General features: G+C 36.6%; 3 protein-coding genes across 4 annotated transcripts in view; all 3 read right to left on the bottom strand.

Moving 5' to 3' along the window:
• Positions 1 to 1,040, bottom strand: part of LOC115963643 (protein DENND6A) — a 9,614-nt gene extending 8,574 nt beyond the window's left edge. Inside the window, exons 1-2 of the mRNA XM_031082734.1 lie at positions 684 to 1,040; positions 1 to 245 (exon numbers count right to left, since the gene is read on the bottom strand). The exon at positions 1 to 245 is cut by the window's left edge and continues 1,554 nt beyond it. Coding sequence (XP_030938594.1) covers positions 1 to 59 — 59 coding nt within the window. The 5' untranslated portion in view covers positions 60 to 245; positions 684 to 1,040. The remainder of the gene's footprint in view (positions 246 to 683) is intronic.
• A 3,170-nt stretch (positions 1,041 to 4,210) lies between these two features.
• LOC115963688 (pentatricopeptide repeat-containing protein At4g32450, mitochondrial-like) lies at positions 4,211 to 8,736 on the bottom strand. Of its 2 annotated transcripts, XM_031082786.1 has the most exons (4): positions 8,565 to 8,736; positions 8,198 to 8,270; positions 5,341 to 7,635; positions 4,211 to 4,674 (listed from the first exon to the last, which is right to left on the bottom strand). In XM_031082786.1, the coding sequence occupies exons 2-3, from the start codon at positions 8,203 to 8,205 to the stop codon at positions 5,358 to 5,360; spliced, it is 2,286 nt and encodes a 761-aa protein (XP_030938646.1). In that variant the 5' UTR covers positions 8,206 to 8,270; positions 8,565 to 8,736; the 3' UTR covers positions 4,211 to 4,674; positions 5,341 to 5,357. The 2 variants fall into 2 exon arrangements, with proteins under 2 accessions (XP_030938646.1, XP_030938647.1); XM_031082787.1 differs by lacking the exon at positions 8,198 to 8,270.
• A 3,061-nt stretch (positions 8,737 to 11,797) lies between these two features.
• Positions 11,798 to 19,096, bottom strand: LOC115964148 (proline--tRNA ligase, cytoplasmic-like). Its single transcript, XM_031083487.1, has 12 exons — positions 18,824 to 19,096; positions 18,536 to 18,621; positions 18,333 to 18,425; positions 17,543 to 17,659; positions 16,879 to 17,066; positions 16,210 to 16,276; positions 15,141 to 15,263; positions 14,898 to 15,050; positions 14,386 to 14,670; positions 14,020 to 14,238; positions 12,919 to 13,012; positions 11,798 to 12,206 (listed from the first exon to the last, which is right to left on the bottom strand). Exons 1-12 carry the CDS (start codon positions 18,924 to 18,926, stop codon positions 12,142 to 12,144), a joined length of 1,593 nt encoding a protein of 530 aa, XP_030939347.1. The 5' UTR covers positions 18,927 to 19,096; the 3' UTR covers positions 11,798 to 12,141.
• Positions 19,097 to 72,089: the final 52,993 nt, after the last annotated feature.

Below are 72,089 nucleotides of genomic sequence, written 5' to 3' on the forward strand. Positions count from 1 at the left end.
GCAGGGTCAAGCTTTGGACTAAGTTCTGTCTTCACTGAAAAGGAAGGAGACCTACTCATTTCCTAGAAGTTCAACGCTGGCTTTTATTAATCAAGAGTCAAAACCCATCCCCCATCGTCTCCAGCAACCAATCATAAAATTACTAAGATTGTCTTCAAAGTTCAAAAAGAACAATGTCAAACTTTCCCACTCAATATTTTTCTGGGTTTTCTCCACTTCAACACTTGCAATCAAGAAATCAAAGCCTAACAAAGAAAAAGCAAAAAATACATTCATATGCACATTGAATGTGACAAGAGAGAGAGAGAGTGACAAACAACTCAAATAAGTAAAGTCATGTAGAGTAACAATATGATGCTTCATTGAAAAGCTTAAACATATATGTGCAAAAGGGAACACATTAAAATCTTTCAGATTGAATTTTCATCAATTGAGCAACACAACCACTTGCATTACTTCAAGTTGATAAATTTCTTTCCATTTGTTTTTTTCCCAGATAAGTACTTCAGGTTCACAAACTTTCGGTAATTAGAAAACTATAAAGTACAAGAATCAAATCCATTTTCTTTCCTTTCCTCCCAGTTTCCCATCAACCAAACAAAGTATAAAGCCAGAAAGAAACACTGTACAGCAATTACAGTTCAAATTCAGAGAGATCTATAACTGGGTTATCAGCATTTTACCTGAAATTCAAGAACCCAGATACAGTTTTTGCAAGACCCAATCTGGATCGGCAAGAATTGGGCTTCCAATTGCTCAAAAAACAAATGGGTAGCTGTGAAAAAAATAAAATATAGTTCAACCACAGTGGAGTTTGTGTAGGAAGGGAAAGTTCGGGCTTTTCCTCTAACCGTACGAATTGGAAGGTGAACTGCCGAACTGGATTTTGATTTTATGAAATTTCACAGAGAAATATAAATGTATGAAGGTCACTTTCAATTTTTTTTTTTTTTATAGGATCTTTCAATCTTTTTTGGACCCAAAACGAAAGTCACTTTCAATCTGACTCATCCAAAATGGGAAATAAAAAAAATGTTCTTTTCTCTCTTTTTTATCTCATAAATACTGGTTGTTTTTTTTAGGGGATACTAGTTATTCTTACACAAGGCAAAATTGGATCAGATTCAATAATCTACCCAAACCCAATGGAAAAAAAAATATATGGGAATGGGTATAGTTTTTGAACTTGTAAAAGAGGGGTCAACTCGAATCCGATCCATTAAAATAATAGATTGAATTGGGTTAATTTATGAGTGATGAATCACATTAATTAATCTGATTTTTATCATATAAAAAATTATTATTGACTGGATTACTTTAATTTGTCAATTTGTATCTAACTTGCTAAAATATGAGTTCAGTCGAGTTGCCCCTATTTTTTCAAATGTTTTACGTGTTTTACTCTTTCACTTATTACTTCATTTTTTTTTTCTTTTCACAAATAGGTAGAGATTCTTTTTCAATGGGGTCGAAACATGAAGGCTTTAATTTAGTAAATCTTGAACTGAGTATACGTAACAATAAATTACTTAACCAACCTAAGCAACAAAGTTTTGCAAGGCTTTGTGAACAAGCGTGATTAAAATTGAAAGGGTGTAAGGAAAAGTTACTAACCAAAGTGGGGTAAGAAATTTTGATCGAGACAACAGTTTAAGCTATCCCTACTTACTTGATGAGTTATTTCTTACTCCCAAAAAACAGCGTTACACATAAGCATGGCTCTCTTATGAGTTGATTTTGGTGAAGTCAACGGAATCAAGAACGTAGAATTTAATGGATTGCCTAGGATAAGCTGTTCACATCAAAGCATCATTAAAGGAATGGGGTTTTGTGTTCTACAAAATTTAATCTCTCTCTCCTAACAAAACAAATGTAGTGTCTGATTCTTAAAATTGACTCCCTACTTGACCGAGTAATGTAGTCCAAGTAATTTCCGATATGTTCTTTTTTGCAGGCTGTTGTGAATCAGAATTCTTCTTTTGCATTGAGAAGGCAGGCCGGTCTCTACTTGACAAGGAAATGCAGTGTGAACATTTGGGTTGATTATTGGCTATCCAAGTCTTCAACTTTTAAAGCAACTAGTTCGTGGAATGATCATTAGGCTACAATGGATTTAATGATCGACTTAGCAAGTAATGGAGGGGTGATAATTGATATGATATACCAAGTTTTTCTTCCACTCAAGACAACTAGTATTATTATGTCTTTACCATTGATCACTAGGCTGCCAAGTAACAAACTTATATGGCCTAGGTGCAAATCTGGCTAGTACTAAGTTTGCACTGGGTATCGTTTCTCATATCTGCACATTGATGCTCGGGTTGGTTCCACATCAAATGTGTCAAGTGAAAGGGTGGTATTTGTTACACACCCATTATTTGAAATGAAATCATGAGTAGAAGACACAAGTTGAAAACACGATTTTGAAATTTGTCTTCAACTCACGATTTCATTTCAAAAAAATTTGTAAAAGTTTTTATCCCAAATTAAATAAGCTTTTGGAATGAAGTTTGGCATATTCCAATAGCAAACAAAATCAAGAATCATGATCTAGCAAGTATGTAAAGGAATTCTTCCAACCAAGGTTAGTCCATTATGTTGTGTTTTGTAAACTCTAAATCAGTTCCTCATGCTTTAGGGTCAGTTTGGATGAAGAGAGAAGGAGAGAGAGTAAAGTAGAGTTGGCTGGAAGTAGAATATGTCCACATGCCCAACTAGTTTGGTCTAAGAGTACTCTTGTCAAATGGTTCTTTGGTTTGCAGTTACTCGAACTATTTGATACAGTACAATGTCAACTTAACGAGACCAAAATGGGGTTATTTTGTTCTATTGCCTCAATGATTTGGACCACCAAGATTCAATGTTGTCTTGATGGTGTCTGGCATGACCACCCTTTTATATACCAGCAAGATTTTACCGCGACTATGTATTAAAAGTAACAACAATCCCACAATCTCATTTCTGCTTGAACTTGGCGTCCTCCCCACATGGGTTTTTACAAGGTAATTTTGTATGCTTGTAAACATCCCATTTTGCAATCTATAATTAACTTGGAGGATAAAATGATAGTTTTTCACCTGAAGATGGCAGCTTTATTTTGTTTCTTGGATCCTCAATCATTCATTTTTAAAATGATTTTTGACATCGTGACGATCAAAATGACTAATCATGGACCTCAATCAAATAACTAGATCAAAAGTTATTAATAAAAACAAGTTTTAATGGCTATGCATCCACACTAATGACCCTCATGGTTTTGTCCCACATCAGGAAACTACACCTCCCACCTTTGACTTATAAGCGCTAGGCTTGAGTGAAGGTGTACCATCATTTGTTGTGGAGGGACGAACCTCTCCTTTAGAAGGTATTATCCACTTTGGGTGAAGACCCTCACGGATTTGCTCAATTCCGCACGTCGGGGAGAGACGCCTCCTACCTTCAGCTTATAAGTGTTGGGTTTAAGTGAAGGTGTACCACTCATGTGTGGACAATACCTTCTAAGGGAGAGGTTCGTCCCTCCACACACATTTAATATTTTTTTCTCCTAGAGCACAGTGAATGATGTTCTTTTCTTTTACATTCATGGTAAAATTCATTCATTAAATTCATAATGAGATCCATCATAAATGTGAGAGGAGAAAACATCACCTCACCATACTCCGAGAGTACCTAAAATTTTCCATATATCATAGATGATAAGTGATAACATTAATTCAAGAATTTAGAAAAGAAATTAATACAATCAATTTATTGTTGAATGTGAGCTCTAGCACATAATTTATAATTTGCCCCAAAATCAATGAATTCTATCCATTCTCGTAATTTACTAAAATTTTCTTTTCTTTTAAGGAAGCCCTTACAATTTGTGAGCAACTCTAACCATTTTTATAGTTTTAAACTTTTTTAAAAAATAAATTACTGATTTATTTGAGTTGCAACTGTTTTCAAAAGGGTCTTTTTAACACATATTTGGAATGCAGAAACATTATAAAACTCAGTTTTTGTACACAACTCAATCGCATACATCATCATGTTGTGAAATTGTGTGTATAATTATGTGTCTCTGAATTATTCATCAAATTTAGATGTAGAATCGAGATTAACATTAGAAAAGATTACACTGGGAATACACAAGGTAGAAATCTAACTGATCTACTAATGTTGCTCACACATGGATTTGGATCACTTTTGTGCCTCAAAGGGGAATGGATTTATAGCATTTCAAATGTTTATCCGAATAATTCATTAAATACAATAACTGGCAACCAGATAGCATTTTGAATACTCTTTATAACAACATTGGGAATATCTTGAACTAGGAATGTTCTTAGCCTAAAAAATAAAATCTTGTACCAAGAATAAATGTTCCAGCTTCCTGGTCAACATGATAGAAAAAATGGGATCAAAATTGCATTAATGCCTCTGTGATGCAGAACGATGATAGCTCTGAACCGAGTTGATGCAGCACAAAGTTTTCCAGAAAAACAAAAGAAAAATCAAATAAACCTAGGAATCAGAACCTAAGGTTGCATCACTCTAGCAATGGGTATAGATATCTTTGCCTTGATCTGGATCTGTTGAACAGATCTTGTGATTAAATATTCATGATGGTCCAACAAATTATATTTTGGTGTCATGGAGCAACCAGCTAAAAACAGTCCGAGTCAGACATACCTGCAGCAAAAGAAATTGAATCATATACACTAAGTCAAGAAAACACTACTTTTATTATGATCAGTTTATAAGAATTATCTGATATTGCAGATTTAACATTTTTACCACTATGTAGCGCAATCATATTGCCAATCTAGCCCACATGGCAGATAGCAGTTATACTAATCAATACAAAATCTATCCGTTTAACCACCAAGCACATTTAGGAAGAAGAAGAAGAAAAAAACCAAGAGCCATTTTAAAGTGTGTCTAGCCATTGTTGTCTGTTGTCTAAGAGGCTTACACACTGTTGACTGGGAAAGTGAAAATCATTCAAGAAAGAATATAAAGAAGGGAGTAACCACTAGGAAGTAAGAATTTTCTCAAACAAACTAAATTAATAGAAGAAGATAACATAATTATTTGTATATCATAATTCATTGCACTCAGCAGCAAAGCTTGACCAGAATGTGTCAGGTCATCCATTGAATCCAACATATTGCTTCATAAAATTCTTTAGGAACAAATGGCTAACAGTAATATTGTCATTAAGTACTGTTAGATATTAAACAGACTATATGCAGATATATCAAAAAAGTTAAAATAATGACAGAATGGACAACTAATTGAAGCTATGATATATTTATTCTCAAAAAGCCTTAAAAATTCATGTATTATCAGTACTACCTCAAGTTTCATTCTTTTCACCAATAATCCCGGCAAGAGCATAATCCATCCTTGAAATGGTGGAACCTCTTAGCATCTCGTATGATCAGTTCTCTGCCTACAAGCTTTGAGATGATCTTCAGTGCATTATGGCAATCACCACAAAAACGGAGATTCTTGATTACCCTAATAGGAGCACGAGGAGGGCTGTTAAGGAGACCATAAGCAACAGCAAGTCTCTCACTATGAGAAAGAAGAGCTTCCTCCTTGGCTTCCTGGTCAACATCATGCAACACAAATCTAGTCTCTGGTACATAACCAGACTCTTTCATTTGTTCCTTCAAACTCCTAAGTTCCGCATAGATCTTATCATTCTCAGGATGAGATCTATCTCCTGCACGGTATTCATGAACCCGGCTCCTTACCTCTAGAAGATTTTGACTTGCTAATTTCTTCTTCTCCTTCTCTTTTGCAATGTCTGAAGCTTTCACAGGTACAAGGCCAGCCTTTGATTGCTCAGTCAAGCGGGAGGGGTCCAGCTGCTCAACAATCTCAGCACAACGATCACCAAGCTCTATGTGTCCATGAACTCTACAAAGATTCATCAAGGTTTCCCATACATCAACGCTAGGTTCCAATGGCATCTTTTCAATGAACTCAAAAGCTTCATCCAGGTACCCAGTACTTCCAAGCATGTCTACTACACTCACATAATGATCCATGGATGGGACAATACTATAATCCTTCCTCATTGATTCAAAGTGTAACATTCCCTCATCAATGTCTCCCAAAACATTACAAGCAGAAAAAATACTGATGAAAAGTTGACCATCAGGTTTCAATCCTTGTTGTTTAAACTGAGTGAACAGATCAATTGCATCCTCTCCAAGACCATTATTAGCAAGCCATGTTATCATGGTATCCCAAGATGTCAAATTTTGCTTTGGCATCGTGTTAAACACCTCAAAGGCATCGTCTATAGAACCACATTCCCAATACATCTTAATAATTCTGTTATAGGTGCTGACCTTAAGTGGAGACAGTGATCTTACGACGTGTTGATGAACATATTTTGCTTCTTGCAGAGATTTAGCCTCACTGCATGCCTGCATTAACTGTAGATATTGGTGCAACTCCACTGGAACACAACGTTTCTCTAATAATGACAAAACTTCTACAGCTTCCTTTACTTTCCCCTCCTTGCTAAAACCATCTAGCTCCTCAATAGTACCACTATATGGGCAACAATCAGATCCCTCACCCAATTCCACCTCAGGTTTTGTATCACTTGATAATTTAGTGTGGGCATTTGAGTTTGGCAAATATTGTCCAGCACTTTGGCTCTGCTGATACACACTTTCTCTTTGCTGATAGGCTCCAACAATGCCCATGTTATGTTCACTTAGGTTTTGCTGAATTTGCCCATGTGTATAGCTTCTAATTTGGCTTCCCTGAGATTCTGAAAGGCCATGGGAAGCAAATTCATTTGTGTTCTGCCTCACTTCTCTGAGACCCTCCTGGTAAGATCCATTTGAATTCTGTAGATATTGATTTTCCCCATAAGATCTGTTCGTATTATGCTGTAAGCCCACTGAATTCTGTGGATTGACTCCAATAGGGTTCTGTGACAACACTCCATTATTCTGCCCATTAAAATTCCTATCTTGCTGAATTGGGATATTCTGTATGCTTTCCCTATAAACCCCAAAATTATTCTGATATGACCCATTTGAACTCTGCTCAAAACTCCTTGAAGTATTTGCATAACTCTCACTTAGGTTCTGAACCTTGTCGTTATGTTGACCACGATAGTACCCACTAAAATTTCCATTTTGCCCAACTGAATTGTTTTGACATGTACTTTTAGGGCTTTCCCCAGATAGTCCACAAGAATTCTGGTAAAACCCATGTGAATTTTGCTGCAAATCACCATAATTTTGCCCATAAAAGCCACTAACATTTCCATTTTGCCCATCTGGTTTGTTCGCAAAATCATTTCTATGGAGGTTTAAGCTCTGCTGAACCTCCACAGAGTTTCCACCATCAAACCCATTTGAATTCTTCTGCCAATCACTAGGGATTTGGCTCACTTTTTCATATCCACTAGGGTTTTGGTGACACTCTGATGAATTATCTATGTGATATCCATTAGAATTCAGAAAATCTGACCTTTCTGCAGCAGTGCTGAGATTTTTCAGCAAGGTAAGGGTTTTGATTGAATCTAATGAGTGGCGTGAAGAACATACCTCAGATAGTGCTGTGAGAAAGTTGACTGTGAGAATTGTAGCTCTCTTTGAGGACATATATGGCCTAAACCTGTATTGATTTAAACCCTTTAGGATGAGTGAAGGAGTTTTAGAAACAGATTGAATTTACAAAGAGAAAAAGGGAGAGACAAAGCTTACTGCTTATCTAAAAGTTAAAAAATTTATCTGCTAGCCAAAACAAGAATTATAATTTTAACCAAACAAAAAAATCTCTAGAAAAATCTTAAACCTAAAATTTTTCTTCTCTTTTTTTCCCACTTACTCCATTTGTTACAAGTGACAAAGGCAAGAATTGTCTAAACTTGATACCACAAATGTCAAGATCCAAATCTGAACCAGGATTCAAGATCAGACCAGCATTCTAATACCAAGCCTATGCCCGATATTAACACGAACCCTCTAACTTGTATATAAAATTTTTATTGTTCATTTAAACCTTAAAACAGTTCTATCTAACAATATGGAAGAATCTAAGTTAAAAATAAAGATGGAAGTTAACAATAGCTAGTAACAATGTGAATGAAGTTGTGGCTTTAGAAAGCCTCAAGTGGACTCTTCCAAGCATATATGTAAAACAAACAGTGTTTAGATGCATAGGAGATCACTCTAACCTTTTCATTTTGTCCAAAAGAACAAACTTTCAACACCCACCAAGAATCCATCACCAGCCCATTTCAAGAAATACTGATTCACGCATAAAAAAAATAACTCAACCTTTAAAGTTTTGCTCATAAGCACAAATATTTTGTATTCAATCCCACTATTATTTAGCAGAGAGATATTGGTATTTGACAAATGTTTTTGCCACACATAGTTGTAAGTTCTAATGGGTCCTGGTTTAACACAACAGATTCTCACTACAAACGTAACTCAAACTAAGAAATTCATTCAATTTTAAGTTTTAAACCCCCACAAAATATCTAAGACACCCAATAGTTTTATGAGGAAAGAAAAAACGAATAGGATGAAAAAGATTACCTCTTGGGTATGAAAAATAGCAGTGAAACGAGGCTGAGATGAGAGCCGAAAAGAGAGGTGGGTGGCAGTGGCTGTGGCTGTGGCTTGTGGGTTGGGTCAGTCTCTCAGGTCAGGTGGTGTCAGCGTCTATAACTCAAAATCGAAGACAAGCTACCAGAGAGAGACACACCCACACTGAAGAACATATATGGGATGGGCCATAAGTCCAATGGGCTTGAAATGGACCGAACTATATATATAAGGAAAAAGTTAACAAGATCTGATTGGTTTAAAAAATATTTTAAAAACTTTGTATTAAGAAAAAAAAAATAATGGATTTTTATATTTCCTACAAAAATGATATCAAAATTTTCTTAAAATAATTTATTAATAGATATTCTAAAGATACCTATAAACCGGACCTATATACAGGGACGGAGCCACCATTGTACTAAGGGGGTAATGCCCCCCAATTTTTTTTTTTTTTAATATTATTATATATATGTGTACTAGTTTTAGAAATTTTTGTTCTATAAAATTACATTTTTGTTTCCCTTAAAAAATATCATTAATTCTTTTTAGAGTAATTTTATACTCACAAACTTTTTACAACATTTTTATGAACTATTTTGGTAGCAAATTCTTATTGTTGCATATGGATTTACCACTCACATCATTTTTTTACTTACTAGTAACCACTTATCACATCAGTAATTTAAAAAAAAAAAAAAACTCTTAGCTCTAGCATTTTCATCATTTTAGTGACCATAAAAAAAATATATATGTAGATCTAAAATCTAAAACAAAATATACAAGCCCAAAAAAAAATAAAAAGCTCGACGACAAAAAGGAAACTTAATTAACCAACTTTATCCAAAATAAAAAACCCTGTCCTTTAAAAAATTCTAAACAAAAATGATTTTTTTTCTTATCCACACCAAAAAAAAAAAAAAAACCATAGTAGCAAAATCAGAGGTTGAAACTGTCCACACAGCCAACAGTAAAGCTACTCCCCTAATTCAAAGTTTTGGCTTCATCTCTACCTAAATATATTTGATAAACAATACTAAGACCACAACTATTTACACAACTTTTGTCATAACTTGCTATATGACGAGTTATGAGTGATGGAGATGTAAACTCATACGGTCCTAGTATTTTTCATATTTGATAAATATACAAAATTTCCTTGGATTTAACTAAGGGGGTAACGGAATTCGGGTTTCTGCTCATTTCCAAATCATAATTAGAGTACATTGCTTGATTCCAAAGATTAAGGGAATAGTGTGAATTGTGAACTAACATAAATGGGAAATTTTTTTTTTTTTTTTTTTTTGTCTTATCCTTTATTGGACGTTGCCCATTTTTTTTCTTTTTTGATTTCCTAAGCTGTGGGTGTGATAGTTTTTTTTAACTAGACATGATTTTAATTTTTTAATAAATTAGGTGATTGCTTTTATTTTTTGGTTGTATGTCGCTTTTTTATTTTAATTGGCCATCATTTTTTAACAAGGATACATTAGTAAATTTATACAAACTCACTTTTTTCATCCTTTTACTTTTCTACTCCCAACCAAATAAAAATGAAAAAAATTAAAATCTTTTTTATTTCTTTCACTTTTCCATCCTCCTACCAAACGAACCCCTTAATGTTTCAATGACTTTAGAGTAAAAAAAAATTTAACAAAATATTTTACAACTGTCAATGTGACAATTTGTAAATGGTAGATAATAGAATGATATTAGTGGTAAATCCAGACAAGAACCAATAAAAATCTACCAACTCGATTATTGTAAAAATTGTTATGTCAATAGCATTCTTTTAACGTGAAAGTCAATAGACAAAAAATTTGACAAAAAGTTTCACACCTATGATAGCTTGTTTGTAGTAAATAAAAAAGCAATATCAATAGTAGACTTAAATAAAAACTAGTAAAAACTTGTTAAATCAACTATTTAAATACATGGTAAAATGTTTTGTATATGAAGAATTACTTGTTTGTTTGGACATTTGGTGAGCTTGGAGTGTTTCACTTTGTATTAATGGAAAGTGAAACATGTGGAACTCACCAAATGTCCAAACAAATGAGTTTTCCATTCCTCTGCTTTTCTACCACCCCGGCCAAACACATATGAAAGAAAATTAATCTTTTATGCTCCCACTTTTCTATCGCTTTTTCATTTTCTATCCTCCAACTTTTTCACTATTTCAATCAAATGGCCCCTAATTAATTAGATTCAATGTCCAGTATTTATTCTAAATGAACGGAATAAATACTAAATGAATGGATTCCATTAATCGATACTTAATTACCATATAGGAATAGATGCGAGGAAAATATTAAAGTGAAAGGAATAGAATTATAATCTCTCCTCTTTTTTTTCCTTTTCTTTTTTTTTTTTCTTTTTAATAGGTAATAGATTTTACTTACCATATAGGAAAATAAGTGAGGAAAATATTAAAGTGAAAGGAATAAAAATACAATCTCTTTTTTTACTTTAAGAAAAAAATAAAGTAATAGAATTTTATTGCAAATGAAAAGGATTACTCTATGTTCACGATGACGAGCATAGAGCACTTTGAAGAATTACATGCAAATCAGATAAAAGATCTAAGAGAGCTGAAAATAGAAAAAATGGAAGTACAATTGGTAAAACATCATAATCAAGACCAATTAAACATAGTACAAAACAACAAAGACTTCACTTGCTCAATAGGTCTCACACTCTCCTAAAAAATACGGCTACCACACTCTTTCCACACTAACCACATCATATATGCCGGCACCAAGTTCTGTACATTAGAAGAATGTTTTCCTAACAAATCGTGCCAACCGAAAAGGAGGGATGCTACCTTATCCAGCAACAACACCCATTGAATTCCAAACATCATAAACATATCACTCCATAAAGCATAAGCATTCTCACAATGGCAAATAAAAACACCAATTGACTAGTAATAAGAGGTTATCAATTGTGAGATTCTTATCCCACGCAGCTGACCACAAAAAGAAAGAGACCCTCTTAGGGACCTTAGCACACCAGATACTCTTTCATGGTAATAAATGAGCATCTGCTCCACGGATGGCATTGTAAAAAGAAGGCCCATAAAAAATACCACTCCCATTCAAAACATTACACATTTACACCTGCACTGGCTATTTCATTTGCCAATGCCTATATGCCCATTAGATTAATGAAAATGACTTTCAAGCACTAGCATTAGCATTATAGTTTCTCTTTACCCATAAATATCATTCAGTAAACGGGTTACCGCTTAATATCACTAACTTGTAACTCAAAAGAGAGAATTCAGTCTAAATAAACATATCACATATCTAAGACATTAAAAACCAACAATATAAAAACAGGGTAGCCTTTTGCTTGTAGCAAAGCAAATTATTTCACCTTTTCACATAAGATCCACACATCAGATTGACAATTAAATTCATTCTCAAAAAAGAAAAGAAAAAAAAAGATTGACTATTAATTTTTTTTTTTTTTTTGAAAAAAGAAAAAGGTGTCGTATTTTTTTTTTGTAGAAAATACTATTACTTGATAATTCCTAAGAATCGTTGATTCCATTGCATGTCATGATCTAGTAACTCCTTCCCCAGTACGTCCATTTTTTTGCAGGCTTTCCAGAAGCAAAGCATTTAGTACCTATGAGATATTGAACATTTAGTAACAGAAAATAATATAAAGAACTTCACACAGCAATATTGAATGAAAGATACGATCAAATTGCAATTTATCATAAATCCAATAAATCATTAAGGACAAATTGATGTCCTAGGAAGCTTATTCATTCAACTGCACAATGAGTATCGTTCTGCGGTGCCAGCGACATAAATAGTAACTTACGTAGGGAAATGTCATCATCATAAATGCAGCCAAAATTACACTTAATTATGGCGTTAGCTCCAGCATTTATTGGTACATTCAAATACCATATGACATGATAAAGCCACTTGCATTAACATGCAATTTCTAGAAAATAAAATGCAAGAACAATTAGATCACACCATATCAATCTTTAATGATGAAATTATTTTTCACCCTACCATGAAAAACTTATCACACAATTGCAGGAGTCTTAGACCCCCTTCAAAAATGGTAACCGAAATTTACAATATTGCAACTGTCAGAAGGAGATTACACTAGAAAGTGTACTATTTGAGGACATGGAAATCAACATATTCTTCTAGAGGCAACAACCGGTAGGCTTGTAGCAATATCAATTTGAGTAACCACCCACGCCAGGCAGCAGGGAAAAGGAGTGGGGGTGTAGTTTATAGGATAAACAGTCAAGGTTTGAAAGTAGTAATAGAAATACAATAAATGAAATAACCCTGACATGAAACATAAAGACTACCTTCAGGGAGCTCTGGCTGGTCAAATGGGGAACAAAGGCTCTTACATGCTCCCATCTCACCTTTCGTCCTTGCTTTTACATCTACCTCCACCTCCTAAAAGAGTTGCACAATAGATTTATGAAATCTATAAGGACCAAAAACCAAAAAAGGAGGAAGGCTAAAGTAACATTTTTCTGCCTCATGAGCTATAGAACGTTTGCTCTAGTTGCATGACAAACATAATTGACAATCCAAATTTGCATAATTTTGGCATAGAGAAAAATGAAACAGAAAATCTATAAAAAAAAAATTACATTTTGAGTCTCATGTAAGAGCAAATCTCCATTGAACAAGTTAAAATCTTTTCTGGTAAGTAATATAGTGCTCATTTCGTATAGCTTATTTTTTTAGCTCTTTGAAAATGGGATTTATTGAAGAAACTGTACCTAGAAAAAGGAAAAGTTTAAAAAATTTTATTTTGAAAAGGAGCAGTTTGGAAACGTGTTACCCATAAAGCACATAATCTTATTAAAAAGAGGTGATAGGTCAAATACACAATATGTGCATTGGCCGCCTACTCCTAAGGACCCATTGAACATATTAAACTTAGGACAAAACTTATGTACATACCTTAAGTACTGTTTCTTAAGTTCCCTCCCCTCTTAAGATTCTGCTACGTAGCTACTTAACTTAAAAAATACACTTGCATCCATGAGAAAAAGGCCACATGGCAGGATCTTAAAAGAGGGACCTAAGGAATAGCACCTAAGTACTGTACCTAAGTCTTGCTCTTAAACTTATACATACTAGTCCAAAACACAACAATAATGGAGCATTCATAAGACGAAAAAAGTAAAGGGGAAAAGCCCAACGCAATAAATTTTAAGTAGAAAATGATTTCGCAAGATCAACGACCCAAAACAATATGCCATCTCATAATATCAATATTTTAGTAAATGAAACGACAATGAACTTGAACCCCCCCCCCCCCAAAAAAAAACCCTAAAAACCACAAAAGTGTACAAATAATCAAATTCAAATCAACAAGAAACCTTTTGATACTGCACAGAAAATAAAACTATTTAGGCAAATGCATAAACAGAGAAAAATTGATATCAGACCTCCTCATCACACCAAGGTGCGAAGATCATTTTTCTTTGGCTGAGTGCTTCCACAAATTCATCCCAAGTTTTAACAGTCTGAATGCAAGCATCTCGTTTTTGTTTGGCAGCATCAAACAGGCTTTGTTGGATATTATCCAGCATTTCTTTTACTTGCTCAACCAGCTTGTCCCTAGGGATGTCTGTTTTTGCTGAATTATCACGGCGAACGGCACGTACCTGTGAATAAAACCAGCAATGTAAAAATCCTCCCGGTTGGTCAACTATAGGAAAAAAAGACAGCTGACAGTAATGCTGGAAAAACAGAAACAAATTAAACCAATGGAAGTAAAAATAACTGCAGAAAATCAAGAAAGACTAGCTGACCTGACTATTTGCCAAGTCTTTTGGACCAATTTCAATCCTTAGAGGAACACCTTTCAATTCCCAATGTGAGTACTTCCAACCAGGAGAGTAATTATCTCTAAAGTCTGCCTTAGCACGAATACCTGCCTCAGTCAAGGAGGCCACAGTGGCAGAACAGGCATCATAAATTCCCTGAGTATCAGCATCTTTATAAGGCACAGGAATTACAATAACCTGGACAGATGCTACTTTTGGTGGCAGCACTAAGCCTTTGTCATCCCCATGAACCATCACCATAACACCAATCTGAACACAAATGATAAACATTACAAAAGTGACAATCTGTAGGCACACACATCTATCAATAAATACTTCCTAATACACAAATACACCACACCAACCTACCCACCTCCAAGTGCTATAAACCAGGCAAGTTATAACTTTAAAAAGATTTCCTTTTACCACAAGGAAATGTACAAGCAGATAAATTATAACTGTCAAACTCAAACAGATAATTAATGAATTAAGATTACCGTCCGAGTGCTATAGGCCCATGAGTTCTGCCAGGCCATACCCTTCTCTCCCTTCTCATTTTCAAAGTTTATCTCAAACATTTTAGCAAAATTTTGACCCAGACAATGTGAAGTTGCACCTTGTATGCCACGACCAGTGTTTGGAACAAATGCCTGACATGAGACATAATACAGAGACATTGTTCAAACTGTTAAGTATAACAGAGAATGGATTATATATGCGCACATTTAATTCTCACGTACCTCAACACTAGTTGTGTAAAGTCCACCAGCAAACTTCTCCAGTTCGCTCTTCTTTCCCTTTAGGACAGGAATAGCCAAGTACTCTTCATATATGCGTCTATAGAGTTCCAAAATATCCAGCACCTAAAATAGAGCAAACTTTAAAAAGGGCACATTTGTAAACAAAGGCCAATAAGCTTTAGCTCAAATAGCATCCCCCTTTGTATGATCAAGGCAGATAGAAGGTGAGATTGTAGGTTTAGGACCCACTGGGTGCATGTGTAATTACCAATCAAAAAAGAGGGGGAAAACACGAAGGTGCCTATGTTCCAATGTAGATATGAAAGATCAAAATCAATGTTTTAATGGGGAAAAAAAGAAAAAGGATGCTGACACTGGAATGTGGAAACATATAATACAGCCCAAACTAGGCAGTTATCTTTTTTAGTTGATAATATAAATATGTTAGAAGTATGTCAACACTTGTTAATTAGGCACATCTGCACTAACCAAAAGATAGCATACATCTGCACTAACCAAAAGATAGCATACATCTGCATTCTAACATTTTATGCTTAAAAGATAACTAAATAAGTGTTTAACACTGAAACCAATGTATAAAAAATATAAATAAAATTTTTAACAAGTTTAGGCTATCTCTCACTATCGGGGGTTGGGTTACAACAGTATCCAAGCCGTATCACGGCCATATCTTGGATGTATTGGCACTTAAAAAAACTGGGTACGTATCTTAGAGCTATCCGGTGTGATACCAGTATGATACATATCAGACATGGGCACGTGAGAAAAACTGGAGTATCCTTGCATCCTAGGTTATGACATTTCTGATAATAATCCAATGACCATGGGTTTGGATTTTTCATATGAAAATAGAGGTCAGGAACGGAGCAGAATACCTTGTGATGAAAGAACATGCCAAGTTTCTAAAATGCTTAGTTCAATACTCAATTCAAGAAAAAAGAAAAAGAAACCAACAAATCTCTGGCTTGTCTGCCACCATTAATTTATATGTATAGACCTCCATGAATTAAAAGTAAATATATCAAAATTTAAGTCCCAAGTTTTATACCTCTTCATCTGCCTCTGCTTTTGTTGCGAAAGCAGTATGGCCTTCCTGCCAAAGAAACTCGCGACTCCTACAATCAGAAATCATGTCAATGTATTAACAAACTGTCATGAAATTTGTAAGATGGTTATTAGACATTTCAGTAAACATGTTGATGCCTAACAAAAAATAGTGAATCTTATTTTACACTCATTTGTAAATTAACTGTAACAACTTTTTTGATAATTCAATAGTTGGAGGGGGGGGGGGGGGGGGGATTTGAACCCTGAATATCTTCATTGAAAATGCTAGGAGGTGCTAGTTGGGAGGTGCAACACAAATACACAATAAAATCATAGAAAGCCTATCACAACTAATATGAAATGCTTCACTAAGTGACAGATCAAGGAAAAGAATGGCTTCAATAGAAACAAGTCTCTGCATATGAAAAATCCCATGCCAAGAAATAAAACGTAAATCAGAACCACAGAAGATGAACAGTAAACAATCATGCCAGCATGAAGTCAAGTTTCATATTACCAAACCAAACTCTGATTGGCTGGTGTATTACACTCAAAAATTCAATCTGCCGACTAAAATTTCATGCCATCTAATCAGCAAGCCAGTGGATGACATCAACAAGGTTGAAGAATTCCTAGATGTGTGAAACTGAACAAATTTAGAAAGAACTACCTGATAAATGGCGTAGGATGGCTGAATTCCCATCGAACAACATTGCACCACTGATTGAGTTTCAAAGGCAAGTCACGGTGTCCCCTTATCCATTTAGAATAGTAAGGATACATGACAGTTTCACTCGTTGGACGAATTGCAATGGGCACTTCCAACTCAGACTCCCCAGATTTTGTCACCCATGCAACCTACAGAAGCCCAAGATACAATGTGATTAGCACCCCCTCTCTTCTAATAAATTGAATGAATAAATTCCCTCTCATTAAAATAGAAGCACTTACAAAAATACAAGAGAATAAAAGATTACCATCAACCAAGAATCATCCAAAGGACCAAAACATTTTACGGCATCACCTTAGTTAAAAACAAGTGTATAACAGATCAATTTTGTACAGAGTACAAACCCTATAGTAAGAACCAGTTCCACCAAAAAGAATCAAGGAGAAGCAGGTTGTGCTGTACTCTAGATTAACCATAATACCTCCAATGTCAGGTAAGGAACACAGGAAAATTTTTAACAGTGCAAATTTCAGTTTCCAATTTACTCTAGCACCATTACAACAATTCCAGCCCAAAGCATGAAATGATTTTACCAGAATAACTGAAAATTTCATAAAATTAAAAGAGCAAAATATGCTTGAAGAAGATTTCAAGTTTAACTCACCTCAGGAGCAAAACCCTCAACGTGATCCTTCTCCTTCTGCAATACACCAGGAGAAACAAAAAGTGGGAAGTAGCAGTTCTGGATGTCCATTTTCTTTATTTCAGTATCAAAAAATTTCTGCACAATGACATCAATACATTAATTATGCACGTCAAACTAGAAATCTGGGAAGAAGGAAAAAGGAAACAAAGAGAGGATTTAAAAGAAACATCTAAAATTTTCATTATAAGGGGGAAAAGAAATCTATAGAAATAACCAGGACGGCTTCAAATTTATATCATGGAAAGTACCGCATACACCATCTATGTTCAACTTAAGGAACAACCAAAATTTGAAAAATGTAAAGGGAAAAATCATTGTGGATAAATGTTGTACGTGTAAGTATTGACACAGTTGACCATCTCCTTTTACATTGCATTGTGACAAGAGAATTGTGGTAAATAGATTTATCTTTATTTGTTGTGCAATGTTGATGTCTCGGACTATGTTAGAAATGTTTGCAAACTAGAAAGGGATAGACACCATCTTTGCTTGTGTGGACAGTTTGGCAGTAAAGAAACCTTTCAACACGCAGCTAATGTGACTATTAAAACCATTTTTTTTTTTTTTAAGTTCATTGTTAGACTAGTTGATCGCTTTGGGCAGTGTACATTGCGATTCTTTCTTGTATTTCCGATCCTAATTTGCTCAGATACCACTTTTATCCTTCAATAACATTCTTATTAGCAACTACTTATGAAAAGAAACTAAAGAACAACAACCCCGGATTCAAGAAGGGATTCAAACTCACTTGCATTTCCTCCCAGATCGCCATTGTCCATGGCCTCAGAATATAACAGCCCGAAATATCGTAATATTCAATCAATTCTGCATTCACAACAACCTACACAATCCCAAAATAAAGATGAAATCAATAACAAATGCACGCAGTTTTTCAAATCTACAAACATCATACATTGTAGTTGTCAAAGATTTTACAACTAAAAAACAAACCTCAGAATACCATTCCCCAAAATTCTCATCCTTGCGATTTACTAGTCCCAAACCAGTCTCCTTCTTCACCTCCTTCTTTTTTCCTCCTACAAAGTCAAAAAAATCACACAGCATAAGAAGCAAACACAACAATATTCCATAACATTTGCAAAACTGGCTAAACCCTAAAACCCTAAACCCTAAGAAGCAAACACAACATACAGACCAATGCATTTCAAAACATTCGCACACGCATAGCATTTGCAAAACTAGCACAACCACAATGGGAATGAAGCCACAAACACTCACCGCCGCTGACATTAGGCTTTTTCGCACCGCCGCCGCCGGCATTAGGCTTTTTCGCATTGCCGCCGCCGCCGGCGTTAGACTTTTTCTCATCGCCGCCAGCCATGTCCTCGGCTTATTCCTGAGTTTTAGCTTGCACCGGTTGTAACGAAATCCGCCGCCACCGAATCCGGCGAGACAGCGAAGTGATCGAGGATGTGATAAGGAGATGGAGAGGGGTATGCAGAGAATGAGATGCCGCGTGAGAATGAGATAATAGGGTGAAAGAGTAAATACACATACGTTAAAAATATAATAAAAAATAAAAAGTGAAATCTGAAAATATATCATTATTTTGGTCTTCAACTTACGATTAATTTAATTTCTACCTTTTAGTAACAGTTAATTCCATCAAGACCAAATTGATTAAGCATAGAGACCAAATTCATAATATTATTTTTGCCTAATATAGATAGTCGGTGACTCGGGTCAAATTAGGCACGCTAAATCTACTAATCTAAAAATAAATCTTTCAACTCTTCTTTAAAAAATAAAAATAAAAAAAATCCCTCAACTTATCCCAATAAAAAAAAAAAAAAATTAAGAGGAAATTTGGCATTTAGCATTATTTTAGCAATTATTTAGTTAGTTGTCAAGTTTGCAAAACTATTTTGCAAACTAACATCTCGAGGATTTGAAACTCGAGTTCAATAAAGGAACTCCAGTCTTTAAGGGTGAGTTTAGTTCAGTTATTTGAAATAGGGCTTTTTGAAAAAGTGGGGTATGAAATTGGGTTTTTTGAAAAAACTGAGTGTTTGGTAAAAACTGTTAAAAAGTGCTTTTTAAAAAAGTTGAGTATTTGGCTAACACTTATAAAAGTGGTGGTTTAAGTGGTAAATTACCAAAAATGACAAAATGTGTATATATATAAAGGAGTTTATTTCATACTTAGTATCAACTTCTTAATAATAATTATAATAATAATAATTACTTCATCTATATATATAATAATAGGTGAAGCAAAGAGAAAATCCAATTAGATTTCAATTGGATTCTCAATTTTGTGCCACTTGTCCTAACCAAAACTCAAAAAAAAAAATTAATTAGATTATAAATTTGACTTCAATTTTGTGTCATGTATCTTACCTAAATTTTCTAATTTTTGTGCCCAAATAAATGATACATTAACATTTAACACGGAAGCCAATAAAACCACAATAATAATGCTCATTGGCCTAAGCAAAAACATCTTACCTGCACACTTTCATGGAGATTATAAATTGGACTCTAATTTTGTGTCATATATCTTATCTAAATTTTCTAATTTTTGTGCCCAAATAAATGATGCATTAACATTTAACACGGAAGCCAAGAAAACCACAATAATAATACTCATTGGCCTAAGCAAGAACATCTCACCTGCACACTGTTATGGGTGATCTCAATAGAGCCTGGAGCTCTTCTAATCCCACAACCAGAACCAAGGAGTCCAACGAGAAAAACTATAAAAGTAAAACATCATCTCCTCCTAATTTCATATCTTCATCCCATGTCTCCTCCTCTCTCAACCTCTACCAACTAGATCCACACACTGCCCTCTCCTCCTCCTTACGGATTTTTTAGAGCAAGGCCGAGTTCAAACACAATGTTCAATCCCACTCTTCCTTGCTTCACACTCTCATACATTAGCGCTTCATTGGCGCCTCCAAGAAGATTCCAAGCTCAATGATTAGTTCTTATTTTTTAATAGTTTTAGTGTGTCTGGATTAAGATTTTGTTAATTTGTTAAAAGTGACAAAAATATAATCATATATATTATATTAAGTTGAAGTTCAATTTTAGAATTCAAATTGAATCAAATTAATTTCTAATTGTAGTTTAATTTTGTGCTATGTGTCCAATTTGATTTTTAAATGTTGGTGTTAAGTTACTTCCATTCATAATGCTCAATGTGGAAATTGAATCTACTAAGATAAACATTTTATCATCACAATTGTTAATATTTCTGTGCGTAAGCATGGACTACATGCTAGTGTTAATAATAAATGACTCTCTTAATAAAAGATTTTGTAAAAAAATATTTGGTTTTAGCATTTTTCATTTCAAAAATTGTTATCCACAACATTTTTACAATATTATAAACTGGCGTTACTCAAATATATTCTATTCTTTTAATATATTTATTGGCACCTTGTAGACACCCAACCCAACCCATTTCCCTTCTTTTTTCTTTCTTTTTTTTTTTTTTCCTTCCATTTTTCCCCAACTCAATTCAAGAGTAAAGTAAAAAAAAAGGGGGGGGGGGGGGGTTTAGATATTTTAAGGAGCCACACGTGTGACCCACCTACCTCACTCCCCTCAACCACCACACATCTCACAAGTATCCTCACCATCTTGGCCAGCCACTCATTTGCTTCTTTCCTTTTTTTTTTTTTTTCTTTTTCTTTTTCTCTCCATACAACAAACACTTCTCTCTTTCACTCTCTCATCCCCTTCCACAATACCCACTCCATAGCACCACCTCCACCATCATTTTCCGGCAAGGATCACCAGAAAACTCCATAGAAAAAAGGTAAGGCTTACTCATTTCTAAAGAAGTTTATTTCAGATGAGAGGATGGCGTGAGTGAGCTTCAGAGAGGGCAGAGGGCAGAGCAGAGAGATGAGAGTGGCGTGAGTGTTATCTTTTGATTTATCAAAGGGTAAAATTAGATTTTCAATCAAATGTGAAGGGCAATTTGATAACTGAACACAGAGTCTAACAGTAGGATTTATGAACGCACACGGGCTTTTGGAAAATGCTCTAATTAGCTGCTTTTGCACATGAGCATTCTCCTTCACATTTTCAAAACGCAACTTTTTGTAAAAGCTGCGTTTAAGACTTCACTAAACGCATATTTTCTTTTTATGGATTCAAAAAATGCTTTTTGGGTTAGGAAAGTGCAAACAAACGGGCACTAAACCTCGAGTTCAAAGTTATGGTGATCTGATGTGGAAGAAAAAATGCATGTGGATCTCAAGTCTATAGGACTTGAGTTCCTGTGTTGGGTTCGTGGGTCTTGTTCTTCTTTCTTCTTCTTCTTCATTCTTCTCTAAGATTTGTAAAAGCAGAACTCAAATCTTTAAGACTCGAGTTCTACATGTATAAATGTTTTCACATCAGCCTTCCAGAGCATCAAAATTGAGTGTGTTAGACTTGATTTCCCATGGCAAATTTTAAGTCTAATAGACTCAAGATGCCAGTTTTCTAAATAGTTTTGAAAACATGCTAACTAACAAAATTGTTAGCAAAATGGTGTTAAATTGCAACAAAAAAAAAATCCTCAAATTCATGCACAGTCCTAATTTTCCAGTGTAGAGTCTGTAGGCCTTTGGGCTTTGGCCCAATGTTGTTGTTGTTTTTTTTTTTTTTTTTTTGCTTCTTTCTCTAGGTTCCTCTTTTGAAAAATTAAGTTCTCTTTTATTTTCTTCCTCTATCCATGGATTCTCCCATCCTCCATTGGCAATTCATACTTTGAGAATTATGTTACTCTTCCAATAGTGAAAGATCAAGACTTGCTTCAAGATCAACTCATCTCAAATTTTTTCAACATATTACAATTGACTAATATTTGAAAATTTCCATTTGAATTTACAAATGACTAAATTAAAATCAACAGCTTTGAGCAAATGTATGGACTGTGGAGTATGACAATGACACCAAAATTAACTGGTGGCATTCTTGTGTTGTACCACAATCGATCTCCCTACAAATTGAGTTATGTAGATTGTGAGTATGAAGAAATCCATCTTCCAAGTTCACGTTCATCTCTCATCACTTAACCATTACCAAATTTTCCTCACAAGATAACTAACACTCTATAGCATTCACCGTATTGGGTTAGGTTGTAAGCATGGAGGCAAACAACCATGGATGAACTACCTTGTTAACAGATCAAGGGGGCCATGACAAACCACTCCCAATTTTTATATTTTTACATGTGTGTGTGTTAAAAATTGATTTTGCAAAACTTATACTTGACCCTCTTTCTTTTTTTTTTTTTTCACTTGATTCATGAATTTCAATCACAATAATAAAATTTTACAAGTAAAAAAAATGGAGCGACCATGTGTTCGGATCAAGGGAGTTAATACCATATTGGAAGCCGTTTCAGTTTGGTTAAAGAAACGAAATATTTTGATATCGATTAATACTGGTGTACCATTTCGGGATTACTGCCAATTATATATATATATATATATATATATATATATATTACTAGTTAAAATCTTTAAAATTATAAATTTTCATCTCACATATTTTTATTTTTTAGAAAACATATGTCACCCATCAAATTGGTCTATCAATCAATAATAATAATGGTAATCTATGATTTCAAAAAAAAAAAAAAAAAAACCAATAACATATATGTACATTGATTTGACAACAAAATAGTGGGAGCCATTTACGATGACTAAAGTCACTAGAGTGAAAGCTTGCCTCAAGGCCATTTGTCCAAAGCTTTAACCCATATGATCATATACTTGTCTTTTCATTTGGTCACATGACCATGTGGGGGTAAAGGGTGAAGATAAAGACAAGTCCTTTCACTTCCCATCTTATTTTAAATTTTCATCAGATATTCACGTGAGGTGAAAACCAAAAGGTGAAATAGGAAAATAAGAAGGAAAAAAGAGAAGAGGCATGGCAGATTTGGGGGTGAAAGCAAGACCGAGAAGAAGAAGTAAAAGTAACAGCAAACAAGGCTTTGGTGTTCTGCAGCAACAACAACTGCTAATTTTATATATATTACTGGTTAAAATCTTTAAAGTGATAAGTTTACATCTCACATATTTTTATTTTTCTTTTTATTTTTTAGAAAACATATGTCACCCATCAAATTAATCTATCAATCAATAATAATAATGGTAATCTATGATTTCAAAAAAAGAAAACCAATAATATATGAGTACATTGATTTGACAACAAAATAGTGGGAGCCATTTATGAGGACTAGAGTCACTAGAGTGAAAACTTTGCCTCAAGGCCATCTGTCCAAAGCTTTGACCCATATGATCATATACTTGTCTTTTCACTTGGTCACATGACCATGTGGGGGTAAAGGGTGAAGATAAAGACAAGTCCTTTCACTTCCCATCTCATTTTAAATTTTCATCATATATTCACGTGGGGTGAAAACCAAAAGGTGAAATAGGAAAATAAGAAGGAAAAAAGAGAAGAGGCATGGCAAATTTGGGGGTGAGAGCAAGACTGAGAAAAAGAAGTAAAAGTAACAACAAATAAGGCTTTGGTGTTCTGCAATAACAACAACTACCTTAAATTTTGTTTTACAAAACCTTCTTCTTCTTCCTCTACTTCTCAACCCTCTTGTTTCCAAAAAATTTGCAAAAAAAAACCACAACTCTTGTTTCGCTCCGACCAAAACCCAGTATATATCTCGGTATGGCCGAAACAGGTCCAATATGGCCGGTATTCAAACCAGCACAAAACATCAGTGTTTCTGTATTGGTTTATGTTCAGGTACAATAAATTCTGGCCATACCGGCCAGTACGGTACAAAATCAACTCCCTTGATTTGGATGCCATGTCTTACAATATGGACTAATAAGTATAGGATTAGTGTGTAGAAAAATGAAAGTTGTGAATGATTTTGTGGTATTTATGATGACTTCATATGTGTGAGAGGTTGTGACCAGTGCCCGAGCCATAAAATTTCCTCAAGGGGGCCAAGCTAAATATATGAATAAAAATTAAATCCAAAGAATAACCTACACACAAACAAAATATGTTTGTATAACATGATTTAATAAATGCTATTTTCCCTCCCTTGAGATTTGGGAAAATTGCACTCCATCCCAAATTTGAAGGAAAAAAACACTTTCTTCTCTTAACATCTGATTGACAAAACTTTGTTAAATTAATATTAAAAATGTTATGTACTAACATGTCCTTTGTTTAAGGGAAAGTTTCAAGAATTATCCTACATTTCAAAATTTTAATTGAAGAGTATTTTAAAATATTAAGTATGATTTTTTTTTTCTTTTTTCAACAAGTTAGAAAGAGATTAGCTGTTGCAAGTGTTTTGATACTTGATAAATTTTGCACTTTTATTCTAAATTTATCGGTTTTTTTTTTTTTTACTAACCATGGTTAAATTGTAAAGAGATTCTTATAGAAATTTAGAATATTTCGTTAATAATATAAACAAAGGGGGGGGGGGGAGTGTTATTTTTTTTTATCTCAAGGGAGGGGAATGTTTTTTCCATTCAGGTTTGAGGTTGAGCTTCACTCCCTCAAATCTCAAGGGAGGAGAGTACAATTGCCCCAATATATATATATATATCAACATTTGTTGTTTCTTCTAAAAGGGGAAAAAAAAAAAAGAAGTCCATATCTCTAATTTTTTGAAATGAATTTTTTTTTTTTAAATATAGATTTTATTTATTTATTTATTTATTTATCATGGTATAAGAGTAATAAGAGGAAAGAAATAATAAAAGTTTTAAATTTTTTATGAAATACATTAATGCAATTTAAATTAATGAGTTATTTATTGAATAAGAGTAATTAGAGGAAATAAAAATGATAAATTAGACTAGATAGTCATCTAATAAATGTGTTACATGTTTTTGGTAAAAATTAGGGGGACTATTATTTAAATTTACATTTTTTTAACCAAAAATATAAAAGAGAGGAGGGATTTTTGAAATTTCAAGGGGGGTCTTGGCCCTGGCTTCATGCCATGGGGACAATGTCATATACTCTGCATTTGAAGGCCAAGTATCCCACATGGGGACAAGTTGGAGAGTTGGTTGGAAGTCAGGCAGTGGTTAGACAATGTTTGGTGGCTGCTATTAGGCAACATTCACTGGATAAAGCTCTAGTTGGAGAAAATGAGGGCCCATAGCAATTAACTGGCCCCGAGGAAGGGCTTGGGGCTGAGTCACAGGGACTGCTCTCTAAAGAATTGGAGAGAGTCATGATCGGTTTAGATGAGGAGAAGTATTTTCAATTTGGGGCTCGGCTGCCCCCCTTGGAGAAAGGAGAGCTATTGGATTTTTTGAAGAGTAACATGGATGTCTTCGCATGGAGTGCCTATGAGGCACCAAGGATTAACCCTAAGTTTATCTGTCATCTGCTGAATGTAAACTCTAGTGTTGTACCAAGAAGGCAACCACACAGGAGTATGCCGAGGTAGTAAAGGAAGAGGTCAACAAACTTAAGCAAGCTAGAGCAATCAAAGAAGCTTTTTATCTAGATTGGTTGGCTAATACTGTGGTGGTGAAGAAGAAGAACGGGAAATGGCGCACGTGTGTTGATTTCATGGATTTGAACAAAGCGTGCTTGAAGGATCCTTTCCCTGTTCTTCAGATTGATCAGCTGGTGGATGCTACAGTTGGACATTCTCGGATGAGTTTCTTGAATGCTTTTCAAGGATACCATCAAATACCTCTGGCATTGTCTGACCAAGAGAAGATAGCCTTTCGAACTCCCACTAGGAATTACCATTATCGGGTGATGTCTTTTGGCCTAAAGAATGCTGGGTCTACGTATCAGAGAATGTTGACTTGGATGTTTGAGTCACAAATTGGGAGGACTGTTGAGGCATACGTTGATGATATGGTGGTGAAAAGGAAGCAAGTCTTGGAGCATTTGAAGGACCTAGAGGATGTATTTTTAGTGCTTAGGAAACATAAATTGCGTCTCAACGCATCTAAGTGCTCTTTCAGCGTCAACTTAGGAAAATTTTTGGGGCACATGATTACACATCAGGAAATAGAGGTTAATCCTAACCATATCAAGGCTATTAAAGATTTACATCATCCTCAAAACCCCAAGGAAGTACACAAGCTAATGGGGATGACAACAGCTTTGAATAGGTTTATTTCTCGGTCAATAGATCAATGTCAGCCATTTTTCTAGCTTTTCCACAAGTGGAAAAACTTTGAATGGACTGAGGAGTGTGTACCAACCTTTGAAGAGTTGAAGCGATACTTGTCACATCCTCTTTGTTCTATCCCGACCCGAGAAGGAGAAAGTGTTATATGCTTACATAACAGTCACAGATTATGCAGTAAGTTTGGTTTTGGTTAGAACGAAGAATGGAGTGCAAAGGCATGTCTATTATGTTAACAAATCCTTGCAAGAGGCAGAGACTCGATATTTACCCTTGGAAAAAGCAGTTTTGGCCATCATACATGCTATGAGGAAGCTTCCTCATTATTTCCAGGCGCATACTGTTGTGGTGCTCCCGTAACTCCCTTTGCAAGCGCTGCTACGGAAATCTAACTATATAGGAAGGATTTCTAAATAGGGGACCATGCTCCGGGCCTTCGATATTATACACTTGCCCCGTACTACTATAAAGGGGCAAGTTCTGGCAGATTTAGTTGCAAAGTTTACTAAAGATGTTGTGGGGGAAAAGGGGGTTGGAACGAGTGTCTTGGTGGTTTTAGCCTCTTCTCCTACAACCTAGGAGGTGTATACTAATGGAGTAACAAACCAAAAGGGTTTCGGAGTAGGAATTGTTCTAGTATCCCCCAAGAAGCTAGTTGTGGAAAAGTCCTTACGGTTGGGCTTCCTGACCACAAACAATGAAGCTGAGTATGAAGTTTTATTAGCCGGGATGGCAATGGTTGGTAGGCTTGGAGGGGAAGTTGTAGAAGTCTATTCGGACTTATGGTTGGTGGTCGAGCAAGTCAATGGAGAATTTAAGGCCAGGGATCAACAAATGCAAGGGTATCTGATCAAAGTTAGGCATGCCCAATCATGTTTTAAAAGTTTCTCCCTAGAGCAAATCTTGAGAGGGCAAAACTCCCATGCAGATTCATTGGCTATATTGACCAACTTTTTGGGACCAAGCCTGCCACAAGTCATAATTGTAGAAGATATGGTAAATCCCAGCCATGATGATCAATTACCAGTTAAAGTGAATAGAATACAAGTCAGGCCAAGTTGGATGGACCCTTTAGTTTCATTCTTAAAGGGAGGATTGTTGCCCGAGGATAAAACTGAAGCTAAGAAGATATGTAGAAAGGCCCCATGATATTGGCTTTCCAAGGAGCAAAAATTGTATAAACACTCCCACTCGGGACTGTATCTGTTATGTGTTCATCCAGAAGTTGTAGAACCCTTGTTGGAGGAGCTACATGAAGGGATTTGTGAGAGTCACACTAGGGGAAGGTCTTTATCGCATAGAGCTATCACCCAAGGATATTGGTGGCTAAGTATGCAAAAAGCAGCCCAAGATTATGTTAAGAAGTGTGATCAGTGTCAAAGGTACACCCTAAATATTCATCAGCCTGGAGGGGTCTTGAATCCACTCTCTAGTCCTTAACCGTTTACCTAGTGGGGCTTGGACATAGTGGGGCAATTCCCAAGGGTTGTTGGTAATCGAAGATGGCTCCTTATTAGAACTGATTACTTCATGAAATGGGTGGAAGCCGAACCCCTTTTTAACATTAGGGATGTGGATGTGAAGAGGTTCATTTGAAGGAACATTATTATCAGATTCGGGATTCCTCATACACTGATCTCGGATAATGGACTCCAATTTGATAGTAAGGCCTTTAGAAGGTATTATGGGGAGCTAGGTGTCAGAAATAGGTATTCTACTTCGGCCTATCCATAGGAAAATGGGCAGGCAAAAGCGGTTAATAAGGCCATAGTATCTAGATTGAAGAAAAGGCTAGATGTTGTGAAAGGAAAATGGGTGGATGAGTTACCCCATGTACTGAGGACATATTACACTACACCATGAAAATTAACAGGGGAGACCCCATTCTCAATGACCTATGGATCCAAAGCAATCATACTCCTTGAGATAGGGTTCCTAACCTTGAAAACTGATCAATTTAATGTAGAAGAGAATGGTCGTTTGCTTTCGGCAAATTTGGAGTTAATTGATGAAAGAAGAGAAGTAGCCATGATCAAAATGGCACATTATCAGCAAAAACTCAGGCAAAGGTATGACAAGAGAGTAAAGATAAGGCCATTGGCACCTGGAGATTTAGTCTTAAGGAAAGTAGTGGGAACGGCGAAGAATCCATCATGGGGAAAATTAGGTCCTAATTGGGAAGGCTCGTACAGGATAACTTCGGTAGTGAGAATTGGGGCTTATTACTTGGAAGATTTAGATGAAAATGTAATTCCGCATCCATGGAATGTAAATAATCTACGTAGATATTAATAATACAAAAGATTCTATTCGGTTCTCATCTATTCGTTGATTGATGTTTTGTTTACAGGTTGTTTTGCATTGAATTTAACCTAGATGCTAAGTGTTAAATAGAATCTTGGCTTTGTTCGACTCCTCGGATCACAAGCCTTGGGTAAATTCGCCTTTATGTGAAATCGTCTAAGTGTTAAACAGAATCTCGGTCTTGTTCGACTCCTCAAGTCACAGACCTTGGGTAAATTAACTCTTAGGAGGAAGTTACTAAGTGTTAAACAAAACCTTAGCTTTGTTCGACTCCTCAAGTAATAAGCCTTGGGTAAATTAACCCTTATGTGAAATTATTTAAGTGTTAGATAGAACCCTAGCTTTTTTCGACCCCTTGAATCACGAGCCTCAAGTAAATTAGTCCTTACATAACAGTATTTAAGTGTTTGGCAAAGTCTTGATACATCATGTTCAAGTCAAAAGTGCGATTATGATTCTGTCCGAACTCATGGATCATATTGTTAGGGTTAAGTTAAGTTTAAGATAGTTTAATATACATCCAGTTATATGCTATAGTCAACGGAACATGTGCTATAACGGACAAAATAAAGAATTTGGAGTTCATGCAAAACAGGAATGGAAATAAACTTGCTTATATTCATTCAAAGGTTGGATTACAAGGGAACTGAAGAATGAAGAAAGAAAGAGAAAGGGGCATTATCTAAACCTGGCCCATTACAAAATCATCCTAGGTGCTCAGCTGCTCGACTTCTACAACTTCTTCTGGCCCTAACTCTATCACCGAGGATGGAGTTTGTTGTTCTTTTTCTTTCTTGGCAAAAGTTGTAGAAGTTGGGGCTGTTGTAGGTTTTAGTGCCAAGGAAGCAAAGCTTGGAGCAATGCGGAGAGCTGGAGGGTAGTAAACTTTATCGGTTCCCCTTAGATCAACATCAGGGCTAACTCCAATGACGTCGAGGGCATCGCCCTAGACTTCAAGGCAAAAAACTCGAGCTACATGTCTGAGCTGGGCAGTAAGATTTTGGGCAGTCTTAGTCATGTCAGCGTCTTACGCCGCTTGCTCTGCCTTCTCTTTTTCAGCATCTTTTCTTTTAAGCTGCTTTTGTTGGTGTTTAACTTGCTCGTTGGCCCGGGCTAGCTGTGTTTCACTCTTCTTCAGAGAAGCCCGCAGCTCATCAGCTTGTTTTTAAACCTTGATAGGGTAGCCTCGACGTTCTTATGCCCTTTCTCGGCCTCAGCCAAATGAAAAAGTGTGTCCTTGTAACTTTTCTCAAAGTCAGCTAAGGCCTTAACCGACTGAGCTAGTTTACCTTCTGCCTCTCGGGATTTGGATAAAGCGTGGTCGACCTATTCCTTGGCTACAAAGACTGCTTGTACAGTTTGTCCGCAGAGAAATTAAATACACAAGTTATAAATCTTGTTAAGTAATATAAGAGAATTGTAGAAAAGCATGGTTATCAGAGCTAACCTTTGTAAGATTCCTCTTTGGTGAGAGGAACACTTCACGTTTCCTCAACCCCTTCGGCTCCTGCATGTCATCAGGAAGAAGCAGCACTTTCTCCAGGCATTCAAATACTAGTCTGGATCTGCCCTTTTGAGGGTCCCTAAGGGAAGCCTAAAAAATGATGGGGTCCCCCGAACCAGATCAAGGCCTTGGAACGCTGCTCCACTTCAGTGCTCTTGCCACCCGCAGTAGAAGAGCCCTTCTTTTGTTGTGTCCTAGTTGTTTTGGGCTCTTTGGCAGGTGGTTGTTGTGTGACTTGGGATATTTCTCCTTCTTCGAAGCCCTTAGTCTACTTCCCCCTTTTTCTTTTCTTCTCAAAGGCATATGCAGCGGGAGTATGGGCCGGAGCAGGAGTGGGTGGTTAAGGTACAATGGGAACCACTGGAGCGTCACCCGCAACATGGGCAGTAAGTAAGGCCAACATGTCATGCGTTTTTTCCTTAAGCACTATGGCTTCAGGAATGTCGTCTGCTTTCTAGATGGTACTAACTTGCGCTGTAACGAGATAATGGTGGGTGGATGTTGGAGAGTCTTCGGGATCTTCCCTATAAAAGACTTCAAAGTCTTCATCTAGTACCTTTGTGTAGGTTCAGTCTTTGGCTCCTCCTGTTTGTCGTCGGAGGGAAGAGGCTGCTTCTGGGAGTAGAGGTGCTTGGCTGCAAGTGGAGTAGGCAACTGAGCGTCCTGAGTACCAAAGGGGGGAGGCTTGGTCAGAAACCCGGGGACAACTACGTCGATTCGGGCAAGCCTTGGGTCCTTTGCTTTGATTACGAGTTTGGGATTCTGGAAACGGTTAGAGATGGGCTTCAATTTGAGGATTACGTGTACCGCCTGAAGTTGTCCGTCTTGGTGGAGGAAGATCTCAGACTGAAGAATCCGATTGAGATTCACAAAGTTCACTAGGCTTTTGTTTGGTGTAGTATGAAATTCATCTGTAAAGAAGTAAAGGAGTTTGTTAGTGACAAAATTTTCTTCTGTTAGCAAAAAATAACAAAATGAGGAAAGAGGGTACTTTAAATTATTCTAAGGGCTTTAGGAACCCCACTTGGTTCCCGATCTTGGATGGGGCAGTGCAAACCATCATGCCATTCACCCAAGATGATGAGGAAATCTTCGGCCATGTAGGAAAAATGCATGTGTGCAGCGGAAAAATAACGGATCTACTTCATTCGCAATAGATAACATGTGCTATGTAAGTTTCAGAATTTGAGAACAAGAATGCGTACCTTGGTGTGGTGAAATTCAAAACCAAAGATCAGAAGTTCTTGGGAAGACTTTTAATCTTCACTCCAATTCCACTTAATGCCCAAGATGTGTGGTCTCTCAATCAGTTTCCAAGGAGAGAATAAAGAGTGTCCAACACTCACATACAAACCATTTCATTCTTTGTATGTTCTTAATGAAAAGCCTTAATGAAACCATTTCATTCTTTGTATGGTCTTAATGAAAAGCCTTAGTGAAATTCTGTATGTTTCTCTCCTTATATACAACTAATTATCTAATTAGGCTAGCCTTTTGGGTCATTCCAATTGGGCTCTAGTATGTGGCTTGGAGTGGGACCAAAAGGGACCAATAAGACACTAGCTCCAATGGGCCTTGGGCTTTTCTGTCAACTCTTGACTGGTCCAAAGTTACTACTAATTATATTCAATACCACTATATGAATATAATTGCACTCTAGGCCTTATTAATAAATCATATCCCAAAACTTTATTATACATGCAACCCCTTCATTAAAATATTTGTAGTAATACAAAGTCATGAAATAGACTGCCACTTTGAATATTACTACATCTTAATCCTTGAGTACCCGGTTTAATCCTTTATGTTATTCATCATATATTTATGAAATCCAATTTCATAAATATATACTTTAGTAACTCCTTACTAAAGTGGTTAGGCCCAACACTCTGAATAACCAAACCCGTTAAACTTATCTCAAGGGAATATTTCCGTTAAGAGACTATGAATTCCATCTTGAGAATATATGTTCCATCAACATTAAATGCGGTTGCCCAACATATTGAGGTTTTGACCATAACTTATAGATCTCACTCCTGATATATCAAAGCAACCTACATCTCATGATCAGGTCTATTATTCTCTCAGGATTTAGAATTGATGTAAATAGAAGTCGTGAGATTTATTATTCATTTGACAGTTGTTAGGAGAATAATAAATCTCACAACGGTCCAGTTCAATATGTCTTAACTCTTAAAACATATCAACATATCAACTAGAAGTCTCAACTTCCATGATCAAGACAAATCATCGTAGTTGATATGTTATAGTCTTCGCAGATAAAACGCCCAATTTCATCACCGACTACAAACTAGAATTTTGAGTTTACTAAGAACTTGTAATTTATATTTTCTATGACTTTTCTCATAAATCACATACTATGCATCTCATGGACTTAGATAATGTCCCATTAGTTCATCAATAAATAGTCTCATATAATTAAACAATTTAATTACTTATGTCATGCCATGAAATTGGATTTTAGGGCATAAACCCCAATAGGCCATACCCTTATTCAACTTTGGTATACAAGAAATCAGCCTAACGGAAGGGACTCTACACTTAAAAGTAATAACCTGTTTATTTTCCCTTTTGGCAATTATATACCCAATTCACATCGTGACACGTAAGGTTGGTTCCCATTTTCCAGTTCATCATGTCTACACTACCGAGGACTCCAAAAAGGTTTGGAGAGCTTTGGGTCGGGGATAACCTAAAATTAATAAGGAAATCCCTAGTTACCCTACCCATGGGAATTTCCATTCCACCTTCTATGAAGGAGATCATAAGAATGACCACTACCCCGAGTGGTTTGTTCATAACCAGACACTCTCATAATTTGCAATGTTGAAGCTTAACATTGTCGGGAATCCTATATTTAGTCCTAAAGGCAGCCATACCTTCGGGGGTGTCAACTAGTCTTGAGAATCAACTCATGTGTTCCTATGAGGTAAAAATTGAACAGGGAGATAGAATAAAAAAATCTTTCTATATAGTATGTGATGAAGGGCCAAAGTCACTTACAAGTGTTGGAAGAAGGTTTCCTCGAGCTGCTGCTCGATGAAAAATTATAGAGAATAGGTAAATGGAAAAAAAAATCACCCCCATTCCCTCCTTATATAGAAGTTGAAAATGAGCGGTAAACTTCTCACTCATAAATTACAGAAAATGGGGACCATAGGATCATCATCACAACGTAGAACGTGGGGGGACAAGCAGCCGCTTGATGCAATAACTGCAAAGTCGTGGATACCGAAGTGTCAGGAAAGTGTAGAAGACAGGTGAAACGACGTTTTCACATGGGAACGCACCTAGCATGTATCGGCCTTTCCGTTGTTGCTAAAACCTTACTCTTAGAGTAATTCTTAGTAGCAAGGTTTTAGGGGGCTACTGTGGGAGGTCTGAGGACCGAAGAGGATTAGAACGCGGAATATCTCGTGTAATCCAACCCGTAGAAGTATATCAACTCCGAGGACTTCGCTAACCCGAGGATAGGAGTAGAGACAAGATAGTTAGTGTCTCATGAAAGCCTGGGGGGAAGAGAAAGGACCATAAGGGGGGCAAAGATGGTGGGAGGAAGCTTCTTAGAAAGGTATGTCTCACTTCTCCGCATTGAATGCCCTGCAACCACCTATCAGCTGCATTAATGAGGAAACGACACCTGAATAGTGACTTCACAGTTAACAGCCCTTTCTACCACCTTTAGTTGAACTTTAATGGGACAAGTGTCTTGAGAAAATCCTTGAAGCGTACAGGTGGAGGGTTAGGATGCAAGGAGGAAGGATATATAAGGGAGGGGAACCTCCCAAATATGGGGGGTTGAACATTTTTTTTCCTCGAAGAAGTAGTGAAGTGAACAGTGTGAGATATTGTGTAAAATCTAGTATATTTGTGTATAAGAAACCAATCCTCGGACAAACCCGAGGATGGCACTATTCTTGGCAACCACTTGAATTACATCTCTCTATTACATTGAGTTCTTCGGCCTTAGATTTGAGCTTAATTTTGAATTGCACCTAAATTTTTTTCCCACTCTCTATAGAAATTCTATTGTTTGGGTTTGGTCTAAAGGACAAGGCATCACTGTTCTTAGTGGGCTTGGGCCTTCATTTTCTGAGTACTTACAAGGGCAAAATCTTGTTTTTATTTGTTTTAATTATTTTTCACTTGTAATTTGATTCTGTTTGACTCCGTTTTAGGTTAATTAAATATGTTTGATTATTTTCCACATTTGTGTAAGTATATTTTGCAATGTTTAGTTTATTTAATATCTTTTCCTTGTGTGTTTATATTTAATTGGCAACTTGCCATGTTTATTTTATTTGTTTCCTTTTATATTGTGATCTTTAACATGTTGTGTGTGTTATTTCCTTAAGTGCGTGATGTATGTTTAAGTTAAGGATTAGGGCTCTCTTAATAAACTCATTAATTAAATATGACCTAGCAACACATAATAGAGGCCGACCCACAAGCCGAACAATCTTAGGTGCCTAACACCTTCCTAAACCGTAACTTCGAACCTATAATCTGGTATGTGGACCCATGTATGTAAGTGATTGGCCCAAAAGGCCCAATATGGTTCCTAGACTTAATCTTGGTGGTGACTCCACTTTTCTCCGCCACGGTCCACTCTGTCGGGGCATACTCTCCTTTGCGCCCATAACTCTCTCCTCTCGGCTCCAGCCTATGTAAAATTGGATTGTGGGCATCGTCGTTAAGGTAAGATTGGATTCGTGGGCATCGGCATGGAGATCGGATTCGTGGGCATCAGAGGTGAGATTGGATTCGTGGGTTTGGGTTGCTGGTTTTGTGATTTGTGAGGTGAGATCAGAGTCATGGTTTTGTGATTTGTGGCTTGCTAGGTTTTGGTATGGTGGGTGGGTTTTTGTTGGTTGTGATATGAGTTTAAACTTTGTGGTGGTTGGATTCGTGGGTTTGGTCATGCTCAATGGTGTCGCCATCAATGTGCTACGTTGGCATTCTGGTTTATGTTATAGGTTCATGGGTACGATGGTGGGTTAAGCCGTGCTCAATGGTATGGCTGAGGGTCTCAAGTGAAATCAGATTTTCTCTCCTCTCACTCTCATGGGTTTATGGTTGGGTTGATTTTGGAATGGGTCATAGAGGATTCGTGGTGGTTAAAGTTTTGAGGGTTGTTTTTCCTTCAGTGGTGGTGGTTGGCAGTGGCCAGTTTCTGGTTGCTGGGATTGGTGGCAGAGACTCATCTTCGCTGGGTTTGGCTGTAGGTTGCTGGGGTTGGTTGTTGTTTGTATCCACTAGATGTGGCTTTTTTTTTTTTTTTTTTTGTGGTTCTGATTTGCAGGGATGTGGTTTTGGGTGGTTCTGATTGGTAGGGATGTCCGTTTTGGGTGGTTCCAATTTGTAGGGATATATTATTTAATTGTATTGTTTATATTATTTTAATGTGATGAATGTTAAAATAGAACTCTTGATGTTGGGTGTATTGTAAAGTGGGTTGTTAAAATAGATAAAATAACTTTTTTGAGTTGCTAAAAGCTAAATTTTTTAGATGTTTTGCTATGAATACTCTTAGTTAACAATATGCTATCTTCTCTTTTTGATAATGCATATGCTATCTTCTTCTTCTTTTCTTTTTTTTGGTTAAAAATATGCTATTTTCTCTACCAAATAGAAATCAAATCTGAGATTCTAAATATCCAAATCGTAGCCAAATGATAATATCACTAAAGAACATTATGTGATCCTAAAATATGCAACAAGAAACTTTTAATATTGAATACAAGATAACTCTTTTTTTTTCCCCAAAAATTTTGTTTTTTGCAAAAAAAAAAATATATATATATATATTACTGTAAACTTTTATCTAAAATTATTTAGTTATTTAGCTCATTTTGGAAATCGAATTTAGCAAACTCAAATTCCATTTGAGTAAACTTTTTTTAAGGGAACTCAAGTTCCACTTCAAAAATTGCAGAGAGAGGAGAGATTAAGGTTTTTATTTTGAACTAAGTGTTTGATGGAACTCGAGTTTATTAAATTCGAGTTCCACATGTGGTATTTTATTTTAAAATATCACATTAGACGATCCACATGAATGCCTATCTACTTGAAACTCGAGTTTGTAAAGTCAATTTTAACAAAATGGACTAGATAACTAAAAAACTTCGGACAAAGGCTTTTTAGTAATATTTTTCGCAAAACAAAATATTCGGCAAAAAATGCCAAATACAAGATACAAAGTTATCTCTCTTTTAACCTTTTGGTCTTTAAAGAATTAAAATGTGCAATTAATACCCTCGATTATAAAGGCATTATCAATGTGACCCTTCGGTTAAAATTTATCAATTATGAGCTCTTAAAAAAGCTAAAGTTAGTAAGGTACTTGATTATTTGAAGGAAAAAAAAAAATCGAAGACAAAGAAAATGACGTTTTTCTCTCTCTCAGGGGGATGAAGAGGTTGCAACATTCCTAAAGCTTGAACTCATTGTTACTTCTTAGGCATGGATTTAGTTGGTGACTTGGTGGGATATAATTTTTGTATGGCAGGTCTGGTCAGTGTAAGTGGTGAACTTGGTGAAGGTTGCGAGGAAGGGGTGCCTGCAGCAAGCTGATTTTGTTGTTTTCACTACTCCCCCTTTCCCTGACTTTACCTCTTTAGTTATGTTTGATGTCAATGGTCTGTACTCTCTAAGGCGATCTGCCAATGTTGTAACTGCTATGGACAGCTAGTTGTTTTAATGCATTCTTCTTTTAACCAAAAAAAAAAAAAAAACTTGGTGAAGGTGTGGGACTTGATATTAAAATTGATGAAGATTCCCATAAAAAAAATTAATAATAATAATAAACAACGACTTGATATTAAAATTGATGGAGATTCCCATAAAAAAAAAATAATAATAAAAAAAAAATGACGGAGATGGAAAGGCCTCTTTTTAATTAGGAATCGGGTTTACCGGGACTTGAAATATATATAATATTAATTCTTCTGCATTGTAACATGGAATCGGATTTACCGGGACCTGAAATAGATTCCCATGTTATCGTTTGTCGAAAGTCAAACTCAAAGGTTCTATACATGTAGGAAGTACACAATGACCAACAATTATATCTTCGTCTTTGTCTTTGGTCAAAAATTTAAAGCAACTTCTTAGTCAAATTAGAATCCCTTTCCAACATTCAATTAAAAAAAACTTTTGTTTTCCAATATTTGGGAGAGAATAATTATATTCCAGACGTCTCCATTTGAAAACACAAAGAACTGGCTAGTTGATTAGTTACTATACATTTTAGGAATATTTTTATATGTTAATTATAAAGTCGATTTATAGTTTGGTCCTTAAGCTACATATAAAACAGTGGATTTCAGTTAGTTCAACTGATAAAGTCTCTAATAGTTGTATAAGAGATCTGGAGTTCAATCCCCCACTTACACCAAAAATTAATTGGTGTTTTAGTCTGATGATAAAGAGTTTTCATCAGGAACGGACGTCATAAGCTGAAATTCTTAAAAAATAAAAAAAATAAAAAAAAAAGCCTATATATCATGCTACATTACACGTAGTATATTGGTATCATAATCTTGACTAACTTGGTTTGATAATGAATGGCAGAGTTAATAGCTTCCAATTACTGACGGGGTGTAAATTGTGATGTAAGCTAGGCCATCTAGGCTAGGGTGGCGTTATAACTTGTAATCCCTAGAAGAACAATGAGTCGACTACGAATTCATTTCAAATGAACAGAGCAGCACATAAATTCAAAGACATCAATGATATGCGGCTTGATGCATTATGGTTGCGGCAAAAATCTAGTGCTTTGACAGGAAGGGTATATTGAGCTATTTTAAAGTTTTGGATGTTAATTACAAGTTTTGTTACTCAAGTCAAAAGAAGATGGCAATTAAAAAAATCCTACACTGTTATTCAGCTGTTATCCGCTAAAGCATGAAATTAGTGAACTGTACATTATCACTCTCAAGTTTTAATTATGAGAAATGATATATCAACAATATTTTTACAACAAATCCTAAGTAGCAAGTTGTTACTAATTGTTATTGTTGGGGCAAAAAAGTAATCTTTGCATTAGTTTGAAATTTGAACCAATAACAACTAACCACTTGTGATTTGTTATAAAAATGTTGTAGACGTAGCATCTCTCTTTAATTATTTAATCATAATTTTAAATGGAAGACAGGTTGGAGACAGGAGTTGGGCTCAGAATCTTCTACTCTAATACTATAATAATTTACGGATTGTCCCAAAAGTTTAGAAATTATAAATTTAATCACAAAAATCATTTAATTAATCTTAATTAACAACCAATCAAAATTAATTTCAATCAATTACATGTGATAGGCTTTACCCAAATGAATTTGGAAATCAAACGTATCTTTGTGATCGTTATAACCTCAAAATAATTTTTATGATATGTAATGTAATGAATGGGTTAGTGACTAAATGAGACCATGATTTTTGGGTACATAAAATGACCATTTCGCCCTCTTCTAAGATTAAATTGTGGTCCCAAAATGGAGTGTCTATACATATTATTTGCAAGAATAAAGATCTAGCAACTAGTTTGAGCTTGTGAACAATTCAAGAAAATCATGTGATCACGTGAATATTTCAAGAACGTCATGTGATTATTTGAACAAACAATGAACTTGGCATGCTTTGATCCTAAATCATCTCATACCATCATGGTAAAACATGTTTTTTGAACTAGTAAATATTCCAAATTGATCAAACACACAAAGGGATGAGAAATACCACTCGCATAAAATGGGAATTTATGGACAAGGCTTTGGCAACTTAGGGTGTGTTTGTTTTGGGTGAAAATCACTTCCGGAAATACTTTTCTGGAAATGCGGGTGTTTGGTTGGTCCGGAAAATAGAATTTTCCAGAAATTGATTTCCGTTAACCGAAAAAAAAAGGCTTTGACTACGGAAATGAATTTCCGTTCCTATTTTCACTTCAAATGAATTCCGGACCGAGAGAGAGAGAGAGAGAGAGAGAGAGAGAGAGAGAGAGAGAGAGAGAGGGAGAGAGAGGAAGAAGAGGCCCCCGAGCTCCAGTCCAGTCCGACAATCGCCGGCGAACCCCGAGCTCCAGTCCACGCCGATCGCACGCCCTAGTCGATCTCGCACCGCGCCGCGCCGCGCCGCTCGATCGCACGCACCAGACGATCGCACCGCACACCGATCGCGATCTCGCGAAGTGTCGATCGGCGTGAAGGCAAGATCGCGATCGATGCTTCGCAAGATCAGAGTCGATCACGATCTCGCGAAGCACCACGCCGTCGAACCCAGTCGAGCGTCGATCGCGATCTCGCCCCTCGTCGAACTAGCCAGTCGAGCGTCGATCGTTGATGATTTTTTTTCTAGGTTTTGTCCGTGTTTTTCTGGGTTTGTCTCTTCCTTCTTCTTTTCCAACCACCAGAAAATATTTTTCCGAAATTTTTTTGAAATGCAACCAAACACATGAAAACATTTTCCTTTCTGGAAATGCTTTTACTCGAACCAAACACAGCCTTAAGCCTTTTGAATTTTTCAAACTAAAAGTCTAAAGCGGGAAAGCAATTAAAGTCTTGGTCACGTACCAAGAGAAAGATCACCGGCATCTTTATTTATGTCTGTGTTTTGAAGCTTTCTCTAGAACTTTAGGAGATTTAAGTAATGTTGTTTGTATTTTTTTGAAATACGTGGGGGTGAAAAAGTGTATTGAAATGCGTATAATGTTGTTTAAAAACTAAAAACATGTGTTTAAGATGCTTTACCAAACGGTCCCTAGGATGCTTTGAACTGTGAATCCCTTTATTATAGAGGGTGAGGAGGGTCTAGTGATGAGCTTTGGATGAGTATGAGACTCTCCAAGATGATAAATTTGGATTTTTATCTTAAAATATTGATTGGATAAGAATTAGAATAAAAAAAATCGAATTATATAACTTAATTTCAGGTTTAAACATGTGTTAATGTTTTGGTCATAACTTTTTGCTCAAAAATCATTCTGAGTTGAAATTGGTGTTATTTGAAGGATAATTCAAAATTCAACAATTTTGAAAAAAAAAAATTACAAATTCATACGTTTATTATGCCAAAGTTGTAATGTGAACTTGAAAACAGTGTTCGATTTTTCACAATTTTAACACTTTTCTAAAGAGGTTTTGGAATTATAATCCAATTTTTAACCTAAAAATTAGCCATTTAAGAGTCAATAATGAGAAGATGATTTATGGATTTTAAATAATTAATTAATCTTCACAAATTAATGATAATTAATCAAACATTTAAGTCTAGTTCATCATCTTTTTCTTTTTTTAAAGAAGAAGTTCTCTGTTCTAAAGTATCTAATGGATGCATCTTCATTATTATTTTTGACTTCACCCAATGAAACTATGACACATAATTAATTAAAATAAACTCCTTATTAGAACAAATCATAACTCATTGTACATAATCTCATGTGATCACCCTCAAAATATTTTGATGTGGCTTTATCTCTTATGGTGTTCCAAATGAAGCACATGATACATCATTTTGATTGTTAACTTCTAAATCTGTTTTACATGATGAGCTCAAAAATCCAACAGTCAAAACTTTTTTAGTTTTACAATGAAGGGTTTTCTCCTAATAAGGTTAAATGAAGGTGGCAAAATGGGTTATCTACGGTATGGTTAAAAGAGATATGACTGACATTTATCTTAAATGCATTAGCGATTCCATTAAATGTTATTGTATTTTGATAAAGTCATAAGTAATTCTCGAATTTGATTTTTTTTTTTTTTTTAAATTAGGTGTCAAATAAGATATGGCAATACAATTTTCCTTAAAAAGTAGAGAAATTTGGGCTATAGAGTCAACCTTTTTTAATTTATAATTTTTCTAGATTTCCTTGTAATTAATCTTGTATATATCATAAAATTTTATTCTGACAAATGAGAATATGAATGAGTTTAGTTTATAGATGTGTAATATATGAGGTGTAGTTTTTCCTAATTATGAACATATAATATTATGATTATTTTATTATGTTAAGTTATGATTTTTCTCATAACATTAGTGTTGGCTTATTCCATGACAAAAAGTGTTGTAATTGTATTAATTTATTTCCTTGTATTTTTGTGGTATTTATTTGTAATGGGTTTAGTATTAAGTGGTGAAGATTTGATTAAGATAGCTGAAGGTCACATGAGAAGCACATGCAGGAAGGTGAATAGTCAGGCCAGGTGTCCAAGCCAGTACAGCCTGTCTAGGAAGGTAACTCGCGACTTACACCAGTCGCGAGTGACCTGCAAAGTTCTCCTGTTTTATTGAAAATTGTGACTTTTCGTATTCCCATCACTCATACTATATATACTCTTATTACCCACAGAAATTGTAAGGAGGCTATTGAGAGAAAAACCCTAAGAGAGGTTTCTACAACACACCCACCTTGTTAGAGAGAGAGCTACTCATTCTTAGAGAGAAATCTTTGTAGTCTCTTCTCCTTCTCTCTCCCATTGTTATACCCATTGAGAGGGGATTTGTACCCAAACACTCCCCACACCCATTCAAAGTGTTGAGAGTGTTTTTGGAACTTAGGAAGCATTGAAAGATGCCAAGGATGGCGGATGCAATATGGAACTTATTGCGAGATCCGAAAAGTTAGAGAAGACACAGTTAGGCTTAACCTTGTTGGAGCAAAAAGCTTGGAGGGCTTAGATGCATCGAGTAGATTAGGTTTGGAGGGTCTATTACTATTCATGTATCCCAACTAATTTTCTAGTGGATTATTTTTACGGCTTGGAGGACGGCGGAGAGGTTTTTCGTCGAGTTTTTCGATTTCCTCTTTGATAACACATGCCGGTGTTATCTTTGAGTTTGCTTCTCTCTTACCTACTCTATTCCTTTTAATTGCAGCTGTGTTTGTGATTAATTATGATTTAAAGTGTTTTGTCAATTTGGGTATTGCTTATATTTATCATTCCACACATCAATTGTTTGAATATAAGCTTGCTTTGGTAATTTTGTTATTAGGGGCTAAACATTCACAAGTGTTTTACATACTAAGTGAGTTTTCATATTATTTATGAACTGTGAATCTATATTTTTTTCATTAAGAATTCTAAATATGATTATTGATTGTATATGAACCTTTATTGTAACTTGCAACGCGACTTAGTTTTTTAGTTAATAAAGTATTAGACATTAAGGGAAAATTACACAGACCACCCCTATGTTATACCCTTAAAACATGGAACTATTATTATTATGTATTTTATTTCTTGACACTTACTTTTCCTATGGCTTGATTTATGAAATATTTACTTCTCGTGTGGTTTTCTTTATAAGAGATTTTCACTAATTTTAACAAAATTTGATAATGTGACAAGCACTAGCAACACCCAATGGAAAAACAACATCCACGGGAAAAAATTAAAGAAAAAAGATTATTCTGCCTTAATACCTATGCATTATATATATACATAAACACAAATGACAATTGAATAAGTACGTTAAAGAGAGAACCATAAATGTGAGGGTATAACAATTTTTTTTTCTTCAATTCCTTCTATGTATGTGATGTTGGTACTTGTCACATTAATAAATTCCATTAAAGTTAGTAAAAATGGCTCATTACTAAATTTCAAGCATAATTTTAAAAATTCAAATTGTCAAAAAATTGAAAAAGTGTCCTATTCTTTGTTGAACTAGCGGTTTTTATTGGATCAATTGAGGGTTCAGTTGAACTAGTTCAACTAGCCGGTCCGATCCAATCTTTAAAACCATGATTTCAAGAGAGATAAATGATTTATAATATAGACCACAAGGGTGGTAAGTGTCACAAAATAACCACATGGTATTTTCAAATAATGTCTAGTGCAACTTTAAGGGTACGTTTGGTACACTGAATGGAGATTACGACAGGAATTGTAATCTTTATTATTAGGAATAAAATGTATTGTAATGTAATAACTAAATCTATTCATTAGTTTGGTTGTAAGTTATAACATTAGAATGAAACTTAACATTTATTTTAGGAAATTTCTTACTCATACAATTATATTTCCTTAAAAATTGTTATTTTTAAATTTAAGAGAGATATGTGTTATTTTTTATGATTTTTTATTTTTATAATTATTAGATGTATATGGAAAGTTTGTTTACTTGGAAACATATTAAGTTTTGAAATTATTGCACTTACTAAGGAATAGCTAATACAACCTTTTAAAGAAGAATAGTTATTCCTCATTTTGAAGAATAGCTATTCTTAAGGAATGATTATTCCTTGTAATAAAAACATAACCAAATTAAAGAATAACTAAACCATAGGAATAACTATTACATTACAGCGCCTATTATAGTCTACCAAACATGCCCGCAATATTACACCACCTAATAAATTTTTATTGAATTAATATTTTAAAAACACCATTATTGGATTACATGTTCTTAATTTTCTTAACACGCATGCTAGATTATATATCAATAAGATATTATTTAATATTCGATCAATACACTTACTAATGAACCATGAAATTCTCATCGTCCAAAGAAGACGACCTGTGAGCCATAAAAGTGCATTTAATACATCTACCATTACGAACGGACGAACACCTAAACCTGACCGTTGGACGGATAATTAAAGGATCTCATTAAACCACCAAAGGCGTTACAAAAGCCATTAAGGCCTCCATTAAAGACCTTAAACGGCTAGAAAAGCAAAGAAACTATATAAACTACATCGGACCTCAAGCGAAAGTGCAAATACACACATCACAACACTCTTAGCCTTTATTATTTTTCTATCTCAATGCTTGACTTAATCATCGGAGGTTCATTGGCTAGCACTATGCTGGTGACCTTTTTGGAGAGAAACGCCATTGTTGATCTTGTGCAAGAATCAAGATCATTACAATCCTACTCCATTTGGACGAACCCATCAACTGAGGAATTTAGCTTTATCATTTACCTTTTATACATAATTTTAAAATATAAAGACTTGAAATTTTTAAACATTTTATAGATAAGATAGTTAATGATCTATGATTATTTTGAAAATTTGTTAGAATGGACGGTAGAAAAATAAAATTTAATCCAACAATGAATTTTTTGAAAATTTGTTTCTAATAAAATAATATTGAGTGATGTAACTGTAGAAGGTTTTTTTTTTTTTTTTTTTTTTTTTGAAAACAGAGTAAACTTTCATTTATTTAAATGCGAAAAATCATAATACAGGGCTTCGAACACAAGAGGAGGATTGTCCTCTATCCAATACATGTCTTCATGTACATATTTTGCATATCTCGCTAACCCATGCACCGCAGAATTAGCTGCTCTCTTCACGTAGTTGAACGACACCTTTCGAAGACCTTGTATGAGCCATTTGATATCTTGGATGATATGACCCAGCCATGAATGGTTAGTCTCTAAAGCAGCGAGCGATTTCATCACACTGAGATTATCTCCCTCCACTACCAAGTCTGTGAATCCTGCCTCGCACGCGAACTCCAATGCCTTTCTACATGCTATTACTTCGGCCACTGCACTATCAACAACATGTGGACCTCTTGTTGACATTGCTGCCATGACCTCGCCCTTCTCATTCCGAATCATTGCCCCAACACCTGAGCAACTCAAATCGAAGAAGACCACAACATCAAAGTTCAGCTTGAAAGCAGAATCTGGAGGTGGATGCCAAACAGAGTCACCTGGGCAACTTACTGGAATCCATAGTTGACCTTGTGCGTGATGGAAATTGTCCAATAATTCTTTTGTCCGTTTGTTTAGCCACTTCGGGTCCTTAAGCTTACCTCCAAAAACCACCGTGTTCCTTTGGTTCCAAATAATCCAAGTTTGAACTACAAATAATTCGAACTCAGCTATGGAGAGTTTACCCAACAACTTTTGAAATAAATGGAGTACATCCTGCTGCCCTTGAAATTTTTGTATTCTGATCATACTACCCGATCATACATCTTTTGCTACTGCACATTCCCACAAGGCATGGACCCCTGTTTCAACCTCCCTTGAACAGAGCATACAAACGTCCTCCTCAACAATTTTCCTCCGCTACAGATTATCACATGTGGGCAATATATTGTGGCAAGCTCTCCACGCAAATACTTTTATTTTGTTTGGCACATGAAGCTTCCATAGTTTAGGCCATCCCATACCTGACAACCGATTGGCCCAGAGGAACTTTCCACCCAATCCTCTGTTTTGAAAACCCGTCTCGCCACATGATAGCCAGATTTTACAAAGTATACTCCCTTTTTATTGTGTAACCAAACTATGGCATCTGGGACATGTCTGTGAATCAATGGTAATCGCAATATAGCATCTGCATCATCCTTGTGAAAGTGTACCATTTCTCCACCATTTCAGGTCCGGGTCAATAAGTTCAGAAACATACCAGTCTCTTCCTATCTTATCTGGAGGGTGAACCACTCCATTTGTTGGATGGTTAGGGATCCACTTGTCAGATAAAACCTTGATTTCAGCTCCATCACCAACCCTCCAACAACACCCTTTGTTTAAGATCGGCTATGCTACCATGATACTCTTCCACACACAGGAGCTGTTAGGTGAGTCCGAGGCTTCCAAAAACTGACTTCATGGGAAATATCTGGCCTTAAAGCACTAGTACATCGTGAGTAATGTTCTTGTATAAATCTCCACCCTTGCTTTCCCAACATGGCTAAATTGAAGGATCAAAGGTCTCGAAAACCCATTCCCCCCATTTTCTTAGATTCAGTGAGTTTGCTCCAACTCCTCCAATGAATTTTTCTTTCATTCCCCACTTGTCCCCACCAAAACCTGGCACGCATTGCATCCAATTCCTCACATAGTCTTATGGGAAGTTGGAACACTCCCATGGCATATGTGGGGATAAATTAGGCCACTACCTTTATTAACACTTCCTTCCTTGCTCTAGATAGCATCTTACCCTTCTACCCTTGGAGCTTTTTCCAAACCCTATCTGTAATATAGGAGAATGTGTGATATTTTGCTCGACCCACCAACGTTGGCAAACCCAAATAAGAATCAAAACGATCCACTTCCTTAACACCCAATGCATCTTTTATCCAATTCTTTTGTTCCATAGGAGTATTGCCACTAAAGTACACTGATGATTTCTCCAGGTTGATACATTGCCCCGAAGCAGTAGCATACAACTTTAGAATTTCTGTAACCTCTTTCACCTCTTGCTTGTTGGCCAGGCAAAACAAAAGTGAATCATCTGCAAACAAAAGGTTAGTAATTCGTGGGGATCTTCTACACATAGATACTCCTTTAATTTACCCCTCCAATTCTGCTTTTTGTAAGAGTGAAGTAAATCCCTCTGTACATAAGAGAAAGAGATAACGTGAGAGATGGTCTCCTTGTCGGAGCCCTCTAGATGGCGAAAAATTACCATAAGGTGTACCATTAATAAGAACCGAAAAATGAGCTATAGTTACACAACCCATCACTCTATCCACCCAAGTTTCCAGAAAACCCAACTTCTCCATAATGCCACGTAGAAAATTCCATTCAACTCGGTCATACACCTTACTAATATCTAGTTTAAGTGCCATGGACCCCTTCTTTCCCTTTTTTCTCCCATGCATTGTGTGTAGAGTTTCATAAGCTACTAAGACATTATTTTAGGCACCATGTGACCACAATTTAAATAATCCAGAACAACATTCACCACTGTATCACCCACAATGTGCCAAAAATTTTGGTAAAATAAAACATTCATACCATCGAGTCCAGGCGCTTTTGTTGGTCCCATCTAAAATAAAGTTGTTTTGACTTCTTCCACGCTGAATTCTTGTGACAAGATTTGCTGCATATTTGGAGTTTCCTTTGGAATTATAGCATCTAGGTACTCATCAGTCCTATCACATGTTCCTGCCTAAAATAAATTCTCAAAGTATTCCAAAGCAACCTTAGCAATATCCTCTTCCTCCTCCACCCACAGCTCCTTTGAATTTTTGATACCCGTGATCCAATTTCATCTTCGTCGTTCAGATGCTTTTGAGTGGAAAAATTTTGTGTTTTGTCTCCATGTTTCATCCAATTAATTTGTGATATTTGAGCCCAATACACCTCCTGTTTAAGAAGCAAGGCATTAAGTTGCTTGCTAGTCACCAAGTATTCAGCTCCGTTCTCCTCATTAAGTGCCTCCAAGTTCAATACTTCAATATGTTTCTGGAGCCTTTTTATCTCCTCCACGTCGGGATGAGTTTGTGGAGCTCCCCAAGCTTGTAAATCTGTGGCACAACTCACTATTTTCTGTCTAGCTAACTCCAAACCTGAAGCCCCCACCCCATCTTTGCTTTAAGCATTTTTAATCACTTCATCACACCCCTCTGCCAATAGCCACGCTTCCTCAAACTTGAATCCCTTTCAGCCTTTGTACCATTTTTTTGAACTTTGAACATGCAGCATGATGGGTAAATGATTCGAGGCATGAGATGAGAAGTGGTGAACTAAGCTCAGCAGAAACTTCGCCCTCCAATCAGCAGTAGCCGTGGCTCTATCTAAACGCACTCTTGTGTTTGCTTCGCTAGGCCGTTTATTATTCCAAGTGTATTTATATCCCCTGAAACCCAAATCCTCAAGATGGCAGTGCTCCAACGCCTCACGAAAAGCATTCATTTGGCTGCCTTGGACCGATCTCTTGCTTAGTTTCTCCGTCGAGTTTAGTGCCACATTGTAGTCACCAATACACACCCACGATCCATCCACAATTGTGCGAATATGTCGAAGCAAACCCCATGACTTAGAGTGCGTTTGGATTGGGCGTTTTTTGCCCAATCCTGCGTTTGCGTTTTTTTTTTTTTTTTTTTTTTTTTTTTTTTTTCACGCGTTTTGGGGCGTTTTGGGTGTTGCGGCTACTGTTCATGCACTGTTCAATGAACAGTAGCCGCAAACTTTGACTTTTCAAATTTTTTTGGACCAATCACAGCACATCGTGTACTGTTCACGGACCCACAAATTTCACTTTTCAGCAACTTTTTCATTAAAAATGGGTCCCACGATACTATTCACACATTTAAAAATTATTTCGCTACAGTGTTTTTCAGTTTTCAGTTTCAGTTTTCAGTTTTCAGTTTTCAGCTGTATCCAAACGGACCCTTAGCCTTCTGAGCTGCATCAGGCCACCCATAAAACCCAGTTAGGAACCATACCGAACCATCCTCTTCCACTACTTTGGCCAATATATGGTTGGCCATATAGTTGACAACATCCAAGTTAATATGGTCCTTCCAAAGTAATGCTAACCCACCACCTGTGTTCGAATACTTCACCACAAAACTGTTTTGAAACGGTAAATCACCTCTCCATTCCTTCAAGCACTCCTTGTCCAGTCTAGTTTCCATTAAAAAACCAACCATGGGTCCTTGGTCCCTCACAATACTACGAAGGTTTCGAACTATCCAAGGGTTCCCAAGCCCTTGGCAGTTCTAGCTTAATATCTTCATTGTTCCCTACAAGGGTGGTAGACCACCCTCGCCAATATTTCCTTAGAGTTTTCATCATGTGCCTCTGCCTTGCCCCTCTTACCAGGTTGTGCCTCATCGTCTCTGTTACTATCTTCCTCCAACATCTGCGTAGCCACCCTTTTCCCCAGGGCACCAATTTTTTCACCAGCCTCTGTTTCCTTCGGCTCACAATCCATTTGACGTAATCTCACCCAAGTGGGCTTGGCCTTTTGGTTATTAGGCCCATTTTGCATGGGAACGTCTCTTTGGTCAACATGTTGCACCTCCAGCATGGCATCCGTATTTGAATTTATTCTTACGTTACTCTCTTCAATGCCATTCCCTCCGCCGCTTTCCTTATATAGCTTCTCAACAACAATAATTGTGGGATTTTGTAACGCCTCCTCTCCGTGATTCTCGCTGTTTTCATTTTCGCCTCTCTCCTTCTCCGTAGGGTTTCCCATTTTGCTTCCAGTCGCCGTTGCTGTCTCGATTTGAACCAGTGACGTTTGCCTCTTGTCATTATTGCCCCTGTTTTCTTCCTCAAAGTCTGGCTCATGACCGCGTTCCGTCTTTCGTTCTGGCGGTGAATGGTAGCAGCCCCCTATAGCTTTAAGCCAATCTCCATATTGAAACTCCACATCTCCTCCACTCCTGGTCGCCAAAAAATGACTCGCACAGTGGCGCAAATCATACCCGAGTAGCTTACAGAAGTGGCAAAACATGGGTAGTCTCTCGTATTTGTAAGTTATCCAAAATCGTTCCTCATCGGAACCTACTATGAACCCACCTCGACGTAATGGCTTTGATATCGGTAAAGCAACCTTGACCCTCATAAAATAATTTGTTTCATCTTGCTTCGGCTGTCGATGTTCTACCTCCACCACTTCACCCAATCGGCTTCCTACCTCAGTGGCCACTCGAGTTGAGATCATGTCAAAAGGGGCGCCCCATATCTGGACCCAAAGGGAAGCTTGGTTGAGCCTAACATTATCTGCATTCATACCCTTCCTCCATTTCATGAGCAGAAGCAGTTGGTTGTCAAACGTCCAGGGCCCACCTTTGAGAATCCTCTCCAAGTCAAATTTTGTGTTAAATTTGAATTGGAAAAGATTTTAACCTACCTCCACAATCTGCACTTCATCTTCCAAACCCCAAGCTTTCTTCAATGTATTATTTGCTGCCTTCTTGTTAAAGCTTGCATGTAAGAAACTTACCAATCAAACTTAGCGAGCAGCTCTCAATCTCCTTTCTTCTGCCATCATCAGCTATCTTTATCATTTCTTCTTCATCCATCGTCAGCTTTATTTTTTCCAATCCAAACACAACATCCTCAACCATTGTCACCAACACTCTCAAGTAGGACTAGAGAAAAGGAAACTTAAAAGAAAAAAAACGAATGCCCTAGGCCTAGCCTCGGGAGGGATAGACTCGTAAAGGACGAGAGAAAGCGCTCCTATAGAGAGGAGAACCACCGTTATGTAACTATAGAAGGTTGAAAAGGCTCAATACAATGAATTTACTATTTATGATTATACGAACAACAATTGTGACTCAATCATTACAATTTAACCAAAATATGAACACTTTTAATTTTCTTCTCTCTTAAGAATGCTTAGTTCCCCCTCAAAAAAGAAAAAAAAAAGAAGAAGCTCGGTTAAGGATCAATACATCCACTCTTCACTCTCACTCACCTATCTCTTAGTCATGAAGAGGTTCTTATTGATATGGAAGCATTGGACTCTTTCCCCTATCAATATAGAGGGTATGATGATGATACATATCACATTCCCTCTTGCCCTCGTCCAAACTAAAAAAATGACCTTAGGCCTATTACGTTATGCCTTTACTTTAAATCAAGTCAATCATCATTTAGGGTGTGTTTGTTTGGAGAGATTTTAGGGAGGATGGAAAATTTATGAGAGAAAAGTGGAGAGAAAGAAAATTGGAAGGGTGTTTGGTTGGGAGGGGGAGTGGAAAATTTTGTGGTGGGGCGTATGTGTTTTCTCCCCAGGCCTACAAAAAAGTTTTATCTCCAAAATGGGAAGAAAACTAAAGAGAGAAAACATTAGTTCTGGCAAAAACCAAATTTGCCCCTCTATGTATTGAGTTACACGTTTTCCACTTATCCTTCTTGTTATTAATTTTTTTTTTTCAAGCTCTGAGTTTAGGTTGCTTTTTTCTTTTCTTTTTTTCAAGCTCTAAGTTTATGTTGCTCTTTTTTTTTTTCAACATTTTAATTAAACAGTGGATTTTGCTTCTTCTTCTTCTTTTTTAATATTTTTTGATCAACAGTGGGTCCTTGGTGGCTTTCACATCTTTGTTTTTTTTTTTTTTTTTTTTTTTTTTTTTAGAAGTCACCTCTAAAACAAAGAAAAATAAAATTATAATATTAATGATGTGTTAAATTTTATAGAATATATATATATATATATTTTTTAAATTTAATTGATAATAAGTTTGTTTTTAATGATGGTAAGGAAACTATTTCTTATATTATGCAACAAGGGCATGAGAGTAATTTTATACAAATTATATTTTCTATCCCTTCACTTTTCTTCTCAACCAAAGAAATAAGTTTTCCATCCCTCCTCTTTTCCACTCCTCCAACCAAATACAAATGAGGGAAACTAAAATCTCTTCTATCCTCCCACTTTTGTATCATCTCCCTATTTTCTATCCTCTCACTTTTCTATCTCCCCAACCAAACGGACCCTTAGTGCTAGTAGGTTGTTAGTTGGTAGCAACAATTAATGTGAATTGAAAACAAGATTGGAAGATGTTTGTCTAGGATCGACTAAGGTCGCAATTTATTTTTTGGACTCCTTCCCAACCAATTGCTCTACTTCCTCAGTCCTAATGTAAACCTTGGTGGCTCAGCCTGACAAAGTCATGCTAGGGCTCGATTTAGATCCTACCGAGCAAGAGAATCAGAATGATATGTGATTCTTTATCTATCATATAATCAACGTCCTTACCAATGGTGGAGCTAGGATTTCAAGTGAGGAGAGTAAGATTAAAAAAAAAAAAGTTGAAGGTAAAATTAATCTAAGAAATATTAATCGATACTAATAACAAAATAAATAAACTACTATATTGTATTTGTCATACACAATCTAATATAAAATTTTACTTTAATTCAAATTTTTTCATTCCTAATTTAATTTACTCAATTGCAAAATCTACTTCGATACAAGCTCATTTAAAATTTGACCTGGATGTATTATTATAATTGAGGTTCTCCATAATCTCAATTAACTACAAATATATATTTCATAGCATCAAAATAAAAAAAAAATAAATTATCAATTCATAGCTAATAACAATTAAATCAAGGGATTCATCTAAATACACACAATTTAAACATATACTTTGACTCTTTAAAATAAATTAGAAAAATAAATCAATGTAACCTATGAAGTAGTATATGCGACTCAATGCCATGAATGCTTTTAAAATGTTATGTAGACATTTTTCCTCTCTTAAGTTGTTAAAATTTGAGTTTATAGCAAAAACTCACTTTTTTTTTTTTTTTTTGAATAGCAAAAACTCAAGTTGAGACTAAAAATGGTTGATAACGAGAGAAAAAAATTGTAAATAAGAGGCCGACTGGTGAGGTGCTATAGTAAGCACATAAACATAATTTTTTTCTTTTGGAGTCCTATTTGATATCATTATATATATATTTTTTCCAATCATATTCGGCAAAGTTGTGTGCAAAAACAATATACTAGTAGGTGGGACCCACTATTTAACAAAAGTGTTGCTTTGTGAATTGTGAATGTAAAATTTGTCTTCTTGTTGACAAGTTTTTTTTTTTTTTTTGGTCAACAAAGAACTATCATTAAACCTAGGAATTTATAAGTCTGTTACAACGAACACAAGCTTTATCAGCCGCTAACAAACTATCCACCACAGGCGGCGGGTACAAAAAAATTACAAAAGAGTCTAAGCTATTAGCTCCAAGCTTGGCCAACGCATCAGCACATTGGTTAGCTTCCCTATAGATGTGGATTATCTGCTTGTTGGGAATCTCTTTCACCAGGTTCCTGCAATCAGTAAGCAACGGCTCCATTAACAAATTGTTGGTATTGTTATTCATGAGTAGAACAATACTTAAAGCATCTAACTCAATGATGAGGTTGCTTAACCCCATCTCCTTAGCTATTAGGAGACCATCCCTTAAAGCCCACAACTCTGACAAGTTAACTAATACATATATATAACTTCACAGCAAAATATATATATATATATATATATAAATAGTAAAATGTTGTTTGTGTGTCAAGAGGAGCAAATAAACTTTTACTACCCCAGGCGGTCCTTACACATCCTAGGTTTGGTCCTATTTTGGATGGAAGTGGGACCAGTCTTGAGAATAATCACAAAACCCCCTACAATAATATTGCTTAAAGTTATACTAAATGTAATTTGAAACAAACTTATATACATCTAGGGGTGTGTAGCTAACCCACCAACCCACCAAAACCGACCCGACCCAACCTAACCTACCGGATTGGGTTAGTTCTTAGTGGTTGGTGGGTTGGGTTGGGTTATGAAAAAGAAATTTAATAGCGGGTTGGGTTCGGTGCGAGTCATAACAATCACAAACCCGCCTAACCCAACCCAACCCACCTATATATTTAAAATTTAAATTATATATATATATAGAAATATATTATATAATTAATAATGTTTTCTCAGATTCAGCTCTTCCTATCTAAAACCCAATTACCTTACGAACCCTAACAATCTTATTTCTCTCTCTGGCCTCTGCTGCCTCCCACTCCCACTCTCCCATTCTACTCCTATTTGTTTATAACTAAGTTGGGATACTAGTTCATGTATATTTTTTTTATCAACTCAGTTGGATATGTTTTGTTTATGACTAAGTTAGAATACAAGTTTATGAATAATAATAGTAATAAAATATATATATATATATATATATATATTTTTTTTTTTCCTGCTCAAGTTAATAATAAAACTAATAAAAATAAAAATAATAAAAAATGTCCAACCCATGGGTTCAACCAGACCCAACTCGATCCATGTGGGTTAGGTTGGGTTGTACCTTTGTGATGGGTTAGGTTGGATTGTATTTTTTTTAACCCACTATGGTGAGTTGGGTCGAAAAATATGTTAGGTTCTAAGGAATTAGGAACTAATGTATTAGAACTTCAATTTGTAATGTTAGCAAACCATGATCAAAACGTTTTAGTCTTGTTTTAGACTTGCTTAAAGTGTGTTTATATGTAAAGTTGGAATCGAGTGTTTTGCAAGATTTACTGTGTAAATCTGCCTGGCTTAATCAATCAAAAATTAGACTCGATTTATCGAAACTCGTGCATATTGTTTTTCTGCAAAATTTTTCAACTCAGCCCAAGCCCGTTTGATGTGTAGGGTTTTATGTTTTGCCTTAAGTATAAAAGGGAAAACCCTAGCCACAATTAGAGGTTGCTCTTTATGCTATGTGTGTGAATCTTTTGTGAGATCTAGAGGTGTTTGCCTTCACATACACTTAGAGTTTCCAATCTCAAGATTGATGTTGAGAGCTTGGTAATCAATTCAGTTGCAGATTCAAGAACTTAAAGATATACAAGCAGGAGTGCTTGTGGTTACTGGGAATCCAAGAAAGAAGTAATCCGTGGACTCAGAGCTGTCACATGGTCGTGATAATAAGTTTCCTACTCGAGGTAGTAATAGGATGTTAGTGGTCTAAGTCGCTATTGTGTAAACTTCAATTCTTTCATAGTAGATTCGTTTTACCTTGAGGATAACTAGATTAAATTCTCTCCAGGTTTTTTACTGGTTTGGTTTTCCTAAGTTATCATATTATTGTGTTCTTTATTTTCTACACTTTATAATGATATGATATATTTGTGTTAACCTAGATTTGATAATTTAACTAAGTAATCACTTGGCTAATTAACTAGGTTAATCTGGTTGTGTTTTAAGGGGTCTAAAAACAAACAAGTGGTATCAGAGCAGGTTGCTCTCTTGTTGTAGATCTTTTGATCTAAAAGCTGATCCTTGACTCCTATTGTCATGGAATACAGACACTCTCTTGTTATTCCACCTCACTTTGATGAGAATAATTATGCTTATTGGAAAGTAAGGATGAAAGCATTCCTGAAATTTATTGATGAGAGAGTCTAGAACTCTATTGAATATGGATGGGAGAAGCCCACTACTCCTGTTAGTGAGTGGCAAACTTCTCAGAAAGAAGCAGCTGTTTTTAATAGCAAAACTATGAATGCTATTTTTAATGCTATTTCTATGGAGAAATTTAAGAGAATCTCTAATGTTGAGATTGCTTATACTACTTGGAATATTCTCCAAACTGTGCATGAAGGCATAAAGGCAGTTAAAATCAATAAGTTGCAACAGTTAACAACTAGATTTGAAAGTATTAGGATGTTTGATGATGAAAGTTTTGATGAATTCTATACTAAGCTTAATGATATTGTTAATTCTGCATATAATTTGAGTGAAATCTATGATCAACCTAAGATTATTATGAAAATTCTTAGAGCTTTGACTGAGGATTTTAGACCCAGAATGACTGCCATCACTGAAAGCAAGAATGTGGACTCCATCCCTATTGATGAACTTGTAGGATCTCTTCAGTCCTATGAGTTGGACCTACCTAAGACTAACAAATCCAAATTAATGGCTCTTAAGTCTGTTGATGTTGATGTGAGTGGATTTAATGATGAGCTCTCTACTATTGAGATTGTCTATCTTGCCAAGAACTTTAGAAACTTTCTTAGGAACAATAACAGAAGGGCAAGAGGTAAAAACAATGTTGAACCTAGAAATTTTAGGAGGAATGATCCCACTAAGGTGAACAACACTGAAAAACCTAAAGAGAAAGTAAGTCAACCTTCTAATAATTCTATGGGTCAACAATGTTTTGGATGTCCAGGGTATGGTCATGTGAAATCAGAATGTCCTACATTCTTGAGGTCTAAGGGTAAGGCTATGGCTATAACCTTTAGTGATGATGAAGTTTCTGACAATGAGTTTGGTAGTGATGAGGATGGAAACTTCATTTTTTTCACAGCTACTGCTGTAGTTAATGAAAGTGTTGTTGTTGAAGAGAACCCTTTTGATGGGGAACTCTCTGAGGATGCAAATTTACAAGAAGCCTATAATAAACTTTGCAAAGTTGTTGCGAAGGATACTATGAGTGTTGATTTAGGTTTAAAGAAAATTGCATCTCTTGAACTTGATAAGAAGAATTTGCTTGTGAAACTGTTTGATGCTAATGAATTGCTGAATAATGTGAAGACTGAGAACATGCTTTTACTTGATAAAGTTAAGAATTTGGAACTTGAATTATCTGTTGCTAAGAACAAACTAATAGGTCTGCAAACTCCAAATTTGATCATATGCTGAATGTTCAAAAGTCTCCCTCTGACAAAACTAGGTTAGTTTTTGTAAAAAGCATCTCTGTGCCTGAAACTCATTCCACTAATTTTGTTCCTTCATCTGAGCCTCATGTGAGTGAGGTTGTCAAACCTGTAGAAGTTTCACCTCCTAGGAAAATTAGGGTTAATCTTCAAGAATCTAAACCTAAGACTCCAAATCCTCCTAAGGGCAAGTTGCATGATAGACCTTCATGGGTTTGTCATTTTTGTGGAAAGTCTGGGCACATTCGTCCAAACTGTTTCAAGTTGCAAGCTGCTAAGCGAGCAAATAAGCCAAAAGTACATGTGCCTCAAGCACAAGATCCTATGGTACTTATTGGTGAGTTGGTAAAGGCTTTAAACCTTTATTCCAATCCTGGAGTTGCTTAGAATTCTAACTTGAAGAATAACTCCAATGTTAAAGTTGCATCTAAAAATTTTTGGATTCAAAAGGCTCAATCTAATTGAGTCTTTCTGACATGGTCCTTGTGTTTCATCGCTTTACTCTTTGTGACCATTCTTCTTTGTTATTTTTGTTTTCTTTGTTTTATTTTCTAGGATTTGCATTGCATAACATTCATGCATTTCATTCTAGGATGTTTTTGTTGGTTCTTTTCAAATTAAAAAAATTAAAAAAAAAAAAAAGAGGAAAAGGGAAGCATGTTTTGCATTATTTGTCTTGAATTTAAAATCAAGGTTGGCCAATTTATCTTTACATAACATGTCTTTGTACCTTGTTTAGCTTGGATGAGCTTATTTATTACACTTTACTAGTTTGAGCTTTGTAGTGCATGTTGTGTGGGAAGATGTTTATAGTTTTTGATCACTTTGTCTTGATCTTGAAGTCACATGCCTTTGATTGTCGGACTTGATCTTATTGAGAAAGGCATAAATAACCATCTCACCATTGTTTACTGGCCAATCATGAACACCTTAGTGCACATCATATGATTTTGTGCTCGAGAAGGTGTAGCACATACACAAAAAGAATATAAGGTGTAGCCTCGGTTTAAATGCTAAAATTGGTGTGTTCATTATTGGACTTTAATAACTTCATAAACAAATAAAATTGGTGTGTCCATTATCCTAACTATTTTAATAAGTTTTTAATCAAATAAAATTAATGTGTATATTATGAGGCAAATCAAGAAACTTACATGATTGTAAGCTTTTATTCTAGGAGATGTGGGAGTTATATGATGTAACTCTTTAGGTGATAGTCTCTCTCAAATATATGTGATGAATTTTGTAAAAATTGTGATTGCTTACTATTCACATATCATCTCACATGTATCTCAAGCCTTGGCTAGTTGCACACACTACACAAGTTACTCTTTGCTAAACTTTGTACATGTTATTGTGTGTGATTTTGTTTTGGCCATCCAAGATTGAAAAATTCTAGAGTTTAATGCAAACTGTGTTTGAAGTTTGAGAATTTAAGGATAACTGATTGAAAATCTTATTTTTGGGAAATCTGGGTTCAATACAAGTGTTTTTGAAGAGTATTTCATCTCATACTCATGCATTTTATTCATAAAATACCATGCATTGAGGAGTTTCTACATAAAATTGCTATATTTTTTCAAAAAATTGTGTTTTCCAGATTTTCGATCGATTGAATTTGCTTCTCGACTGATCGAAAATGCGATTAAATTTTGTTTTGAATCTAACCTACTCGATTGCTGTTGGATTAATCGAAAGTGATTTTTGATTGATCAAATCTAATTTTCGATCAATCAAAAATCGTATAGAGATTTTTTTAAAAACCTTAAGCTTTTCACGTGTTCTATCACTTTCAAACTTTTCAAAAGCTTCTCTCTCTCTCTCTCTCTCTCTTCGATCGGTCTAAGATTCCAAGCAAGATTTTTGTCGTTTTCCCTCAAATTTCTTCAAGGGTTTTTGTCCTTTAAGGTTGATAAGACCTTTGTACCCCTCCTTTTTCACTTATTTTCATGTTTTCATGCATTTTTGCCACGCATTAAAGGGAAATTTCGAACCTAAGGGAAATTGGGATTTTTGTTGATTTAAGCCTTTTCCTTAGAAATTGATCAATGGGTTTTTGTTGTGGGACAATATAAAAGTGATCTTTGTGAATTAATTTGATCAATTTGATGATTTGGAAAAATTGAAAATTCTAGGCCTTGAACCTACCCGATTTGGGGATTTTGTTCAATTGAGCTTAATTTGATGAAATTGGCTTGTTAGATTGATTGCTTTGATCATTATTTTATATTATCTATCTTGTGTAATGATCAATTTGGTCAATTTGTTGGATTTTTGAAAGTGGGTTTTCAAATTTGGGGTTTTTGATTTAAACTCCATGCTCAAGCCAATTTTGTGACTTTAAAGTGCAATTGAACTTATTCTCACTGCATTAGAGCATGCATCATGTGTTGATATTATTCATGCATCATATAGAATTGCTATTTCTATATATTTCTGTGCTAACTTGCAGTCTGCCCTTGGTTTTTCTTTTTTCTTTTTCTTTTTTTTTTCTCTCTCTTTCTCTTTTGTGTCTGTCCTTTGATCCTTAGCATCATGGTTAGGAAAACAAGAGCCCATAGGACCTCCACCTCTACTTCTTCCCTCACCTTTGATAGTGAGAGGTTCTTGAGTGAGAAAAACCAGGAAGCTTTTGAGAAGCAGAACCTTGTTAGGAACATTTGGGCTGAGAGAAAGGTTGTCTTGAATGAGCTTAACCCTAAGATTAGGAGAAACTTTGAGCGTCGGGGATGGTTACCATTGATGGATATTTCTCATCCACCTCCGGCTACCTTGATCAGAGAGTTCTACTCGAACCTCTCTGTCCACTCCTATGATTCCAACACTTTTGTGAGAAGTTTAATACGGAGTGATGAGTACACCATTACTCCTTCAGTAGTGGCTGCTGCTCTTGGGGTGCCACTAGTCCAGCATCTGATTTACCCTTATGATGAGTCTCCTCCCTTAGATGATATCATGTCATACATCACTGGTACTTCTATCCAGTGGGGTTCTGATCCTCGAATCACGTCTGCTGAGTTGATTGAGATTCATTATCTTTTCTTTCGAATTGCTTGTCATTCTTTGTGGCCTATCTCTCATTTGCACACCATCCCTATCAAGCGTTGTGCGTTTTTGTATGCCCTTGTCACAGACGCTCCTATGAGTTTTCCTCATCTTTTTATTCGTTCCTTGATTGAGATTCATAGGAGTAGTTCTACCGCTCATGATTTTTTCTTTCTGGTTTTCATTCATCGGATTCTTTTGCATTTAGGATTAGAACAGTTTCCTGCATCTGAGCCTGTTCATATCATTGCTCCTATCAGTGCCACCTTTCTTAGGCAAAGGGCTGCTCAAATGAGAGCAAGCTCTAAATGCCCTAGGGTTGAGTCTTCCGGTGTCGCACCTCCTCCTCCCTTCTTTACTGGTGATACTTCTACTGAGGCATATGTCGATCCTACTGCTGCTGTTACTGCTGACGCTGTTCCCCCACCTTCTACTTCGAATGATTTAGACATTCGTCGTACGTTGGAGATTGTCATAACCATTCAAGCGACTCATGGTCAGCTTTTGGTGGACATGCTTGATGAGCTTCGTGCCTTGAGAGCAGATTTGGAGCATTTTAGACGGTCGCCTCCACCACCTCTTTTTGATGATGAGTGAGTGTCCTTCGGCAATTCGTCCCAAAAAGGGGGAGTACATATGTAGAGGGTTTTTTTGTTGTTAGGTGGAGATTTTTGATGTTTTGGAGCTGTGGAGCTTTTAGATTGTATCTAGGTGCTTCATTCTGTATTTACATTTTTTGGCTCATGATGTATTTTTGTTTTTGATTGGGTTGTCCATGATAGGGGGAGATACTATGATGTATTTATATATGTTTCTTGTTTCACTTTGTGCTACATTGATTGTTGATTTATATTTATGAGGTTATTCATGATATATGTCTTGTAGTTTATGTTATGTGAAATGAAGAATTTATTGTGTGTTACTTGTATTTTCCACACTTGCGTTTATGTGTTTGTTGAGTGTTTTAGGAATATACAGATTGATTCAGTTGTGCTGTTGTCTACACTTGCAACTGATAGATTGTAGTTATATTGAATTTGTTTTGTTGGGCAAAGTTTTATATTAGGCTTTTTTTTTTTTTGGTAACTTTGAGCATTTTGTTTAAGTTTGTGTTTTTTCATGAATTGCCAAAGGGGGAGTTTGTTAAGTTCTAAGGAATTAGGAACTAATGTATTAGAACTTCAATTTGTAATGTTGGCAAACCATGATCAAAACGTTTTAGTCTTGTTTTAGACTTGCTCAAAGTGTGTTTATATGTAAAGTTGGAATCGAGTGTTCTGCAGGATTTACTGTGTAAATCTGCCTAGCTCGATCGATCGAAAATTAGACTCAATCAATCGAAGCTCGTGCAAATTATTTTTCTGCAGAATTTTCCAACTCAGCCCAAGCCCGTTTGACGTGTAGGGTTTTATGTTTTTTCTTAAGTATAAAAGGGAAAATCCTAGCCACGATTAGAGGTTGCTCTTTATGCTGTGTGTATGAATCTTTTGTGAGATCTAGAGGTGTTTGCCTTCACATACACTTAGAGTTTCCAATCTCAAGATTGATGTCGAAAGCTTGGTAATCAATTCAATTGCAGATTCAAGAACTTAAAGATATACAAGCGGGAGTGCTTGTCCTTGCTGGGAATCCAAGAAAGAAGTAGTCCGTGGACTCAGAGCTGTCATGTGGTTGTGGTAGTAAATTTCCTACTCGAGGTAGCAATAGGATATTAGTGGTCTAAGTCGCTATTGTGTAAATTTCAATTCTTTCATAGTGGATTCGTTTTACCTTGATGATAGCTAGGTTAAATCCTCCCCAGGTTTTTTACCGGATTGGTTTTCCTAGGTTATCTTATTTTTGTGTTCTTTATTTTCCGCACTTTACAATAATATAATATATTTGTGTTAACCTAGATTTGATCATTTGACTAATTAATCACTTGACTAATTAACTAGATTAATCTAGTTGTGTTTTAAGGGGTCTAAAAACGAACAAAATCCTCTCAATTTGACTCAACCCGACCCATGCATACCCCTATTATTACATCTCTCATAATTTATTCTAAATGAATGGTCCTTCCTCATTCTATTATTGGTGCAAATATCCAATATGTTATTGAGAATTTTTGAGAAAGTCGCCCCTAGTCTTTCTAAATGAATGGCCCTTCCTCGTTCTATTATATGGTGCAAATATCCAATATGTCATTGAGAATTTTTGAGAAGGTCCCCCCTAGTCTTTACACATCCTAAGTTTGGTCCATTTTGGATGGGAAATGGACTAGTCTCGAGAATAATCACAAAGCCCCCTATAATAATATTCACTTTAAAGTTATACTAAATATATCTTGAAATAAACCTACATACATCCCCCATAATTTCTCCTAAATGAATGGTTCTCCTAAATGAATGAATGGTGCTCCCTACTTCCATTATACGATGCAAATATCTAATACGTTATTATAACAGTGTATAGAAAAGTCAAAATTTTTGGATTCATAAGGCACAAAGCACTGTTATGTTAGTGTCCAAAATAAATAAATAAAACTTATGCTAGACAAAACGTAATTCAAGGTCATGCTAATTGATGAAGCCGAATTTTGACCTCATTAGTATCCTCCTTGTCAACGTCGATGGACGATCTTTGGTACTTGTTATTAAGAAAAGAAAGCAAGGGAGGGTTCTGCCAATGTGAGGCCAGCTAAGAATACTCTGATGCTAAAGTCAGATTATAAGTTCTCAAAAGAAGTTTCTCACATTTCTCTCCCAATGTTTTTATGTCTCCTTACCTCAATTCTATTTCCCTTTTCATAGTTTGCTTCGGGTTGGTGCAGTTATGTCTGTTAATGCTGCTTTAAGCGTTTTTCTCCTAAGAGGAACACGACATTAATTGACAATGATGATTCCGCCCAAGGTGTAATGGGTGACCGTTTTGCTATTATTGCTTTTGTAACGATTCTGGTGCAGTTATTGCTTGTCAGCTGTCCTGATGGCATTTATTTGCGCTTTTAATGTACGCACACCTGTCTTCGTACATACTAACGGGGTCTTGCCCCTAAGCTCGTCTCTGTCTTGGATGTAGCTAATCTTGTCTATCTCCTAGACGTCCTAATCTTGATACTCGTCAGTTGCCCCCCCATTCCGTGGTCGTCATGAACTTGGATGATCTTTGGAATGTGATTGGACGTGATGATTCATATCTTCTCAGTTCCCAAAATTTCGGTTCTCGTCTTAAATGCAAAACGATTGGCCTCCAAGAAGCGAACACGTGTGAGTCTTTTGTTCATGGTGTGTGTATAATTTCCTAGATTTTTGCGCCCCTTAATTTCATTTTTCCTTTTTAGAAAAACCATTCTTCTTCCTCCACTTTATTTGGTCTGAACTTCTGCGCACTTGGGAAAATCTTCATATTTTTCTGGTAAGGTTCCTTCTCTTTATGCTTTGATGGTTGGTTTTGATTTTCTTAGCCAAAAGTGCCCCTCAGTCTCATTTTTCTTCGCTCGATTAGGAGTTTTCTTAGAATATTCCTCAGGTCGACATCCACAAGTAGGGCTGTTTATTCCTCGTTCTTCTGCCCTTAAGCCGGTTTTACTATTCCTTTATCCTTTAATCCGTGAGTCTTCGATAAGACATCATTCGGAGATGGATATTGTCTAATATAGGGTAGATGATGTTCGGTCTAGTGAACTGGAGACTAGGTTGTCTTCCAATGCTGATTCTTTAAGTAGGGTAGTAGACACCACTGTTTCAAAATTGCCCTCATCTTCTTCTTCTCGCCCCTTGCATGCTCTTTCCAAGTCTTGTTCTTTGAAAGAAAGTCATCTAAGGGGTTTTAGGAAGAGGTTTCAATTTCCCAAAGGAACCTCTATTAGATTGCCTCACCTGGGTGAGAAAGCTTGCAACTTTGCTCACGGAGAGGTATGCTTCTATGAGGCTAACTTTCTGTGTGGCCTTCGACTTCCTGTCCATCCGTTTATCTTACATCTCCTGAATGAACTCCAGATTGCCCGTAATTAGCTCGTCCCCAATGCTTGGAGGATGATAATAAGTTGTATGTCCATTTGGGTGTTTGCTTGTGATAGAGAAATGATCAGTTTAAATGAGTTTCTGTTTTTGTATCGCTTGAAGGCTTCTACCCATTATGGGTATTTTGAACTCCTACCTTGGGATAGGAAATCTAGGATTGTTAGGGGTTTCCCCTCGTCTTTACGTGATTGGAAATCACACTATTTTTTCTTGTCTAGAGCGGGTTAGGAAACCTTATCCGACGATTCTTAGGGGGAAGTCCCAAGATTACTACGGAAATAGGAAGTTCCAGCGCTTGGTGCGTATTTCCATGATCCTCCTTTGCTCTGCTTCCATATCTTGATTACTTGTCTGACGAAGTTCTTATTTTGATTCATTGCAGATCTTGATCGTCCTGACCTCGAAGATCAATATTGCCACTGAGTTTGAGCTGCCCTTGCTTATGCTCGTGAGATAGAGGATTTCGACGACCTAGTTGATCCTCGTCACTTGTATGATTGTTGCTTAGGCCCCGAACCCTCAAAGTACATTTTGGAAAAAATCCGTCGAGAAGAGAAAAGTAAGTTCGTCTATCCTTGGCTTCATTTTTCTTAATTCCGTCTATCGTCTAATTGGGGATTGCCTCTCTTTTTTTCTTTTTCTTTTTAACAAAAATGGCCACTAGATATAGTAAGGATAAATATGCCCATATCAAAAACTTGAAAAATGAGCCTTTAGCCAATTTGACTTTGAACTCAAAGAAAAGGAAGCTAAGTGACGAGAAGGCTGACACTTCTGCTCTTCCTCCTATCCATATTGCTCCTCCTTCTCAAACCCCGTCTTTGGAAGTTACTGCCGCTACCCCTCCACTTACCCATGCAAGAGGTAAAAGCAAAGTGGGGATGAGTGTATGGGACAACCCCGCTACAACCTTGGGTCGTGCACACAATGTGATTACCAACGATGAACTAAAGGGTTTATCGTCCTTTCCATCCCATGAACTCATCAGTCAGCACATCCATAAATTAGTGCAGGTATGTAACTCTGTTCTTTCAATATCACTTTTTGGATTTGCCTATGTGGATGTACATAATTTCTTCTCTTATTTACTTATTCCAACTAGGTTCTTGAGGAGTCGTTGCGTATCACCACTGATTACCTGAATGCAGAGGAGAAAGTCGTAGTGGCTACGTCGAAAGTGGAATCCGTGGAGGTTGAATGTTCCCAATTGAAGAAGGATTTGATTGCTGTTATGAATGAGAGGAATGAGGCGAACCAAAAAATAAAAGAGCTTACTGAAGCCCTACATGTGGAGAAGGCTTTGGTCGTCCAGAAGGATGAAGAGATTCATGCTGCTCTTCTGAAGATTGACGAAGAGAGAGATAAGGTCGTCCAGAAGTTCAAGCAGTCAGAGGAATTCTCAGACCTTCAATTCATGCAGTACTTCAAAGGGTTTGAGCTTCTACGCCGATGGACCATGAAGCACCATAGTTTGGCTATAGACTTTTCTAGCTTGGATTTTGAAAAGATTGATATCGAGGTTCTTGAAGATGAAGCGAATGAGCTAGAAGAAGTTGAGTCTGGTGCCGTGGAAAAAGACAAAGCTGCCGAAGGAAAAGATGTTAAGGAATCTATTGCCCTTCCTTCATGATTTTTTTTTTTTTTTTAAATTTTAAGAACAATGGGTTCCCCTTTTGTTTTTGGGGGTTTTTTTAACAAATAGTGGTTGCCTCCTTGTTTTAAGGCTATTATCTTGAACAATTCCTTGCTCTTTTCATGCTAGAACTTGGTTACTTTATGCTATAACTTTGTTGTTGAATCTTTTGTCCTTGCGATTTTGTCTTTGTTAAATTTTATTGACGAGGTTTTGAGGCCCTTCATATGTTGGGTTTGATCCCATCATTCTCCTGACTTTGGTTTTTAGTCTCGTTATTTACATTAACGAGGTCTTTACCCTTGCGATTTAGACTTAGCATTTTCATTGTTTACTTTGGACTTTGATTTCGTTGATGAAATTTTTATCCTTGTGATTTAAACTTATAGTTTTTATCACTTATTTTGGACTTTGATCTCGTCATTCATATTGACGAGATATTTATCCTTGTGATTTAAACTTATAGTTTTTATCACTTATTTTGGACTTTGATCTCGTCATTCATATTGATGAGATTTTTATCCTTGTGATTTAAACTTATAGTTTTTATCACTTATTTTGGACTTTGGTCTCGTCATTCATATTGACGAGATATTTATCCTATTTTAATTCAAAGAAGCTTTTCCAACACAAAATGTTTGTTGCTTTAATCATTTGAAAAAGAATGGCTCTGCAGACGCTTGGCTAGTTTTATTCATCCTAGCTTATGAAAAGGAATTACAAGGGTACTTATGGAAACACAAACGACGTTGAAAATAAAGTACTGAAAGGGAAATGAAACAAATGCATAATGAAAATTGATATCTCGCTTATCTGTGAGTAAATAAACAATATGTTCCAAACCCTGGAACTTATTAGGGCTGAGGCTTTTTCTCCCTTACTGATAATACTTCTTAAGGTGTTCTGCATTCCATGGAAGAGGCAAAGGTTTCCCCTTCGTGTCTTCTAGGTAGTAGCTTCCCCTCCTTGAATAATGAACAACCTTATATGGGCCTTCCCAGTTAGGGCCCAGTTTCCCTTTGTTTGGATCTTTGGTGGCTTGCGAGACCTTCCGTAGAACCATATCTCGAGGATTAAAACGCTTTAGTTTGACCCTCTGGTTGTAATACCTCGTCATCCTTTCCTGGTATAAGGTTATTCTCTAGGCTGCATCATCCCTGACTTTGGGTAAACAATCCAGGGCTAACTTGAGGCTCTTGTTATTGTTTTGCTCATTGTACTATGCCCTCCTAATGCTCGACATGTCAACTTCCACAGGAACTACTGCTTCGGTCCTAAACGTCATTTTGAAGGGTGCTTCACTTGTTGGGGTTCTCACTATTGTTCTGTAGGCCTACAGCACTCCTGGGAGCTCATCAGGCCATGCCCCTTTTGCCCCCTCAAGTCGGGTTTTGATCAACTTGAGCAAAGTCCGATTTGTGACTTCTGTTTGGTCATTGGCCTGTGGGTGACTAGGTGAAGAATATTGGTTCCTTATTCCCAACTCCTTGCAAAAATTCCGAAACCTATGACTATCAAACTGTCATCCATTATCAGAGATAATGATTCGTGGAATCCCAAATTGGCAAACAAGATTCTTCCACACAAAGTGCTGTATTTTGGCCTCCGTTATGACTGCCAAAGGTTTTGCTTCCACCCACTTTGCAAAATAGTCAATAGCAACGACTAGGAATTTTACTTGCTTCTTACCTGGGGGTAAGAGGCCCATTATGTCAATTCCCCATGTGGAGAATGGCCAGGGAGAAGTTATGCTCGTCAAGTGCTCCGCTAGGACATGTTGTACGTTCCCAAATAGTTGGCACTTGTCGCATTTCTGGACGACCTAAGTTGCATCCTTCTGCATTGTTGGCTAGAAATATCCTGCGGGAACGACTTGTCTGACAAGTGAACATGGTCCAAAATGATTTCCACATACTCCTTCGTGGATCTCCCTTAGAACATACTCAGCGTCTTCTGGATCGAGGCACTTCAAGTAGGGTTAAGAGGATCCTCTCTTGTAAAGCTCATCATTCAAGATTGTAAATCTGGACGACCTAATCTTGATTTTCCTTGCTTCCGTTGGATCTGACGGGAGATTACCACTTTTGATGTAAGTGATTATTGGATCCATCCAGCTTTCTTCTAATCGTACATAATTCACGTCAATCCCTTTAATGCTTGAAAGATACTACACTTCCATGAGCAATCCAGGTCGTCATTCGCTGGTCTCCGACGATGCCAGTCTAGCAACCTCGTTCGCTTCAAAATTTTCTTCTCAGGGTACCTGAGTAATTTTGACATCATCAAAGTTAGAAATTAACTAATTAGTCAATGCTAAGTACCTCTTCATCCTATCCTCCTTAGCCTTGTACTCATTGTTCATTTTCCCAATCACGAGTTTTGAATCAGAGTTCAACTTCAAGTTTTTCACACCTAGGGCCTTTGTAACCTTCAAGCCGGTCAAGATGGCCTCATACTCTGCTTATTATTCGTTACTGGGAATTGAAGCTGGACTCCTGTACGAAGGACATCCTTCTCAGGGGAGAAGAGAACTCCTACTCTGCCTATGTCTGATGCCGCTGAGCCGTCTGTGTATATCATCCAGTAATCTGATTCTGAATCTTGATCAACTGCAGTGAATTCGGTGACAAAGTCTGCCAGCACCTGCGCCTTGATTGCTATTCTGGGCTTGTAGTCAATGTTGAACTGGCTTAATTCCACTGCCCATTGAACCATTCTCCCTGATGCGTCTGGCCTACCCATAGCCTTTCGCAATGGTTGGCCCGTCATAACTAGTATTGTATGTGCTTAGAAGTAAGGACGGAGCTCTCGTGATGCAACGATCAAGGCGAAAGCCAACTTTTCTATCCTTGGGTATCTTGCCTTTGCACCCTAGAAAGCCTGGCTTGTGTAATAGACCAGCTTTTGAATCTGGAGCTCTTCTCGGATCAACGTCGAACTACAGCTGTATGAGAAATGGCTAAGTATAAAAACAAATCTTCTCCTTCGACGAACGGACTCAACAGCGGTGGCTTGGACAAGTAATCTTCAACTGCTTGGAAAGTTGCTTTGCACTCGTCTGTCCACTGGAAAGCCTGCTTCAAAGTCTTGAAGAACGGGAGGCATTTATCTATAGCTCTGGACATGAACCTGTTCAAGGATGCTATGCGCCTCGTGAACTTCTTTCATATTCCTTGGGGACGTCATATCTAGTATGGCTTTAACTTTCTCAAGGTTAGCATCTATACCCCACTGTGAGACCATGAACCATAAAAACTTGCCTAACGAAACTCCAAACACACACTTCACTGGGTTCAACCTCATTTGATACTTCCTTAATGTGTCGAAAGTTTCTCTGAGGTCGTCCAAGTGCAGCTCTGCTTTCCTGCTCTTCAAAAGCATGTCATCTACATAAACCTCCATATTCTGCCCAATCTGCCTGCTAAACATCTGGTTTACTAACCTCTAATAAGTAGCCCCTGCATTCTTCAAGCCAAATGGCATAACTTTATAATAGTACAACCCATGGCTAGTAACAAAAATTGTCTTTTCTTGGTCTTCTTCATTCATGCAGATCTGATTGTAGCCTGAAAATGCATCCATGAAAGTTAGTAACTCATGGCTGGCTGTTGAATCCATAAGCTGATTAATCCTGGGAAGTGGAAAGCTGTCCTTTGGGCAAGCACAATTGAGATCTGTGAAATCTACGCACAAACGCCATTTCCCATTTGACTTTTTTACCATGATGACATTGGCCAACCATTCAGGGTAATAAACTTCTCTGATGAACCCAGTAGTCAAAAGCTTCTCTACTTCTTCCACAACAACTCTGTTTCTCTCAGGAGCAAAAACTTGTTATTTTTGCTAGACGGGCTTTCTGGTAGGGTCGACATTCAGCCTGTACTCTATCACTTTGTTGTCTATGCCTGACATATCTTCATGAGTCGAGGCGAAGATATCTAGATTTTGCTTCAAGAACTCCACGATCCTAATCTTCAAATTTGTGCCAAGTCCTACCCCCACTTTTGTTACCTTGGTAACGTCTCCTTCTACTAGGATTACATCCTCTAGCTCTTGAAGATGCCTCTTTGATTCTTCTTCCACCATCCATGCATGGTTTTCTTTCAAGGCTAACACTGCTTGGTAGCATTCTCTAGTTAATAGCTGATCTCCACATATTTGCCTTATCCCATTTGGGGCAGGGAACTTCACTTTTAGGCAGTAAGTCGAAGTTATAGCCTTGAGCCGATTTAATGTAGGTCATCCCAAAATGACATTATAGGACGATGGACAATCGACAATTAAAAAATCCACCTATTTCGTTATTCAAGTTGGATGTGCGCCTACTGTGACTGACAATGTGATGATGCCTTTTGGATAAATCTGATCCCCACTAAAGCTGACCAACAAGGACTTGAAAGGTCTAAGCCTTTTTGGATCTAACCTCAATTATTGGTAGGCCGTCATGTACATTATATCCGCGGAGCTCCCGTTGTCAACTAACACTCTCCTTATGTTGAAACCTTCAATTTCCAACACAATGACGAGTGGGTCATCATGAGGTTGCTTAATCCCAATGGCGTCTCGTTCAGAGAATGTAATGTCATCACTCTCTGATCGTCAGTACTTTGGGGGCGGATGCTTCATGTGAACACTGTTGACCTGCCTACAATAAGTCTTCTTTAGAGACCTGTACAACCCTCCACTGAGAAGCCCCCCTGTTATCGTTAGTATCTCACCCACGGCTTGCTTTGGATGATCTCGTCTGTCATCCTTGACATTGCCATGGGCTTTGTCCTCAGTCCTGGCTCTAGGGTTGTTGTCCCTCTTAACAAACCTCTAGAGCTTCCCTCGTTAGATCAAATTCTTCTATCTGTTCTTTTAGATCATGACATTCGTTAGCGTAATGGCCGTGATTCTTATGAAAACGACAGTACTTCTTCGGATCGCATTTTCTAGAGGACGTGCTTAATGGCTTAGGCCATTTAGTCTTGGTTCATCCTTAATTTGCATCAGGATTTTGTCCGCATGCATCATTAACGGGGTGAAATTCATCTTCTTCTTCAGAGTGTTAGAACTGCTCTTGTTGGACTTGGTCTTTGAATATGAATCCTTACAATCCTTCTTCTTACCATGAGAATCACCAGGCTCGTCTTTCTTCCATTTTCCTGTTAACCCCTTAGTAGTTAGAGCGTCTTCACCATTCATATATTTCTGAGCTTTGAACAGGAGGTCCATCATGGAGGTTGAAGGCGTCTTTCCCAACGAAAAAATGAGGTCGGGGTTGTTAAGCCCAGCCTGGAAGGTCGTCATTATCACTTGGTCGTCAACCTCGTCAATCTCCAACACAACCTTGTTGAAACGCTTCACATAATCTCTTAGGCTTTCCCCTTCTTGCTGCCTCACTGTTAGTAAGTAAGAAGTTGGCCTCTTATGACGCTGTCCTCCAATGAAATGGCAAACAAATGAGTCGTTGAGCTATTCGAAATTTGCTACGGAAGATGCTAGAAACTTACTAAACCAAACTCTAGCTGCCCCTCTGAGTGTGGCAGGGAAAGATCAGCAGATAACTTCATCAGGTGTCTATTGAAGGTTTAGAATAGTCTTGAAGGCCCCTATATGGTCAAGAGGGTCTTTTGTGCCATCATAAAACTCCTACTACGGCAAGCGAAACTTCAAAGGCAGAGGACACTCCAAAATGCTGGCTGTGAAAGGTGAATTTGTTCATTTGAGCATGCCGTCAAGATTAATCGCCATCTTCCCTTTCATGGCATTCTTCACTTCATCGAGTTCCCTTCTTAAGCTTTTCATCATATGATCATTGTCATGCATAGACTATCCTGTGTATTTGGTTGCATCTTTTACCTTACTGTTTTCAGGACTACTGGTCTCCTCGTCATGTCGACTACGACTGCGTCGATGATGCGAGGCATTGCTGCCCTCTGGGCGAGCTCGGCATTTCAACTCTTCATTCTGCTTCATCAACTCTTGTACATTCGCTGTTAGAGCTTGAATCTGTTGAGCCATCACCACAGGATCGGGAGTAGGTGCCAATGCAAAATCCATCAAGTGACAGGAGCTTTATTGGTAGGAGCACAATGGTTTGAGAAAAGATCAACTCTTCGGAGTTCCCACAGACAGCGCCAAATTGATGAAGCTGAATTTTGACCTCGTCAATATGCTCCTTGTCAACGTCGATGGACAATCTTTGGTACCTGTTATTAAGAAAAGAAAGACAAGGGAGGGTTCTGCCGGCGTGAGGCCAATTGAGAAAACTCCGATGCTAAAGTCAGATTATAAGTTCTCAAAAGAAGTTTCTTACAATTCTCTCCCAATGTTTTTATGTCTTCTTACCTCAGTTCTATTTCCCTTTTTATAGTTTGCTTCGGGTTGGTGCAATTATGTCCGTTAATGCTGCTCTGAGCGTTTTTCTCTTGAGAGGAACGCAGCATTTATTGACAATGATGATTCCGTCCAAGGTGTAATGGGTGACCGTTGTGCTATTATTGCTTTTGTAACTGTTCCGGCACAGTCATTGCTCGTCAACTGTCCTGATGGCATTTATTTGCGCTTTTAATGTACACACACTTGTCTTCGTACATACTAACAGGGTCTTGCCCTTGAGCTCGTCTCTGTCTTGGACGTAGCTAATCTCGTCTATCTCCTAGACGTCCTAATCTTGATACTCGTCACTAACAAACAATGTTTGTTTTTTGTTTTTGTTTTTTTTCTATGGTTGAGACACCGCTTTCAAGTACAATGTAAATATGATATATGTGCATGTAAATAAGTGCATGGGACCATAAATTATTCCAAACCTCTTTATGAGGTTTAGATTTGTTAAGATTCTAGAGGACCATCCTTTATTGGTCATAAGAATTATTGTCTATATAGTTGAAGCAAGACACATTATTGTCTCTATATTAACCGGGCCCATTTTTGACATAATTGTTTTTATTCAAGAGTTTTAACATGCATTCTTCATGAAAAGCTCAATTCGATTACTTTCTTTTTCTGGTGTGATGCTAATTGTTGCCCAATTTGCCGGGTCACTATTGAGATTTGAGGA

This window comes from Quercus lobata, chromosome 10 (genome assembly GCF_001633185.2).
Source record: "Quercus lobata isolate SW786 chromosome 10, ValleyOak3.0 Primary Assembly, whole genome shotgun sequence".
NCBI classification, from domain to species: Eukaryota; Viridiplantae; Streptophyta; class Magnoliopsida; order Fagales; family Fagaceae; genus Quercus; species Quercus lobata.

Coding starts and splice junctions, on each gene's coding strand:
- LOC115964148 (XM_031083487.1), bottom strand. CDS start 18,926: ATGGCTGGCGGCGATGAGAAAAAGTCTAACGCCGGCGGCGGCGGCAAT. Junction 14,239..14,385: donor AAGACTTGGCAAATAGTCAG/GTCAGCTAGTCT, acceptor TTTTATTCACAG/GTACGTGCCGTTCGCCGTGA. Junction 13,013..14,019: donor CACCTTGGTGTGATGAGGAG/GTCTGATATCAA, acceptor CAACTCTTTTAG/GAGGTGGAGGTAGATGTAAA.